General features: G+C 49.5%; 1 protein-coding gene and 1 non-coding gene across 16 annotated transcripts; one reads left to right on the top strand and one right to left on the bottom strand.

The window, feature by feature from the left end:
* Positions 1-10,548: 10,548 nt before the first annotated feature.
* RRM2 (ribonucleotide reductase regulatory subunit M2) lies at positions 10,549-66,799 on the top strand. Of its 15 annotated transcripts, XM_054547757.2 has the most exons (13): positions 11,775-11,996; positions 12,082-12,156; positions 12,484-12,627; positions 12,833-12,949; positions 13,799-13,932; positions 15,964-16,058; positions 16,186-16,319; positions 17,924-18,028; positions 18,116-18,229; positions 30,916-31,016; positions 31,390-31,439; positions 33,791-33,887; positions 44,667-45,270. In XM_054547757.2, the coding sequence occupies exons 1-13, from the start codon at positions 11,775-11,777 to the stop codon at positions 44,689-44,691; spliced, it is 1,413 nt and encodes a 470-aa protein (XP_054403732.1). In that variant the 3' UTR covers positions 44,692-45,270. The 15 variants fall into 15 exon arrangements, 12 of the variants coding, with proteins under 12 accessions (XP_002812343.1, XP_054403731.1, XP_054403730.1 ...); XM_054547756.2 differs by lacking the exon at positions 44,667-45,270 and having other exon boundaries at positions 11,665-11,996; positions 33,791-43,588; XM_054547758.2 differs by lacking the exons at positions 33,791-33,887; positions 44,667-45,270 and adding an exon at positions 35,719-43,588 and having other exon boundaries at positions 11,779-11,996.
* LOC112132185 (small nucleolar RNA SNORA2/SNORA34 family) lies at positions 44,110-44,244 on the bottom strand. The gene has a single exon (XR_002913993.1). It is a non-coding gene; the product is annotated as a small nucleolar RNA SNORA2/SNORA34 family (small nucleolar RNA).
* Positions 66,800-70,195: the final 3,396 nt, after the last annotated feature.

The following is a 70,195-nucleotide window of genomic DNA, read 5'->3' as shown; positions in this document are numbered from 1 at the left end:
GTGGTGCGTGCCTGTAGTTCCAGCTATTTGGGAGGCTGAGGCAGGAGAATTGCTTGAACCCGGGAGGCGGATGTTGCAGTGAGCCGAGATCATGCCACTGCACTCCAGCCTGGCAACAGAACAAGACTCCATCTCAAAAAAAAAAAAAAAAAAAAAATTAAATGAACAAAAAAATCACCATACTACACAGTGTTTTAAACAACAGAATAAAAGTTGCAAAATTCATTTTCTAAGAATAAACTTCATACATAACTAAATAGGAAAAAGAAAAAGAAAATAAAATTATAGGGTAATTTCAATTAATAATACTGATTTAGGTGGGGTGTGGTGGCTCAGGCCTGTAATCCCAGCAGTGTGGGAGGCCGAGGCAGGCGGTCAGTTGAGCTCAGGAATTCAAGACCAGCCTGGCCAACATGGTGAAACCACATTTCTACTAAAAACACAAAAAAATGAGCCAGGCATGGTGGCGGATGCCTGCAATCCTAGCTACTTGGGAGGCTGAGGCCAGAGAATCGCTTGAACCTGGGAGGCGGAGGTTGCAGTGAGATCCGGCCACTATATTCCAGCCTGATTGACAGAGACTCCGCTTCAAAAAAAGAAAAGAAATTGATTTAAAAGTTCTAAATAAAGCATAAACTATGTCAATTCATCATAGAAAATAATATATGCTTTTCTGTGGAGGATGTTTCAAAAAAAACCAAAAATTTTTAAATTAAAAAAAAAGAAAATAGGCTGGGCATGGTGGCTCACGCCTGTAATCCCAATATTTTGGGAGGCTAAGGCTGGAGGATTGCTTGAGGCCAGGAGTTTGAGACCAGCCTGGGCAACACAGCGAGTCCTCGGGAGGCAGAGGTTACAGGTGAGAGGAGATCGTGCCATTGTACTCCAGCCTGGGTGACAGAGTGAGGCTCTGTCTCAAAACAAAACAAAACAAAACAACAACAACAAAATTTTGCATAGGATATTAGCATTGGAAAGGAAGAGATAAAACTGCCATTTTTAAAAGATAGTCTCCAAACTATTAGAATAAATAATTTCTTTTTTTTTTTGAGGCAAAGTCTCGCTCTGTCGCCTAGGCTGGAGTGCAGTGGTACAATCTTGGCTCACTGCAACCTCCGCCTCCTGGGTTCAAGCGATTCTCCTGTCTTAGCCTCCCAAGTAGCTGGGATTACAGGCACATGCCGCCACGTCTGGCTAATTTTTGTATTTTTAGTAGAGACGGGGTTTCACCATATTGGTCAGGCTGGTCTCGAACTCCTGACCTCAGGTAATCTACCCACCTAGGCCTCCCAAAGTGCTGGGATTACAGGCATGAGCTACCGTGCCCGGCCGAGAATAAATAATTTCTAAATTCAAGACCAAATAAATTTTTTTTTTTGAGACAGAGTCTTGCTCTGTCACCCAGGCTGGAGTGCAGTGGTACCATCTCAGCTCACTGCAACCTCCACCTCCCGGGTTCCAGTTCCCCTGCCCCAGCCTCCCAAGTAGCTGGGACTACAGGTGCATGCCACCACCCACAGCTAATTTTTGTTTTTTAGCAGAGACGGGGTTTCACCATGTTGGCCAGGCTGGTCTCGAACTCCTGACCTCAGGTGATCCACCCGCCTTGGCCTCCCAAAGTGCTGGGATTACAGGCGTGAGCCACCATGCCTGGGCCAAATACCAAAATTTAGACACTAGTGATGATGATAAATAATAGCAATAGTAGAAGAAGGTGCAGTATAAAAATGGTTAAGAACAAATACAGCCAATAGAGCTGGGAACCACTGACAATTAAGAACTCACATAGAAATTAGAAGGAAGGGGCTTGGCGTGGTGGCTCACGCTTGTAATCCCAGCACTTTGGGAGGCCGAGGCAGGAGGACTGTTTGACCTCAGGAGTTTAAGATCAGCCTGGGCAACTCTGTCTCTATTTTAAGAAAATTAATTGATAAAAAATTAGTAGGAAGAAATAGGGTGACATTAAGATTTAGAAATCAAGGCCGGGCGCGGTGGCTCACGCCTGTAATCCCAGCACTTTGGGAGGCCGAGGCGGGCAGATCATGAGGTCAGGAGATTGAGACCATCCTGGCTAACACGGTGAAACCCCGTCTCTATTAAAAATACAAAAAATTAGCCTGGTATGGTGGCAGGTGCCTGTAGTCCCAGCTACTCGGGAGGGTTAGGCAGGAGAATGGCATGAACCTGGGAGGCGGAGCTTGCAGTGAGCAGAGATTGCACCACTGTACTCCAGCCTGGGGGACAGAGTGAGACTCCGTCTCAAAAAAAAAAAAAAAAGATTTAGAAATCATATGATAAAAACTATTACAGCCCTATTAGAGACCGCCTAGACCTTAAGATCTTTGTTTAAGGCCGGGCGCTGTGGCTCACGCCTGTAATCCCAGCACTTTGGGAGGCCAAGGCGGGTGGATCACCTGAGGTCAGGAGTTCGAGACCGGCCTGGCTAACACAGTGAAACCCCGTCTCTACTAAAAATATAAAAAATATACATATATATATTAACCAGGTGTGGTGGCGGGTGCCTGTAGTCCCAGTTACTCGGGAGACTGAGGCAGGAGAATGGCGTGAACCCGGGAGGCTGAGCTTGCAGTGAGCCGAGATGGCGCCACTGCACTCCAGCCTGGGCGACACAGTGAGACTTCGTCTTCAAAAAAAAAAAAAAAAAAAAAAAAAGATCTTTGTTTAAATCTTAAAAATGAAAAACAATTTTGTTAGTATTTTTCTTTTTTTGAGATGGACTCTTGCTCTGTCGCCCAGGCTGGAGTGCAGTGGCACCATCTCAGCTCACTGCAACCTCCACCTCCCGGGTTCAAGCAATTATCTTGCCTCAGCGTTCTGAGTAGCTGGGCTTACAGGCGCACACCACCACACTTGGCCAATTTTTGTATTTTTAGTAGAGACGGGGTTTCCCCATGTTGGTCAGGCTAGTCTCGAACTCCTGACCTCGTGATCCACCTGCCTTGGCCTCCCAAAGTACTGGGATTACAGGCATAAGCCATCGTGCCCAGCCTTAGTATTTTTCAAAGCTTTCAAAATGAGACTTCTGTTTTTTAGCTGCTTAAAACAACCACTATTTTATCTCATAATTTTGTGTATCAGGAATTTGGATGGGGCTAAGTCTGGCAATTTTTCTTCTCCACGTGATGTAAGCTGAAGTCACCAGGTAGAATTCATCTGGTGAGGCCTGGTGCAGCCAAATAATAACTTTTTAATTCCAAAGAATATTTGAAAAGAGACAAAAACCGGGCGCAGTGACTCACGTCTGTAAGCCCAGCACTTTGGGAGGCCGAGGCGGACAGATCACTGAAGGTCAGGAGTTCGAGACCAGCCTGGCCAACATGGTGAAACCCTGTCTCTACTAAAAATACAAAAATTAGCTGGGCATGGTGGCAGGCACCTGTAATCCCAGCTACTCAGGAGGCTGAGGCAGGAGAATTGCTTGAATCCGGGAGGCAGAGGTTGCAATGAGCTGAGATCGCGTCACTGCACTCCAGCCTGGGTGACAGAGCGAGACTCCATCTCAAAAAGAAAAGAAAAGAGACAAAAGAACACAAAACAGGTGGGTAAGTAGAAAGCAAGTACTAATATAGTAGATGTAAACCAAATATATAAGTTATTACATTCAATGTAGATGGTGTGATGGCTGGAGGATCGCTTGAGCCCAGGAGTTTGAGGCTGCAGTGAGCTACGATCGTGCCACTGCACTTGAGTCCAGGAGACAGAGTGAGATCCTGTCTCTAAATAATAATAATGATAATAAAGTAAAATAAAAATGAGCATAAAGATTGGATAGGAAGAAGTAAAACTGTCATTCTTTACAGGCACCATGACTGTGAATGAAGAAAACATAAAGGAGTCCACAGATAAACCAAATTAATTACAAATTGATCAAGGTTGTAGGATTTAAGGTTAATAACATGAAAAACAATGTCTATATATATCAGTGCATAAATTTAGAAAATAAAAAAATTAAATGATACTATTTATCATAGAATAAGAAATAATAAATATCCAGGAGAAAAATTTTTTAAATGTGCAAGACCGCTATATAGGAAGCTACAAAAAAATTACCAAAAAAAATTAAGGACAACATAAATAAATGGAGGGATATACCATGGCCATGGATTAGAAGACTTAATATCATAAGATGTCATTTCTCCTAAAATTGATCTAATGATTCTAACAATGTTTCTGAATGAAAAGATATTCAAAATGAAAATCAAAGCACATGGAGATGAAAAGTTTTAACATTCTAAATAAACCAGATCTACGTAATAAAGGAAATCAAAACCCATATCTCAGACTATTTAAAAAATGCAAAAGTGAGATCACTATCCATTAAAACCTGTGGGATTTGCCAAAGCCGTACTCAAAAGAAAATGTAACAGCAGCTGGGTGCGGTGGCTCATGCCTGTAATCCCAGCACTTTGGGAAGCTGAGACAGGTGTATCACTGAAGGTCAGGAGTTTGAGACCCACCTGGCCAACATGGTGGAATTCCTTCTCTATTAAAAATACAAAAATTAGCTGGGTATGGTGGTGGGTGCCTTTAATCCCAGCTACTTGGGAGGCTGAGGCAGGAGAATTGCTTGAACCCGGGAGGTGGAAGTTGCAGTGAGCCAAGATGGCGCCACTACACTCCAGCCTGGGTGACAGAGAGACTCTGTCTCAAAAAAAAAGAAAAAAAAAGAAGTAAACCCAACCAATGTTTGAGAGGGGATAAGCAAAGAAATTAATTAGTTAGAAAGCAAGATGTGAGCAAGGGCCTGGTGATATGCATCTGTGATCACAGCTACTTGGGAGGCTGAGGTGGGAGGATCACTTGAACCCATGAGTTCGAGTCCAGCCTGGGCAACGTAGTGAGATCTCAACTCAAAAAATAAAAATAAATAAAATAAGAAAGCAAAATACACAGATGTCCCACACCAGGTGAACAGCCATTCAGGGAAATGCATACTACTCAGCAATAAACAGGAAGAAACTGTTGATACATTCAACAACTTGGATGAATCTCAAGGGCATTATTTCTAGTTAAAAAAAGCCAGTTAATCTCAAAGGGTTCCACATTATATGATTCCATTTATAGAATATTCTCTAAGACAAATTACAGTGATAGAGACCAGATTAGTGGTTGCCAGGAGTTAAGGCTAGGGTGTTAACAATTAGGAGCAACACAGGGATCCTCTTTGTGGTGATGGAACAGTTCTGTATCCTGATTTGGTGATGGTTATTCAAATCTACACATGTGATAAAATTTCAAAGAACCATGTACACATACACATATACATGACTGCATGTAGAAACTAGTGAAATCCAAACAAGGTTAGTAATTTAATTACTGTCAACTTCCTGATTTTGATAATGTACTATTGTTATGTAAGATATTGAGTAACCTGGATGAGTAACTCTACCATTTTTGCAACTTCTGTGTGTCTTAAACTATCTCAAAATAAAGTTTAATACTTTTTTTAAAAAGAAAAAAAAGACATAAATGGAATATTAGGAAACTAAAACTGCAACATGTATAATAGAAAGAAATACTGTCCAAATCATATGAAGCCCCTATAAATCAATAAGAAAGTGATAAATGACCCAATCAATAAATGGACAAAGCCCAGGCACAGTGGCTCAGGCCTGTAATCTCAGCACTTTGGGAGGCTGAGGCTAGAGGATCACTTAAGGCCGAGTTCAAGACCAGTCTGGGACCCATAGTGAGACCCTGTCTCTATAATAAAAGAAAATGAGCCGGGCGTGGTGGTATGCACCTGTAGTCCTAGCTACTTGGGAGGCTGAGGCGGGAGGATTGCTTAAATCCAGGAGTTCAAGGTTGTAGTGAGCCATTATTGCACCACTGCACTCTAGACCGGGTGACAGAGCAAGACCCTGTTTCTTTTTTTTTTTCAGATGGAGTTTTGCTCTTGTTGCCCAGGCTGGAGTGCAATGGCACGATCTTGGCTCACTGCAACTTCCGCCTCCCGGGTTCAAGCAATTCTCCTGCCTCAGCCTCCTGAGTAGCTAGGATTACAGGCATGTGCCACTACGCGCGGCTAATTTTGTAATTTTTTTAGTAGAGATGGGGTTTCTCCATGTTGGGCAGGCTGTTCTGGAACTCCTGACCTCAGGTGATCCGCCCGCCTCAGCCTCCCAAAGTGTTGGGATTACAAGCGTGAGCCACCGTGCCTGGCCAAGACCCTGTTTCTTTAAAAAAATAAAAAAATAAATAAATAAAATAAAAGATGTGACAGACTAGGACTTTTATTTATTTATTTATTTATTTATTTATTTATTTATTTATTTATTTTGAGACAGAGTCTCACTCTGTTACCCAGGCTGGAGTGCAGTGGTGCAATCTCGGCAAGCTCCGCCTCCTGGGTTCTCGCCATTCTCCTGCCTCAGCCTCCCGAGTAGCTGGGACCACAGGCGCCTGCCACCACGCCCAGCTAATTTTTTTGTATTTTTAGTAGAGATGGGGTTTCACCGTGTTAGCCAGGATGGTCTCGATCTCCTGACCTCGTGATCCGCCCACCTTGGCCTCCCAAAGTGCTGGGATTACAGGCGTGAGCCACCGCGCCTGGCCAGACTAGGAATTTTTAAGTAAGCGTAACAAACATACTGAAATCTGTGGATTCTAAATTCTAAGAGTTAAAAGCACATAGTTGTGGTTTTTATTTTTATTTATTTTGAGATAGCATCTTGCTCTGTTGCCCAGGTTGGAATGCAGTGGCGTGATCACTGCTCACTGCTGCTTCAACCTCCTGGGCTCAAGCAATACTCCTGCCTCAGCCTCCTGAACAGCTGGGACCACAGATACGTGCCACCACAATCAGCTACTTTTTTATTTTTCATAGAGATAAGGTCTATGTTGCCTAGGCTGGTGTTGAACTTCTGGGCTCAAGCCATCCTCCCACCTCAGCCTCCCAAAGTGCTAGGAGTACAGGTGTGAGCCACCATTCCGGCCAGTTGTCGTTTTAAAGTGCTAATATTTGCAACATGATGGAGATTACATCTCCTGTAACTATTTAATTTATGACTAAAAGTTTAAATGTCAGTTTAATTCTTATTTATTTTAGTTTTAGAGACAGGGGTCTTGCTATGTTGCCCAGGCTGGTTTCAAATACCTGGTCTCAAGCAATTCTCCTTCCTCAGCCTCTAGAGTAGCTGGGACTATAAGGGTGTGCCACTGTGCCTGGCTAAATGTCATTTTAAATGTGTGTAAAGTGGCACATAACTTTTCAACATCATTTTAGAGGTTATCTGAGCACAAAGAAAATCATTAATCCCAAAGGCTCTGCACTGTGCTGGCTGCCTCATCCTCACCATCTCCTGAAAATGGCCTCTCAGTGGCTGAAGCCCTCCAATGTGAATGTTCTAGACACATATGATGTGGTGACACTCACATCAACATCAAACAGCTCCATCTGGTTGTCCACCCTGCTTCCTGCTTAACCATTTCCTGCCGACTTCTGAGTGAGTGACACATAAACTAACTACAAAGTTGAACTGGGCTGCTCCTGAGACTTGTGGTTGTGGCGCTGCTGTGCTGTGCTACACTAAGAACGTTGGGCTGGGCGCAAGGGCTCATGCCTGTCATCCCAGCACTTTGGGAGGCCAAGGTAGAAGGATAGCTTGAGCCCAGGAGTTTGAGACCAGCCTGGGCAATATCGTGAGACCTCATCTATCTATCTATATATAAGTAATTGGCAGTTCATATTAAAACAAAGTTTTTGAGAGTCTGGAATTCTGGAGTTAGTCAGACCTGGGTTCAAATCCTAGCTATATTATCACCTATGAAGTCTTCTTGCCAATAACTTTTAGCCTAAGTCTAATAACGACCCCCCCGCCGGCCTTTTTTTTTTTTTTGAGATGGAATTTCATTCTTGTTGCCCAGGTTGGAGTGCAATGGTGTGATCTCGGCTCACTGAAACCTCTACCTCCTGGGTTCAAGTGATTCTCCTGCCTCAGCCTCCCAAGTAGCGGGAATTACAGGTGCCTGCCACCACATCTGGCTAATTTTTGTATTCTTAGTAGAGATGGGGTTTCCCTATATTGGCCAGGCTGCTCTCAAACTCCTGACCTGAGGTGATCTGCCTGCCTCAGCCTCCCAAAGTGCTGGGATTACAGGTGTGAGCCTCCAAGCAGGGCCTAATAAAGCCTTTTGACCTAACTTCCAGTGAGAGTACAGGGGTCAGGAAAACAAGTTGATTGACACTGTGAATAAACAATCAGGCAAATGTAGAATGTGGGACCTCTACAAGAAAACTGGCCTGTACTTCAAAGTCAATGTCGTGGGGAAAAGAAGTGGAGGAGCTTTACTAAGAGTCTAAAGCAACATAATAACCAAACGCAGTGCATGTACTTAATTAGATACTGCACCAAAAAAAAAAAAAAAACCCAAAAAACTATGAGACATTTTTGAAACAATTGGAAAAACAGGAATATGGACTGGATATTAGGTGATATTAGAGAATTATTGTTAGTTTTCCTAGGGATAAATGTGGTATTGTGGTGATGTTAACAGAGTGTCCTAATTTTTAGGAGCTGAAACGTTTAGGGGTGATGGGTTATGATATCTATTACTCACTTTCAAATGATCCATAAAAAAGCATAAGCCTCATACACCCACAGAGGGGGTGTCTGCCACATTTGCCATGAAGCAAATATGGCAAAATGGAAACAGCTGTTGAATCCTAGCTGGTGGGTGAACGCTAGAAATCTTTCCATTATTTTGTATGTTGAAAACATTCATAATAAAAAGCTAGGGTAAAAACGTTCTGCTGTGCAGTTGTGCTGTGCGACCTTGGGCAGTTTCCTTGCCTCCTAGGCCTTCATTTCATCACCTATGAAACAGGGTTAAAAATACCAACCCCAGTGGGGCGGTAGCTCACGCCTGTAATGTGAGCATTTTGGGAGGCCAAGGCGGGTGGATGGCTTGAGCCCAGGGATTCAAGACCAGCCCGGGTAACATGCTGAGAACCCATCTCTACAAAAAATTAAAAAATTAGCCTGGCGTAGTGGTGCCTGCCTGGAGTCCCAGCTACTCGGGAGGCTGAGGGGGGAAGGATCGCTTGAGCTCGGAAAGTTGAGGCTGCAGTGAGCTATGATGGAGCCACCAGCCTGGGCAACAGAGCAAGACCCTGTCTCGAAACAAAAAACTCAAAAAAACAGCCTCACATGATCCAGGCGCCCAGAGGCTGTGGGTGCTGCAGCCTTAATTATTATTATGACCACCTTCGGCACGGCGTCTGGTACACAGTGAGTGCTGAGCTCCCCGGGCCGCGGTTTCTCCACCCTAATGGTGAACAGGTAGGAACAGCCTTTTAGAAGCCGCGCTAACCTCGGCCTGGGACCTGCAAACGCGCCCAGGCTGGGGCGTGTGAGCCGGAAAGCGCGCAGCGCAAACGGGGGCACCTGAGGCTGGGAATGCAGAGTAGCCTTCCGGGGGGCGGGGCGGGGCCTCCCGTGCAGACCAATGGTGGAGTGGATGCAGATGTCAAAACGCGCGCTCAAGTGGCTTCCGTCAGGAATCCAGACGCTTAGGGAGGCGGAAGGAGGATCGCTTGAGGCCAGGAGTTTGAGACCAGCCTGGGCAAACAAGCGAGACCCTCGTCTTTTTACTTAAATAAAACCAAAAAACGAGCACCGAGGGAAAAAGGAGTGAATCCCGGGGCTAGCAGCAGCCTGCGGCGGGCGTTCTCCTGGGAGTGCATGCATCGCCCGACCCCCCCAGAGGCGGAACCGCCCGCATTACCGCGTGGCCCTGGGCGCCGCCACCTCCTCCGCAGCGGGGCAAAGTTGCCGGACCTGGGGGGAGGAGGGCCACGCCGAGATGAATCAGGTTCAGCGCGGGAGGGGAGGATGGCGACTTCACCCGGCCTCTAACAACACGTACGCGTCTTTCGGCGTCTTCTACAATGGCTATGTTAATTACGTGACGAGGAACTAAACTATCAATGAAGCCACCTCTGGCTACTTCAGTTACAGTGAGTTTAACAGGAGCAAAAAAGCACGTGGCCCCCTAGGGCAACCGAAACGAGGGTTTTAGACGTTGATTATGGAAAATTGAAACCTGAGTTGAGTATGAGATGACACCAATAAATTATAATTTTGTTAGATAGTAGCTTTATCAGCCATAAAGTAATCAATAAAAATACCAGTTTCCTGGAGATGGATGCTTTAGTGTGTTTGGGGTGAAAATGGCAATGAATGGTGAGTTGCTTTAAACAAATCATGCTACACCGAAGTTTTAGTTGTGGCTTTGTGTAAGGAACGTGATGGTCACTTATTCCTGCAACACGAGAACACTTCGATTACAAGTCCGTAGTACTTTTAAGAAATGAGAGAAACAGACCTAGGTGGGGAGGGTACCTGTCCCACCCCACCCTCTTTAAAGTATCTTATCTAGAAAAGGCTTTGTGAAAAAAAAAAGTCCCGGGTCTCTCAATAACAGCCTTGAGCGCAGCTGTTGAAGCTTTCTCCGGTCAATGGTTTCTTCCTTGGATCTTAAAGTTTCTTTCTCTTGCTTTATTTTTGGCATTTTGCCCGTTGCAGGGCCTGGCAAATCAGAAAGCCACATAGAAAATTAAATGAAAGCTATTGCTAAGTTCCAGTCTCTACCCCAGTGGAGTTTTCAAACTCCTCTTCAGCATATTTGATGCCCAATGAGTAGTACATTAATCCCTGGTCCTAAAATCATTCTGTGAACTTTCTCCCAGAATTTTTGCTCAGTTTGCAATTAAAACAACTTTTTTTCTTCTCTTTTTAATGGCAGGGGCGGGGTCTCACTATGTTGCCCAGGCTGGTCTCCAGCTCCTGGCCTCAAACAATCCTCCTGCCTCGGCCTCCCAAAGTGCTGGGATTACAAGCGTGAGCCACCGCGCCCAGCCACAGTTTGCAATTCTTAAGGCAAGGGTGACAATAGGGGACAGGGGTCTGACAGGAGACAGGATTTCTGTGGAAAACTGCACCAAGGGCCTTCTCTCCATGTCCTGTAGTTTGAAGGTTTACAAAGGACTGCACATTTTACATGAGTCATCTCAACGAACGCTCTCCTCGCCGCATTAACACCCCACACGGTTACGAGTCCCATTTTACTCACGGGGACACCGAATCTGTAAGAAGCCTGGTCGCTTGTCCCAGTCACAGCAAAACGAGCCGCGGGGCTCAGCGGCCCTAACTTTTAGGCTGTAGGGTCCTCGCCGACCACCCCGCCAAAATGTCAGGCCTCGGGGCCCTTGCACCCCCACCCCAGGGACACGGATCGAAAGGGTCGCAGCAACGCCTCCCCCGCACCCAGGAGCGTTTTCCAGGCCTTTGCACCAACCTCGTTGGCTAAGCCCCCTGCCCAGAGGCGGCCGGGCTGGGAGGAGGTGCTTTCGGGAGGCGGGGCCGCGGCCCGGGGATCGTCTCCCGCCTGCGGGCTCCAATCGCTGCGCCTCACGCAATCTTAAACGGTTCCCGGGCGAACCGGGGCCCGCGCGCGCCAAGGCCGCCGAGACCCTCAGGAGCTGCGACCCTGGTCCCGTGGGACCTGTGGGGGCCTGGGCGGCGGCGCCCCCGACCCAGCCAGCGGACGGGCCGGGGGGGAACCGGGAGGTCCCGGGGGGCGTCCACGGGGGTGTCCCCGGGGGTCTCCGGAAGGCGCCGGCGGAGGCTCCCGCGCTGCGCTTGAAAATCGCGCGCGGCCCCGCGGCCAGCCTGCGTAGGGGCAAGGCGCAGCCAATGGGAAGGGTCGGGGGCATGGTACAGCCAATGGGAAGGGCCGGGGCACCAAAGCCAATGGGAAGGGCCGGGAGCGCGCGGCGCGGGAGATTTAAAGGCTGCTGGAGTGAGGGGTCGCCCGTGCACCCCGTCCCAGTCGTCCTGTCCTGGCCGCTCGCTCTGCTTCGCTGCGCCGCCACTATGCTCTCCGTCCGTGTCCCGCTCGCGCCCATCACGGACCCGAAGCAGCTGCAGCTCTCGCCGCTGAAGGGGCTCAGCTTGGTCGACAAGGAGAACACGGTGAGCACGCGGGGAGGGCGCTGCGGGCAGAGGAGGGAGGCAGGGAAAGCGAAGCCGCTCTTCACTCACACGCGTCTCCCCGCAGCCGCCGGCCCTGAGCGGGACCCGCGTCCTGGCCAGCAAGACCGCGAGGAGGATCTTCCAGGAGCCCGCGGAGCCGGTGCGTGGCGGGAGTGGGGCAGAGGGGCCAGGGGCGGCCTTGGGCGTCTTGGCGCCAAAGCCGCATTGTTTCCTCAGCTGTTCACGCCCGCGCCGGCTCCTTTCCCGCCTAGGCGGCCCCTCCCCAGGGCGGCCTCCCGCGCCCCTCGGCCCATTTCCCGGTTCGGGCGTGCGCTCCTCTGCTGCGACCCACGGAGTGCGACGGGACAGCCACGTTTTCACATCGGGCCCCATGAAATTGCCGCCAATGGAAAGGACTTGGTCCAGAAAAACGTTAGTTTCATATGGTTCGCCCCGTACTTAAGTGTTTTATTTTCTCCCCCAACAGAAAACTAAAGCAGCTGCCCCCGACGTGGAGGATGAGCCGCTGCTGAGAGAAAACCCCCGCCGCTTTGTCATCTTCCCCATCGAGTACCATGATATCTGGCAGATGTATAAGAAGGCAGAGGCTTCCTTCTGGACCGCCGAGGAGGTAATCGGAGGACCCCAGAAGACCCCTGCAGGGGTGACCGTGACACCTCAGACATAAATGCACTTGGAGGTTCCCGTTGGCAAGGGGGGCTAACTGTGGGGCATAGTAAGTGGTGCCAGCACACTTAAAGTTTGAGTGCTCAGTGTGAGTCCTGCAGGCTTTACTCTCTTCCTTTTATGCTAAAATTGTGACTTCCGAACCTCAGGTGGACCTCTCCAAGGACATTCAGCACTGGGAATCCCTGAAGCCCGAGGAGAGATATTTTATATCCCATGTTCTGGCTTTCTTTGCAGCAAGCGATGGCATAGTAAATGAAAACTTGGTGAGTTTCCAAAACATCTTTCATTCATTTGACGTTGATGATCTGAGGTCGAACTAGTTCGCTCTCCTTGTCTTGTACGTTTTTCCATGCTGAGTGCATCTGTGTGTGTAAGCTGGGTTTTATATTAGATGGCATTTCCTGTTTTGTAACACTTTGCAGTTCTTTCTTATGGTATTTTCCTGACTCTAGAGAAGCTGAGACAATATTAAGTGGTGGCAATGTGATGATTCCTTGTGGCCACCACATCCGCTCTCTTTTTTTTTTTTTTTTTTTTTTTTTTTGAGACGGAGCCTCACTCTGGCCCAGGCTGGAGTGCAGTGGCGCAATCTTGGCTCACTGCAACCTCTGCCTCCTGGGTTCAAGCGATTCCCTAGCCTCAGCCTCATGAGTAGCTGGGATTACAGACGTGCACCACCACGCCTGGCTAATTTCTGTATTTTTAGTAGAGACAGGGTTTTACTATGTTGGCCAGGCTGGTCTCGAACTGCTGACCTCAGGTGATCCGCCCACCTCGGCCTCCCAAAGTGTTGGGATTACAGGTGTGAGCCACCACGCCCGGCTCTGCTCCCTCCTTTTTGTGGCTTTGCTGTTTTAATAATAATTTGGTTGTATCTCATTGCGAATGGATCTTTCTTGACATAAATTAATTAGGAAATCATGGAGCGCTCACAGAAATCCTATTTTATATGTATCTATTTCCTGATCTGTAAGTTGAGCATATGACATAAATATCAAAGAAATGTGACAAATTGGATGAAACATATATAGAAATAAACCTTATAATGGTACAGAGTGCGATGCTGCCAGTAGTTTTTTCTCAAGCTTAACTTTGATGTGTTTTGCCACTAGGTGGAGCGATTTAGCCAAGAAGTTCAGATTACAGAAGCCCGCTGTTTCTATGGCTTCCAAATTGCCATGGAAAACATACATTCTGAAATGTATAGTCTTCTTATTGACACTTACATAAAAGATCCCAAAGAAAGGTGAGTATTCAAGTGGTATGCAAGATTTTTAGGACTCACTAATTGTTGATTTATTACAAATTTTTAGTTCATCTAGGGATAAAAATGATTCCAGAATGACTAAGCAGACAGTCATAGGCATTCCCAGCACCCGTGGTCATGCCTGCTCTTAGCAAGGGGCCTAAATTCACTTTATTCACTTAGAGTTGTGAAGGTACTCCACTTTTAGAGTTGGATGTTTACCAATCTAAAACCTTCCTTTGAAAAAATTCCTAGATGTTGGGTAAGACAAACTGAAACCTATGTCTGACCATCTTTGTTCATTTGGTAAATTTGTTGAGAAGCTAGAATGTGGGGCTGCAGTGGGATGAAGGACGGGGAGGACTTGCCTCCTAAGGAGCCTGCAGTACGGTACAGGCAAATAAGACTTAGTAGGAGTTACATAAGGCAGAGGCAGCGGTGAACCCTGAGATTGATTTAGGCATGCAGCAGTTTGGCTGAATAAAGGTAGCTTAAGGTCAGTTTTGTTTTGGAGATTGGAGGTGGCGGGATTAGAAATGAGCTGTTGGAGTAGTCTAGATACAAAGGTCAGTTTTAGGCTGGGCGCGGTGGTTCACGCCTGTAATCCCAGCACTTTGGGAGGCTGAGGCGGGCGGATCACGAGGTCAGGAGATCAAGACCATCCTGGCTAACACGGTGAAACTCCGTCTCTACTAAAAATAAAAAAATTAGCTGGGTGTGGTGGCAGGCGCCTGTAGTCCCAGCTACTCGGGAGGCTGAGGCAGGAGAATGGCGTGAACCCCGGAGGCGGAGCTTGCGCTCCAGCCTGGGTGACAGAGCAAGACTCCGTCTCAAAAAACAAAACAAAACAAAACAAAAGGTCAGCTTTAGGGACCGGAACCTTGTATGGAGTGGAAGTGGTGAAGCTGCAACCTAAAGTAGCTATTGTAGACTTTGAAGTACATGAAGAGGAAAAGTGGTAACTTGAAAGGACTGAGGAAATTCATTGGGGGTAAAGAGATTTTAACATGTTTATAGGTGGAAATTGAGAAAAGAAGGCAAAGATTAGGGGTACGATCGGGGGCAAATGCCCAGAAGGGGAACAGGAAGGTCTGCTGGGGAAGCCTCAAAAACAAGGGAGAGGCAGACCCAGGTCTCAAAGAGAGGGACAGAGTGAGATGGAAAGAATGAAAGACAGCTGGGCGTGGTAGTCTGAGCTAGTAGTCCCAGCTACTTGGCAGGCTGAGGCAGAAGGATGGCTTGAGCCCTGGAGTTTGGTTTTACCGTGAGCTGTGATCATCTCGCTGCACTCTAGCCTGGGCAACAGAGTGAGACCCTCATCTCTTTAAAAAAAAAAAAAAAAAAGAAAGCTGCCCAATGTCTGGTGACCTTGGCTTCAGAACACAAGGTCATCTGGGTAGGAACAGTCTGGGAAATCAGTAGCCTTTCAAGGTGGGCACCAGAATAAAGGGAGGCAGAGAAGTGTGGTAAGGGAGACCCAGTTAACTGTAGTACCCATGGATTTGCTTTCCTGACCTGGGATCGACAGTGTAACACAGAGTTCTAGTAGGAAGCAATCTTAGTTTATTGATTGGTTTAATTTTATGATATAGATGTGGCAACTGGGGCCAAATAATGCACCCAATCATAGTCTGATAATAGCACAGCAGTTAGGATTTTATGGTTCTTCAAATTTAAATTCTATGATTCTTCAAATTGAACAATGATCTGGACTTGAAATAATTTTAAAGGCAACAAATGTCCCTGCTGTACTGGACTATGTTTTACAGTTTGTAGACCCTGAAGCTCAATAAGAACTACAGAATACCCAAACTTGTATTAATGTAAATCAAATGTTGAGATTTTTAAAAGAACACTGGAAGGAAAAACTGACGAGTCAAAATCAAACATTCCGGTGTGAGTTCTTCCTTTAGGAAAAGGATTGGCAAATACTTGAATTTGGCCTTTGTCCCAGAGCTCTTATCTAGCAGTTGGTAATCGGGGGTCTTTTACTGTAATGCTTCTTTTGCTGATATCGTATGTGCCTACTAGGGAATTTCTCTTCAATGCCATTGAAACGTTGCCTTGTGTCAAGAAGAAGGCAGACTGGGCCTTGCGCTGGATTGGGGACAAAGAGGCTACCTATGGTAAGGAGACCCTTGGAGACCCTTGCCCCTACTTAAACCTGAGCTTCATTTTCCAAGTAATGTTACTGGATTTTTGGCCCTTGAATACCAACTCACTAGAATCATTTTGGTGTTAACTCCTAAATAGGTGAACGTGTTGTAGCCTTTGCTGCAGTGGAAGGCATCTTCTTTTCCGGTTCTTTTGCATCGATATTCTGGCTCAAGAAACGAGGACTGATGCCTGGCCTCACATTTTCTAATGAACTTATTAGCAGAGATGAGGTGAGTCTAAATCAAATAATAGGGTGACCTAAACCCCAAACACAACTCGGGCATACTCTTGTGTTCACTGACGGGGACCTGAGATACTAGATGGCATATATCCACATTTAATGTGTGAGTTCAACCATACACATACTTGACAAAAGAAGGAAATATTTTCATTTACTGAAACTGTTTTACTTGCATTCTCAATATATTGTAATACATTAGTACGTACGTATTGCCCATAAAACTACAAGTTCTTCGTTTTTTGAGGGGACGGAATCTTGCTCTGTCGCTCCAGGCTGGAGTGCAATGGCGTGATCTTGGCTCACTGCAACCTCTGCCTCCCAGGTTCAAGTGATTCTCCTGCCTCAGCCTCCCAAGTAGCTGGGATTGTAGGCGCCTGCCACCATGCCCAACTAATTTTCGTCTTTTTGTAGAGACAGGGTTTCACCATGTTTGCCAGGCTGGGGTTGAACTCCTGACCTCAGGTGATCCGCCCGCCTCGGCCTCCCACAGTGCTGGGATTATAGGCATGAGCCACCGTGCCCAGCCAAAACTACAAGTTATTGATGGGATTGGGATTTTAAGGGATGTTTCATTATTTTTGCCTGGTATTAATATGTGATCCCCTTTTCCGTAAAAATGTTCATAGTAGAGCCAGGAGCGGTGGCTCACGCCTGTAATCCCAGCACTTTGGTAGGCCGAGGCGGCTGGATCACGAGGTCAGGATATCGAGACCATCCTGGCTAACATGGTGAAACCCTGTCTCTACTAAAAATACAAAAAATTAGCCAGGTGTGGTGGCACATGCCTATTGTCCCAGCTACTTGAGAGGCTGAGGTGGGAGAATCGCCTGAACCTGGGAGGCGGAGGTTGCAGTGAGCCAAGATCGCACCACTGCACTCCAGCCTGGGTGACAGTCCCCCCCCCCAAAAAAAATGTTCATAGTAGCCATTATGTTTCTCCTGTTTGATCTAGAAATTGCCCCTCTACTTCAATATTAATAAGCATTTCAATGAAATGAGTATACATTTTGGTCTAGTGTATGTCTTTGATTAAGTCACATTTGAAAAGCCAGGAGCATGAACTCCATCTTACTTGGAGCCCAGTGGGCAAATCAAACATGGTTACCTTGTAGGAGGGCCTTCCTTACTGGATTGGGAGATAAGCTGTGAAGCTTGGTGTTTAATGCACTAACTTGCAAACTTGATTTACTTGAAATTGCGTACAAATTTCCCAAGCATCTAAAAACTAGCTTTATTACTGAGCTTTGCCTTTCCTGCTGGGAGTAGTGGCAAAATTAGCGCTCATGGCTGTAGAAAGAACACTGAGTGAAGCTCTGACTCCTCCTTTGCCAACACACAGCAGAGCAAGAAATAGACCTTGCCTGTCTTCATCTAGGTGGCAACTTTGAGGGCCTTGAATGGGACTGAGCTTGCCTTGGTGACATCAGCAGAGAAGTCAGTAGTTGAAGTCATCTTCCCTTTGAGAGTTCAAGTGCTCTCAGTATGGCTGAGCATGTTGGATAAGGAGAATGCAGAAAAGGACAAAGTAATTTCATATTCCATGTTAATGACAGAAGTCTTCTGGCTTTAGTGATCTTGAATTTTTTTTTCTAGGGTTTACACTGTGATTTTGCTTGCCTGATGTTCAAACACCTGGTACACAAACCATCGGAGGAGAGAGTAAGAGAAATAATTATCAATGCTGTTCGGATAGAACAGGTAAGTGGGTGATGAAATGGGTCACTCAAGCTTGCTAGAAAATGCCTGTGCTTTAGTTGTATTCAGAAGCTGTATTTTGGTTCCTAGGAGTTCCTCACCGAGGCCTTGCCTGTGAAGCTCATTGGGATGAATTGCACTCTAATGAAGCAATACATTGAGTTTGTGGCAGACAGACTTATGCTGGAACTGGGTTTTAGCAAGGTAAAGTATTGTTTACATAGCCTTCTGCTTGTTTTGAAACTGGTGCTCTGTATTTATATCTTGATGTGAACCTTTTCAGGTTTTCAGAGTAGAGAACCCATTTGACTTTATGGAGAATATTTCACTGGAAGGAAAGACTAACTTCTTTGAGAAGAGAGTAGGCGAGTATCAGAGGATGGGAGTGATGTCAAGTCCAACAGAGAATTCTTTTACCTTGGATGCTGACTTCTAAATGAACTGAAGATGTGCCCTTATTTGGCTGATTTTTTTTTTCCATCTCATAAGAAAAATCAGCTGAAGTGTTACCAGCTAGCCACACCATGAATTGTCCGTAATGTTCATTAACAGCATCTTTAAAACTGTGTAGCTACCTCACAACCAGTCCTGTTTATTTATAGTGCTGGTAGTATCACCTTTTGCCAGAAGGCCTGGCTGGCTGTGACTTACCATAGCAGTGACAATGGCAGTATTGGCTTTAAAGGGAGGGGTGACCCTTTAGTGAGCTTGGCACAGCAGGATTAAACAGTCCTTTAACCAGCACAGCCAGTTAAAAGATGCAGCATCACTGCTTCAGCGCAGATTTTAATGTTTACTTAAATATAAACCTGGCACTTTACAAACAAATAAACATTGTTTGTACTCACAAGGCGATAATAGCTTGATTTATTTGGTTTCTACACCAAATACAAAGCATTCTCCTGACCACTAATGGGAGCCAATTCACAATTCACTAAGTGACTAAAGTAAGTTAAACTTGTGTAGACTAAGCATGTAATTTTTAAGTTTTATTTTAATGAATTAAAATATTCGTTAACCAACTTTAAAGTCAGTCCTGTGTATACCTAGATATTAGTCAGTTGGTGCCAGATAGAAGACAGGTTGTGTTTTTATCCTGTGGCTTGTGTAGTGTCCTGGGATTCTTTGCCCCCTCTGAGTAGAGTGTTGTGGGATAAAGGAATCTCTCAGGGCGAGGAGCTTCTTAAGTTAAATCACTAGAAATTTAGGGGTGATCTGGGCCTTCATATGTATGAGAAGCTGTCTCATTTTATTTCTCATTATTTTCCTCAACGTCTGGTTGATAAAAAATTCTTGAAGAGTTCATATGTGGGAGCTAAGGTAGTATTGTAAAATTTCAAGTCATCCTTAAACAAAATGACCCACCTAAGATCTTGCCCCTGTTAAGTGGAGAAATCAACCAGAGGTGGTTCCTACAAGTTGTTGTTTATTCTAGTTTTGTTTGGTGTAAGTAGGTTGTGTGAGTTGATTCATTAATATTTACTATGTCTTTTAAATCAGAAATTTTTAATTATCTATGTTCTTCTAGATTTTACCTGTAGTTCATACTTTAATCACCCAGTGTCTTATTCTGGCATTGTCTAAATCTGAGCATTATCTAGGGGAATCTTAAACTTTAGTAGGCAACCATGAGCTGTTAATACAGTTTCCATTCAAATATTAATTTCAGAATGCAACATAATTTGTTGTTTTTTTTTTTTTTTTTTTTTGAGATGGAGTCTCGCTCTGTCACCCAGGCTGGAGTGCAGTGGCGTGATTTCGGCTCACTGCAACCTCCGTCTCCTGGGTTCAAGCAATTCTCCTGTCTCAGCCTCCCTAGTAGCTTGGGACTGCAGGTATGTGCTACCACACCTGGCTAATTTTTGTATTTTTAGTAGAGATGGAGTTTCACCATATTGGTCAGGCTGGTCTTGAACTCCTGACCTCAGGTGATCCACCCACCTCGTCCTCCCAAAGTACTGGGATTGCAGGCATGATAAACAAATATTCTTAATAGGGGCTACTTTGAATTAATCTGCCTTTATGTGTGGGAGAATAAAGCTGAGACATTGCATGAAAGATGATGAGAGATAAATGTTGATCTTTTGGCCCCATTTGTTAATTGTATTCACTATTTGAATGTCGTCCTGTTTATTGTTAGTTTTCTTCATCATTTATTGTACAGACAATTTTTAAATCTCTGTAATATGATACATTTTCCTATCTTTTAAGTTATTGTTACCTAAAGTTAATCCAGATTATATGGTCCTTATACTTGTACAACATTAAAATGAAAGGCTTTGTCTTGCATTGTGAGGTACAGGCGGAAGTTGGAATCAGGTTTTAGGATTCTGTCTCATTAGCTGAATAATGTGAGGATTAATTTCTGCCAGCTCAGACCATTTCCTGATCAGTTGAAAGGGAAACTAGTATTTCAGTCTCAAAATTGAATAATGCACAAGTGTTAAGTGATTAAAATAAAACTGTTCTTATGTCAGTTTCTTGATTGGTAAAATTTGCATTTTAATTCAGGAAGACAAATATTTTTTGGCCAGGCATGGCTGTAATCCCAGCACTTTGGGAGACCAAGGTAGGCAGATCACCTGAGGTCAGGAGTTCGAGATCACCCTGGCCAACATGGTGAAACCCCATCTCTACTAAAAATACAAAAATTAGCCGGGCGTGGTGGCACACGCCTGTAATCCCAGCTACTCGGGAGGCTGAGGCAGGAGAATCACTTGAACCCGGGAGGCAGAGGTTGCAGTGAGCTGAGATTGCACCACTGCACTCCAGCCTGGGCAACAGAGTGAGACTCTGTCTAAAAAAAAAAATATTTTTTGTAAAGGCTAACGAATTCATTTGCTTGCCACTGGTTCTGGGCAAGAGACTTGCCTTGTGCCTATTCTGGCACAAGGTGTATAGGAGACAGGTACACCCCAAAGGTGGTGCCCGAAAATATTAACTGCCATACTGCATGTGGGGTTTGTGAAGCCGGGGCTGAGTTAACTTCTCAACTGTGGGGAGCCACTCCTGGGGCTCTTTTCCCGTTTGCAAAATAGGTGGGGCTAGAGGTCTTCCCAGCTGGAGTTTTGCTTTGCTGTCCTTCGTCTGACCTGTGTGGACTCCAGCTCAGGTTTGGATTGGTCCCTGTGTCTATAAAGGCCCTTTCCTGACTCGGAATCCCACCCACTTTGATAAAGCCTTTTAGAATTCATGACACCCATCCCCAAACGAACCAATCATTCCTTGTACTTCACGCCACTGCCATTCAGTTCATTGAACAAACAGCAGCTCTCTTGTCAGGTGACATTTTCTACCTGCATTTTAATTCAGGAAGATGGGGCGCTGAGCCAGAGGGAAGGCCCCTTCCTCTGGAGCTTGGGTTTACTCCTAGAGAGGAAAACTGATAGATGAGTAGATCTGAAGTGTTGGGCAGTGGTGAGGGCAGCAGAGAATTCTAAGGTGGATAGGAGTGATTGGGAGAGGTCTCATGAGGGAGATGATGTTTCCTTGGTGGAGGGGACTGGGACTAGTGTCTGAGGTTGTGCTGCTTCCAACTCCTGTGTTCTCATGAAGATTCCTTCCCATGCTGCTCTGTAAGAGAAAGTTGTCTTTGAGGGCACAGCTTTTTATCTGTCTCTATATTTATAAGCATAAGGCCTCCAAGGATCAGGTATTGAAGTGACTGTTACATGGGGAAATAAACTAATTGGAACTGAAGTATTTTGGGGTGGATGGTATCTTGGGTAAAAGTGTGATCTGTGTCCCAGAGGAACCTAGTAGAGAGCTTTGCCTTTACACCTAAAAGCGTTCAGTTAAGGTCATTTGATTTGTAATGTCAGGTTGGCACCGGGCCTATTGCAGAAGTTCAGGGCAGCCAGGCTTCAAGAAGATGACCAACTACTAGGACAGCCTCCCTGTGGGTGGCCTGCAGTCTGTTCTGCTCCCCCTGGTCCCATGCCAGCTGCCATGCTCTATAGAACGTGTCTCCCATGCTGCCCGAGGAGGGCCTGCAGAGAGTTGAGTGGTCAGGCTGCTGAGTCAATTGCCCTGGGTACTCATTAGATACATCCTCCCCAGCCTCACCCCCAGACCTACTGAATCAGTCTGGGGGTAAACCAGGGACCCTGTAATCTTAATGGGAGATCTCAGACATTTGAGATCGGGTGAGATAGACTCCTGACATAAATTTCAAACCAGTGGACTTCAGTCCTGGGTGTGAATTATAATCACCTGGGGGCTTTTAAAAGCTACTAAAGTCTGGATCTCACTTGGGGAAAAGGCAGGCCTGCTGAGCTTCAGCATGTTCCAGATGTGTTTTCTGGTGTGTTCTAGACATGTTGCGTAAGAGTTACACTTCATTGCGTGTGCACATTCGGGGTCCTGCTCAGCTGCAGTGGCCAGGCCTGGCTGCTAGAAGCAGACCTACAAAAACCTCCCTTCACCAGTTAACTGCTGTGGCCTCTGACCTGAGGACTTTGTCATACAAAGGAGGAACCAGATGGGTGTTCTGTCACCTGGCCAGGGAGCTAACTGGCTGTATTTTGAGGATCAGTGGCCCTGCCAGTGTTGATCTGGAGATCCTGATAATGGTTTAACTCCTCTTAGCAAGACAGGCACAGGCCCAGCCCCTCATCCGTGAGTGGCTGCAGCTGGACTGCGTGGCCTGGCCTCTTCCAGCAGTCCCTGAGTGTAGAGGGGCTACCCTCCTGGTGTCTGTCTGGACACAGAAGGGAACACATCAGTGGTGTCTCCCTGCTGTTCCCTGGAGGGAATATGACGTCAGGATTTTTTTTTTTTTTAACGATGAGAATAGCTGAACCCATTGCTGCTTGAGGTTCAATAGTCATGTTCACCTTAGCCTTGGCTCTAGAGACTGGAGTGGCTCCAGCAAGGTGGTGGACGAAGGAACCGAACTCCTCTTGCTTCAAACACCTGCCCATAATAAATAGCACAGCAAAAGGTTAAATAGGTGGGCCGGGCATTGGTGGCTCACGCCTGTAATCCCAGCACTTTGGGAGGCTGAGGTGGGTGGATCACCTGAGGTCAGGAGTTTGAGACCAGCCTGGCCAACATGGTGAGACCCCATCTCTACTAAAAATACAAAAATTAGCCGGGTGTGGTGGCCCGTGCCTGTAATCCCATTACTCCGGAGGCTGAGGCAGGAGAATCACTTGAACCTGGGAGGCAGAGGTTGCAGAGGTTGCAGTGAGCTGAGATTGCACTCCAGCCTGGGCGACAAGAGTGAAACTCTATCTCAAAAAAAAAAAAAAAAAAAAGTTAAATAGATGATCACCTCCTGGGAAAGGAGAATGACCTCTTTTGGGAACAAAGAAAGTGACCATGGAGGCCCCGGAGCTCCCTTAGAGAAATTAAACGGGCAGGGGCTGACGTGCAATTGGATTTGGAGGGAGAGGTTAATCTAACCAGGGGAGTAGTTGGGACCAAAACCCTGGCATAAAGCTAGGGGCCCCAGTGACACGGGAACTGGACAAAAATCTCATTGGCACAGTGGGGAAGATAAGGGTTTTAATCCTTCTGGATTCTTAAAAACCTTCACCTAAATTTGTGGTCTAGGAACTACTCGAAGATAAATTAATCCCCAGTATTGATCCCTAGCCTGGTCGCACAGGATTCCCACAGGTGGGGTTCACAATCCTAAATTAGAAACTCAGACAACACAACAGATAAAAGGAAAAAACACTGTATGGTGAAGAAATAGATTTTCGGAATCAGGTAGAATGGGATACAGCATAACTACTAGAGTTCAGGCTCTTAGAGCTATTTCAACACAGCTTAGTAAGATTAGACATAGCTGAAGAGTGGACTTGTGAGTTGGAAGGGATGTATCTAAGGGAATTATTCTAAAGAAGATGAAAGAAAGCATGGAGAGAGTAGACAGGGCAGTGTTTGAGGAGGTAAAGACTGGTGACTTTCCAGAATGGACTCATCTTTGAGATCAGGAAGTCCCCAAGGAATCACATGAGAAGCAAACATTCATTCCTAGTCTCATTTGAATGAAGCTGCAGAACATGAACAAAAAGAACAATCATTAAACGAATGTTTCAATGTAAGCCAAAAGATTATGAAATATCTTCAATGCTGAGGGAATCATTGGACGAAATTATTATTCAGAAAGAAGATACATTTTCATGCCAAGCTTTTACCATTCACATCCCCAAGCCAAAATAATCCTAGCGAATTGAGCCAAAAGAGGATGGTGATGAGCAGAGAAATGGGTTGGTCCACAGTGAATCAATAGATTCAAAAGGAAGCTGGGCATCATGGTGCATGCCTGTGATCCCAGTTACTCACGAGGCTGAGGTGGGAGGATCACTTGAGTCCAGCCTGATCAACAGTGAGACCGAACTCAAACAACAAATGGAACTAGAATAATGGATGCTGCAGAGGGATAAAGAATACTAAGGTCTTTGTACTATTAGGCCTTGGAGATATATGGTTTCAAGTTTAAGGGTGACCACTGGAGGCATAGCACCAGAAGATTTAACTTCAACTTCCAAAGTGGGGGCCCTGGTGGGGGAGGGGAGGGGCACGTGTGCGGGTGTGGGATATGTTGCGGGGGAGTTAAAGCTTGACGGGTTTAGTAGAAGGTGGAAAGGGTCTGGGGTGCAGCAGAGAACAAGTTATTGGAAAGCACAAAATAAGATGGTAGAAATAAAAGCACAGTAGATGTAAATAAACAGAGTTAAAACTGTTAAGGCTCAAATTCTAGCTATAAACGATTGCCAAACTAAACACTTAAGAGTGTAAACAATTACTATAGGAAAAAGACTTGAAAGCAAAAAGCCCATTAGAGATAGAAGTTATTGGCATAAAGAATGATTGTTCCTCTGGGAAAACACGATGGTGATAACTGCACCAAGCAACATGGTCTCTGCAGTGTTTGGATGTGACCTCTTCCCTGCCTCCCTAGGGACTGATGAGTCCTGGGCTCAGGCTCAGAGTGATGAAGCAGGTTATTGTCTTGGTGCTGCCATATTCTCTTAGTCATGTGTGTTTTTTTTTTATTCATTGTCCTCTGGCCCTACACACGGTCCCTGGGTTTGCTTTTATGCCAATTGCAGAGAATCTCCATGGCTCTACTGGCAATTGCTTGAGAGCTCACATTCCTACCGGATGTGAGAAGATGTTCCATCTTCCTGTGTCCGGGCAGCACCACCAAAGTGCAGGGCTGGGGCAAGCCTGGATGGGGTAGGGTGTGGTCAAATGACTGCTCACAAGTGAATGGTTTGGACAATGCAACGTGGCCACACTGGAATCTCAATAAAAGGCAGAGGGGTTGAGGCCCAGATGATACCAGGTGAAAAGACAGGTTTGCAGCACGTGCTGCGATAGAGATGCTGGGGCCTCCTAGTCTGGGGCAGGCTGAGCCTTCCTGGGTGTGGGTGGGCCTCCACTGTGCAGGGTGCTGTCCTTCCAAGCTTTGGCAAGATGGAATCTGTGTTGGGTGTGGGTGTGGCCTTGAAAAGGCACGCTCTCACCTAGAGGCCACTGCTTGACCCCCTGTTGCCCTTTATCAGAGGTGCCGGTGGCTAGGTGTGGTGGCTAGTGCCTGTAATGTCAACACTGCGAGGCCAAGGGGGAAATCCCTGGCTTGAGGCCAGGATTTCAAGACCAGCCTAGGCAACATAAGGAGACCCTATCTCTATAGAAAAATTTTTAAAAATTAGCCATGTGTGGTGGCATGCATCTACAGTCCCGGCTACTCAAGAGGCTGAGGCAGGAGGATCACTGGAACCCAGGAGGTTGAGGCTGCAGTGAGCCATGCTTGCACCACTGCACTCTAGCCTGGGCAACAGAGCAAGACCCACTCTTAAAAACAAATACCCTGGCCATAGCCCCTGGGAGTCTAGTCTCCATACAACCAGGACCCCATGAGCCACACTTTAAGGCTTTTACTTTGGGGGTGGGGGGGCGCAGAAGGGAGGCCAAAGGTTGGAGCTGTTGAATCCATGAGGGTAGACCTGTCCAACTGAGGAAAGGAGAGCTGATCTACAGAGAGGCTGAAGCCTCATGACATTCATTTTCTGAGTCCAGCGAATTCTGAAGTCCACGTCCCAAATGTTTCATAGAAGTAAGTCAATACATTCCTGATAGGATAAGGTTGATTTTCCTGCCACGTGCAGTCAGTTCCACCCCAACAGAATTCACTTGATCTGCACAGCCACCATGGGGCAGAGATGATTGCCCCCATTTTACAGATATGGCCGGGAGGCTCAGGGAGGCCATGTTCCTCACAGAGGACTGGCCTGCACAAAAACCAGTGGGTGACCAGAACTTGCACCTGTCTACATTCGTCCCCTCACTGCATGTGCCCCTCTTGATGGGAGAGCAGGCACCTGCCAGCCCCATGCTGGTCCGCCCAGGAATGGCTCCCGAAACCACCAGCTGGCCAGTGAGTCATGTGGAAGGGTTTGGTCAAGCCTACCCTCGTCCTGCCTTTCCTCCCTGGTCACTGCACTGTGGTAGCAGGGGAGGGTGACCTCTGCTTTGCCCCTTGTCACCTGGGGCAAAGGGTGGGATCCCGTCCAGATAGGACCAGGGGCTCTCTTACTGTCTGCACTTCACGAGTGGGGGCCACTTTCAGTTTGCTTCTACCTGGGACGCTCTGGGTACCATGCTAGAAAAGTAGCTTATGGCCACAAAATCTAGGGACGGGTACTCACATGCCCAAATGGAGCCTCATGCTTAGGAATGGGGTGAGTGGGAAGCAGTAGCTTCCCTTGGAGGTGGAAAACGGGGAGGTTTCAGTTTCCAGAAAGCCCTGGGGCAGCAGCTGCCGTGGTGAGGAGTCTTCCCTCTCCTCTACTTCAGGGGGGTCTAGCCTCTCCTCCAGAAGGGGTGCCAGGACGAGATGAGAAGGAATTTGCTTTGGAAGGCTGGGAACAGGTCCTGCCGCTGCTCTGGCCTTCCTCTGGACTGATGCGGGTCCCAGTGTTACTGAAGGGCACTTCCAGGTCCTGTTAGTGCAGGGGCCGCTGCAGCAAAGGGCTGACTTTAGGCTCCCTCTTAGTTTTGTTTTGTTTTTGAGATGGAGTCTTGCTGCGACGCCCAGGCTGGAGTGCAGTGATGTGATCTTGGCTCACTGCAACCTGTGCCTCCCAGGTTCAAGTGATTTTCATGCCTCAGCCTCCTGAGCACCTGGGATTACAGGCTCCTGCCATCATGCCCGACTAATTTTTTTTTTTTTTTTTTTTTTTTTTTTGAGATGGAGTTTCTCCCTTGTTGCCCAGGCTGGAGTGCAATGGCGCAATCTCAGCTCACAGTAATCTCTGCCTCCCGGGTTCAAGCGATTCTCCTGCCTCAGCCTCCTGAGTAGCTGGGATTATGGGCACGTGCCACCATGCCTGGTTAATTTTGTATTTTTAGTGGAGACGGGGTTTCTGCATGTTGGTCAGGCTGGTCTCAAACTCCTGACCTCAGGTGATCCGCCTGCCTCGGCCTCCCAAAGTGCTGGGATTACAAGCATTAGCCACTGTGCCGGGCCAATTTTTGTATTTTTTATTAGAGGCCGGATTTCACCATGTTGGTTGGGCTGGTCTCGAACTCCTGACCTCAAGTGATCTGCCTGTATCGGCCTCGCAAAGTGTTGGGATTACAGGTGTGAGCCACTGCACCCTGCCTGTCACCTCCCTTTTGAAAAACTGACTACGCTTGGAGCCAGTTCTCACTGCTTATGAAACGGTTGGGGACATCACATCACTGCTCTCAGCCTCAGTTTCCACATCGTGAACTAGGATTTGTAATCCAGGCCCAACAGGCTTGTGAGAATTTAGATGAGTGAAGCGCCTGGCATGCTTTCATAAGCAACTTTTTCACTTGCCATTCAGTTTGCCCATCTAAAGGGTGTGGCTCTTGGCCGGGCGTGGTGGCTCACGCCCGTAATCCCAACACTTTGGGACGCCAAGGCGGGCGGATCATTTGAGGTCAGGAGTTTGAGACCAGCCTGGCCAACATGGTGAAACCCCGTCTCTACTAAGAATACAAAAATTAGCCGGACGTGGTGGTGGGCGCCTGTAATCCCAGCTACTTGGGAGACTGAGGCAGGAGAATTGCTTGAGCCTGGGAGGTGGCGGTTGTAGCGAGTAGAGATTTCACCATTGCACTCCAGCCTGGGTGACAGAGCGAGACTCTGACTCAAAAAAAATAAAGGGTACAGTTCAGTGGTCTAGTATATTCACAGGTACGGGCAGTCATCCCCACAGTTGAACATCTTGCCCACCCCAAAAAGAAAGCTCATGTCCCTTAGTCACTCCCTGTCTCCCGTCTGCCGCCTCAGCCCTGGGCAGCCACTGAGCTACTTTCTCTGGTTTGATCTGGCACTTCTAAAGTAGAAGTTATTATTGGCAAAGGCACTGGCTCTTATTTCTAAGAGATCATTAGAATGCCAGGGGCAGCAGAGGATGGGTCTGCCTTGCAGAGAGAAGTTTGATTTACATTTCAGAAGGATCTTTCCTGGCATTTTAGGTCACTTGGCATTAAAAAGAGACTTGTGGGGCATTGTCTGGAAGGGGACTTTTACCACTGTGAGCTGGTGACAAGCTGACTAGAAGTGGGGGTGTCAAAGGCTGGAATCACCACCTTGCTGGGGGCAGATGAAGGGACAGTTAGTGGATTTGGGGTCTGCTCTTTCCCATCTCTGGTGACCCTTCCCCTCCATCAGGAAAATGGGGTACTGGGCCATCTCTGTGGTCCCAGCCTTCGGTTTTGCTCTGTTCGGGGAGTTTCAGAGAGCTGGACTGTTCCAGGCCCCTTGGGAATTGGAAGCAAGTCCTAGAACTTTCTGGAACACAGAGAGTGGTCTGTTGGGCCTTCCTTTGCTTCCTCAGTTCCCACCCTCCTCCTTCACTCCTTTCTAGGACTTTCCTTCCTCCACCCCTGGATCCTCCAATGTTAATGGAGCAGGGGGCAGGAAATAGCCTGTGGGCAGGATCTGGTTCACTGCCTGGTTTTATACATACCAGGAGCTAGGAATGTGTTTTAAAAATCAAAAGAATGGCTGGGCGCGGTGGCTCATGCCTGTAATCCCAGCACTTTGGGAGGCTGAGGCGGGCGGATCAAGAGGTCAGGAGATTGAGACCATCCTGGCTAACACGGAGAAAGCCCGTCTCTACTAAAAATACAAAAATTAGCTGGGCGTGGTGGTGGGCACCTGTAGTCCCAGCTACTTGGGAGGCTGAGGCAGGAGAGTGGCGTGAACCTGGGAGGCGGAGCTTGCAGTGAGCTGAGATCGCGCCACTGCACTCCAGCCTGGGCGACAGAGCGAGACTCTGTCTCTAAAAAAGAAAAGAAAAAAAAATCAAAAGAACATTTCGTGTTGCATGAAGATTCTATGAAATTCAAATTTCAGGGCCCATAAATAGCTTCACTGGGGCGCAGCCACACTTGTTTGTTTACGTATGGTCTGTGGCTGCCTTCACCATGGATAAGAGACTAGAATAGCTGCTGTGGTCTGTATTTTCTCTCTTTACAGAAAATGCTTGATGAGCTCTGAGTAAGGCCTGACCTTGTTCCTGAGGGCTCCGTGGTGGACCTGATGGGAAAGTAGTGGATGGCATTGGTGGTGGCTGAGCCAGCGGGGTGCCTGCTCAGAGAGCCGGTTATTAATGGAGTGCTAACCAGTCACTCTAGATGAGAAATACGCAGATCACATTTAAACACAAGGAAAGCTGTTTACAGGAAAATGATAAAATAGCAGAATGTAAAATTATGGGTATACTGTGCTTACGCTGTCATAAAAATGTGTACGTGTGGATAGAGAGGAAGGTGTCCCACGTGGAGAAATGAAAAGGTGCCTTAGGGGGCGGGTTGGAGTAAGAACAGTTTTTCTTTCTATTCTATTTTTCTGTTTAAATTTTCCTATAATGTTATTATAATAAGTGTTGATGAGCATTCGCAGCCACTAGGGGAAGCAGCTACCCAGGCAGAAGGCTGTTCCGGGTCTCAGGTGGGCTTTAGGGAAAGGGACCCTGAGCTCTGAACCAGGGTTAGGAGGAGGTGCCCCGGGCATGTGGAGGCTGGCGGCCCTCGCTTCTGTGAGCCGGCGGCTGGGGCTGCATCTCGCCCACGTCGCTGTCATGTGCGGGGCCCGTGTTATGAGTTGTGTGTCTGCTCACTATTGTGCTGTAGCCTCTGGAAGTTGCTTAGGAGCTTGGGATTTCATGGAGAGGTGGGAGTTAGTTGCTTCTGTCCAAAGGGGTCGGCCAGTGGGGGCCATTCTGAGTTCAGAAACATCTGGCTTGGAGCCCAGTGGACCCAGCCAGGCCCAGCTCTGCTGTTGACCAGTTGTGTGCTCTGGTCAACACAACTTAACTTGGGTTAAGTCTGTGGGTGGCAAAACTGGCACCTTCCATCCCATCTTCCCTCCATCCCCTCCCCCCACCCCTGTGTCTCACTCCGAGCCTTAGGGAGTTGGTGCCACCTAGCTACGCTCACTGACACGCATCTCGTGCTGTGCTAGGATGTTTTCCCCATGTTAGTGTGCCCTCTCCAGGGAGACTGCCAGCCCTCGTGGGTGTGCATCTTCTGCTTCTGCATCCTCGGTCACTGCCAGCAGAGGCCTGGGCACATGGTGGTGGACAGTGGCTATTATCTGTGGTTGTGCTGGAATGGAGGAGGCCTGGTGTCTGGTCTTGGAGTCAAGAGTGCATGTGCTTAAGGGTTCCAAGATCACACGGAGGAGGGCGTGATTAGCTCTTGGAAGCGGGGAGGCAGGAAGGAGGGCAAGAGACCTTGATCTGTTCTTGGGAAGGAAAGAGCAGGTGAGGGTGGGCTACTGTTCCAAGCACGGGAAACAGAACACCAGGAGGTGGCCATGGCCCTGGGGCTGGGGCTGGGAGGCGGTTGCTCCAGCATGCAGTCACCGAGCCCTCCTGTATGCACTGCTGCAGGTGCTGGGAGACTGTGAAGTGCAAAGCAGATGGAGTCCAGGCCCTCAGGGAGACAGCACGCCAGTGGGGGAGACGGAGACCAATCACCCACCCAGTGTGCGGTAAGTCAGACGGTGACAAGCTCTGAAGACAAGGAAAGCAGGGAGGAAGGGGCAGGCTATGCCCCTTGCTCTTTCATGTGGGGAGACAGAGGGAGCCAGAGGATGTGGGGATCGACCACGTGGTTAGGGGAGGAAAGCATGTTTCAGGCAGAGGGTGGGCAAGCGCAAAGGCCCTGTGGCAGGCGCGTCTGTGAGTGGTCAGAGCAGAGTGAGGGGTGGGAGATGGGGCCGGGTCAATGGGGTGGGGTGTGCACATGGCAGGTCTGCAGACCCAGGTAAAGAGTCTGGATTTCATTTCTAAGGGGATGAGAAGCTCGGGAAGGTCTGACCAGCCTTACGTCTTGAGAGGGAACCCCCTGCTTCTGTGTGTCAGGTGTTACTCGGGGTGCGCCAGTGGAAGCGGGAGGCAGTTGCAGCTTTCAGGTGAGAAATGATGGCAACTCGCACGCTCGCACGGTGGGGGAAGAGGGGCCACCGTGGAGGTGGCTTGCGGGGCCTGTCACCTGCTGTTCCCTAGCTCAGTGAACAGGGCCCCCACGCACACCTGCCAGGTCGGAAATCAGGTACTGCCAGCCTCTGCCGTTCTACGTGTGGCCAGGCGGGGGCGCCTTCACCCTCCCATGTCCCTTGCCCCATGCCCCAGACAGCGTGGTCCTGCGAGCCCCCTCCCATTCCAGTGCTCAGCATAGCCATATCCCTCTGGGGCTCAGGCCCCCACCATGGCCAGACCCACCACCCCACCTTTACCCTCCCCCAGTCCATTGCACACATAGCATCTGGAATGGTCTCGGGCAGCACCTCGGATGATGTGGCTGTGTTGCATGAGCCCCTCCCCTCACCGCAGCTCTCGGCCCTGCCTGAGCCCAGGTGCCTGCGGGCTCCCCACTCACCCCTGCCTTGAACCTTCCTGAGTCTGAGCTGCTTTTTTTTTTCTTTTTTTTCTTTCTGTTTTGAGACAGAGTCTCGCTCTGTCGTCCAGGCTGGAATGCAGTGGCGCGATCTCGACTCACTGCAAGCTCTGCCTCCTGGGTTCATGCCATTCTCCTGCCTCAGCCTCCCGAGTAGCTGGGACTACAGGCGCCCACCACCTTGCCCGGCTAATTTTTTGTATTTTTAGTAGAGACAGGGTTTCACCGTGTTAGCCAGGATGGTCTCGATCTCCTGACCTCGTGATCCGCCTGCCTTGGCCTCCCAAAGGGCCGGGATTACAGGTGTGAGCCACCGTGCCTGGTCGGAGCCTGAGCTTCTTAAACACCCATCCTCTAGCCTCCTGCCTTCACACAGGCTGTTCCCTTAGCCTGGACTTTGTCCCCACCCACCCGCTCCTGATCCTTCAGGTCTCAACTTAGAGGTCACTTTCCCTTGGAACCTCCTCAGACCCAGTGAGGCCAGATTAGGGGCCTCCTCAGAGCCCTCATGGCCCCAAGTGTTTACCACTTCGCTTTTTCATACTATCCAAAGTGTACAGAATCGTACACTTTTCTGATGCCTTGTTCCAGCTGAGTGCCCTGAGGGCAGGGATGGGGTCCGTGTTCCCCGGTGTGCTCAGCCAGCACCTGGCCGGGCACTCTCAGTGTTGTTGAATGAATGAGCGAGTGAGTGACCTGCAGGGGAAGCTGCTGTGTCTGACACAGTAACGTGCAGGTTGCACTGGGAGGGCCTGGTTGAGATCATGACTGGAGCCCCTGGCCCCAGAGTGAGAGTCATCAGTGGGGCTCGCTACCTCTGCACATTTTTTTTTTTTTTTTGAGACGGGAGTCTTGGTCTGTCGCCAGGTGGTACAGTGGCACGATCTTGGCTCACTGTAACCTCCACCTCCTGGGTTCAAGCAATTCTCCTGCCTCAGCCTCTCGAGTAGCTGGGACTACAGGCGTGCACCACCGTGTCCAGCTAATTTTTGTGTTTTTAGTAGAGACGGGATTTCACCATGTTGGCCAGGATGGTCTCGATCTCTTGACCTTGTGATCCACTCACCTCGGCCTCCCAAAGTGCTGGGATTACAGGCGTGAGCCACCGTAACCGGCCCCTCTGCCCACTTTCTTCCCCTTCTTCCTCCTCTCCTGTCTCCACCAAGGCTGTCTCTGGAGTGGCTGTGGATGCTGACAGAATGCATGTCTGCTCTGCCGTCACTATTCACGCACAGCGCCTGTTGGGGACTCTCCTGTAACCCAAAGGGGTGGCGGAAGGATGGAGCTTCAGGCCTTGAGGGCCAGGAAATGAACGTGGAAGACTGAATCCTCAGGGGACCCCAGCTCTGGGCCGGGTCCGGGGCTCTGTTCTGAGGACTGGGAGTGGGAGGAGGTGGCAGCAGGAGCCGGAGTCTGAGGCATCTCCTCACACTCTTCCAAGGTCAGAGACGAGGTCTCAGATATGCTTGCTAATGCACGATTTATTTCTTTTTCAATTTCCTTTGGAACCTGTGCTGTGCAGATGTTCACATGATGTGGTGGGGAAGTGAATTTTATAAAACTCTTGGCAGAGTACCATTCGGCATCCCTGTGGTGCTAGAGATTTCTGGGGCCTCGGGGCTGTAGCACCAGCTGCAGACAGCTGCCTGCCTTCTTACAGTGCTCAGCTTTTGGGTCCAGCAGCTTTCTCAGTCCCGAACACATGTGTGACCTCACGATTCTGGCCCTTCCATGATCCGCAACAAAATGTTCTGGTGTGTAGGTGGAACTCCTATTTTTAATAGCCAAGTTGTTGAGAAATTGTAGGGCTTCTATTTCCTTTTGAACGGAAGGGCTCCAGAGATATTTATATCTTTGCTTCTACAGAATCTAGGAGGTCGTCTTCACCCAGGGAGGGTCAGCATGTGGAGAGGGTCACCTGGGAGAGGCCCCGGTGTCAGCCTGCACTTGCTGTCAGTAAATGGTATGACATTGAGCACCAAGGAGCTCAGCCAGCCCCTCGAGGGAAGTCCCAGCTGCCCCCTGGGGGAAGGGCGGGGAGGCATGAAAACAATGACCCCACCGGCTGGCGGGGGTGACCGTGTTATGCAAAGTGTACACCATGTAGCATGAGCACCGGGCCGGGAGCCCCCAAGGCTGCTGGGGAATCAGGGAGACACCAAAGAGGAGGTGGCCTTTCCCTTGAAGGGTGAAGGATCGGTAGGAGTCTGTGGGAGAGTGGAAGCTGCGGGAGGGGAAGGAGGGAGGGAAGGAGGCCCAGAGGAAGGAGGGAGGCTCTTGCATTCCAGGCAGGTATGGGAGCTCCTGGCAGAGTTTGCAGTACCCAGTGGCTCAGTGTGGTTGGAGTTGGCTGTGGGCCAGCTGGGTGGGTAGACAGGGGCCAGGTCTGGAGGGGTTTTTAGTGCTGTGCTGAGGGGTCTGAAGTCCATCCCGCAAGTTGTAACTGGGAAGTGTCACGGTGGTGGGTTAGAGCCACGTCATTCAAACTTTCTCAAATTCCCGTACATAGAGACCTAGTGTGCACACTCGCAGCCCAGGCTTGTGAGCTGCAGTCGCCCTTGCCATGTGCAGCTCGTTCTGGCGTGTTCTGTTCTGCTTCTATTCTGGCTCATTTGTTCTTTGAACAATGCTGTTTGCAATCCTCTACATTGGCTTCCTGTCTCCCTGAATATTTTTGATCTGCAGTTAGAACAACACTGGATTGGCAAGAGGGAGTCTGAGGTGGGAACCCAGGCAGAGGCTGCTGTCAGTCCAGCTAGGATGAGACGCGGGTGCCAGGCAGTGGGCCTGGGGCAGACCCCAGGGACTCCGCAGTGAAGACCCCACCTCAGTGGTCCTGGGCCCCAGGCCTCAAGAGACTTGGGGCAGCTCCCGAAGCAACAAGAGGGGTCCTGTCATCGTGAGGCGTGTTGAGGATCCAGAAGCTGTGGTTTCATAACTCAGTAACTGTGTGGTGTCTGAAAGCCATTTCATTAAATGTCACATGGAATCAAAATAGAAATTACATCTCTGGGACAAAGCCCATTGAGCCAGGAGCCAGGGATTCTGAATTGGAACCAGAATAGCCTCTGAAGCTGGGACTGTGGATCCAAGGCTGCCCCCACCCCCTGGGTCTCGCTCACATCTGAACTCCCCAGAGGGGGCAGGTGGTCCTGGAGCCTAGCCTACCTGCCGAGAGTCAGAGGTGGCTGCAGGGGAACCATGACAGCCCTCCTTCTCACACTCATCCTGGGCACCCTGCACCAGCAGAAGGGTTAACATGTACAGTCACCCATCCCTAGCCCCTTCTGGGAGGGAAGCATATCTTACGGATGGCGACCTTGAGGCTCAGGGAGGTTAAGGTGCCAGCCTGAGATCACACAGCCAGTGAGAGGCAGAGACAGGGCTTAAACTCCAAACGATGGCTCCAGAGCCCCCTCTCTTTTCCATGCCCTGGGCTGCCTCTTTCCCCAGTGCACCTTGCTTTTTGGAACCAGATGACCAACGTGGAGAGACATGAACTGATTCAATCAGAGTGTATGGGGAAGGGACTTAGAGACCCTGGCATTTTTAAAGCTCCCTGGTAATTCTCACATGCGGCTAGGGTGGGGCGCCTCTGCTCTGGGGAATAGGGAAGGGGTGTAAGTGGCCCTGTGTCTGCCCTCTGTCCCCACCTGCCACCTGCTGGTCCATCCATTCAGCCGTTGCACGGACAGGTTGCCTTCTGGGGGCTGCTAGCCCCCTTGCACTGGGCAGCGCTGTGTCCCCTCTGCCCCTCCCCCCAGCATATGCTCCTTGCTCTGCCCCTGCTGCAGGTGGGCCATGCTTGGAGGGGCGCAGGAGAGCTGAGATGGGTTGGAGATGGATCAGGCCTCGAGGGGGTGCCTGGTAAGCCCCGGGAAGGGTAGGGAGGAAGAGGAGGGAGAGGAGAGGGCAGTGCAAGGGCAGCGACCCCCAGCCTTGCCCCCGTTTTGAGCATGGGGAAAGTGTACACAGGTAGTGAGGAAATGCCTGCATTTGGGTGCGTGTTCATTTCTAATCCATTTTCACTTTTTGTGTTTTCTTTCTATCTACTTTTTAAAGGTTTGTTTCTTTTCTAACTTCCTGTTTTAGATGTATACTTTAATTTCTTTATTTATTTTTATTTTTTTTTGAGATGGAGTCTCGCTCTGTCGACAGGCTGGAGTGCAGTGGCATGATCTTGGCTCACTGCAACCTCTGCCTCCCAGGTTCAAGCGATTCTCCTGCCTCAGCCTCCTGAGTAACTGGGACTACAGGCGCGCACTACCACACCCAGCTAATTTTTGCATTTTTAGTAGACATGGGGTTTCACCTTGTTGGCCAGGATGGTCTTGATCTCTTGACCTCGTGATCCGCCCACCTCGGCCTCCCAAAGTGCTGGGATTACAGGCGTGAGCCACTGGGCTCGACTTAGTTTCTTTATTTGAAGATAAGGGTTTTTTTTATTCTGTTTTGTTTTTGAGACAGAATCTCACTCTGTTGCCCAGGCAGGAGTGCAGTGGCACAGTTGTAGCTCACTACAACCTCAACCTCTTAGGCTCAAGTGATCCTCCCACCTCATCTGAGTGGCAGGGACTACAGGCGTGCACTACCACACCCAGCTAATTTTTGTATTTTTTTTTGTAGAGATGGGGTTTCGCCCTGTTGCCCAGGCAACAAGCAAATCTGCCCACCTCAGCCTTCCAAAGTGCTGGGATTACAGGCATGAGCCACCACACCCGGCTAGAGATAAGTTTCTCAAACTCCTGGGCTTAAGCTATCCACCCACCTCGGCCTTCCAAAATGTTGAGACTACAGGTGTGAGCCTTTGCACTCGTCTTGAATTCCTTTTTCAACAGTATGTTTCCTACTAAAAACACTTATGAAAAGTGTGTATTTTCTCTTACCCCTTCTCCTTTTTTGCCATCTAATTTTAGATTATATTTCTTAGTGTTTGTCTTTAAAATGTATTTATACCTCTATGCTATCTTTTTCTTATTTTTGCCCCCTCCCCCATAAGAAAGATAAAGAAATCAGAGACTTAGACCGGGTGTGGTTGTTCCCGCCTGTAATCCCAGCACTTTGGGAGGCTGAGGCTGATGGATCACTTGAGGTCAGGAGTTTGAGACCAGCCTGGCCAACATGGTGAAACCCTGTCTCTACTAAAAATACAAAGTTAGCCAGGCGTGGTGGCAGGTGCCTGTAATCCCAGCTACTCCAGAGGCTGAGGCAGGAGAATCGCTTGAACCTGGGAAATGGAGGTTGCTGTGAGCCAAGATCATGCCACTGCACTCCAGCCTGGGCAACAGAGTGAGACTCTGACTCAAAAAAAAAAAAAAAAAAAAAGAAAAGAAATCAGATACTAACAACTCTCTCCTTCTTTCTTTCTTTTCTTCCCAATTTTTGTTTAATGTATCATTTCTAAATTCAGTGTTTATATTTATATATGTCCTTAATCCTCACTCACATTGGCCCTACAGGTAGATTCATTGCTCACTGTCAGTTCTCTTGCTGAAGTTTTCCTGTTTTTCTCTTGATTTGCTGAAATTCCTTCTCCAGTAGTTTAATCAAAAGGGACTAAATGAAAAAAAATCATTGAGTTATTCCAAGTTCAAAAAGGTTTCTAGTCTTTGTGTTTGATTGACAGCTTTCCAGGATATAAAATTCTTAGGCCACACTTTCTTTCCTTGAGAACTTCGCAGATGTCACTTCTGTCTTTAGAGCAAATGCCACTGTGGGAAAGTCTATTTTGTTACCCTTTATGAATTGATATTTTCACCTGACTGTCCAAAGTCTTTTCTATTTAGCTGTTTCCCCCTTTCTTCTATATTTTGTCTAGTTACTTTCATATAAATTACCTTGTTATTGACAGATTTTTGTCATTTTCCCCAAGACATGGTGTGCCCTTTCAGTTTGTAGATTTATCTTCTTTTATTTCAGAAAAATTTTCTTGAATTATATCTTTAAATATTTATGTTCCCTTATTTGAGTTCTCTATTCTGGGATATATGATGGGTCCTTTGTAGATCTTCCAAATCTGTAATTTTCTCTGTAATCTCTTTACACCGTTCATTTTCATTTCCTTTTGCTCACTTTCCTCAGTCTTGTTCTCAGTGTCTTGATTGCGTTTTGAGCAATATTTGATGCTCCTCTGCACAGCTTTCCATTTCGTCATGACTTTGAAGATGCGATGTTTTTCCTTCTTTCTCCAGTTCTGTCAGCTCCAGTTTCATGTTCCGCCTGAGCTCTCATATCTGTTTTGTGTGCTTGCTTTCTGGAGATGATTGCTGTGTTAATTTTTTTTTTTTTTTTTGAGATGGAGTCTTACTCTGTTGCTCAGGCTGGAGTGCAGTGGTGGGATCTCAGCTCGCTGCAACCTCTGCCTCCTGGGATCAAGCGATTCTCCTGCCTCAGCCTCCCAGGTAGCTGGGATTACAGGCTTGCGCCACCATGCCTGGCTAATTTTGGTATTTTTAGTAGAGATGGTGTTTTGCCCTGTTGGCTAGGCTGGTCTTGAACTCCTGGTCTCAGGTGATCTGCCCGCCTCAGCCTCCCAAAGTGCTGGGATTACAGGTGTGAGTCACTGCGCCCGGCCCTGCTTTATTAATTTTTGTTGTTGTTTAATTTGCAGCGAAAAGTTTGCTGGCAATTTTCATCTGTTCTATGACAACATTTTTACTAGCGAGTTTTCACTTGCCACTTGTTTTTCCTGTTCCTTTTCTCGTTTTTATTTTTTAATTCTTGCAGTGTCTTCCTGTAGATGCTGCGCTGTTTGCTTTTTTATTTCTCATCTTTGGGTAAGGTAAGTTTTTCTTCAACCATCTATTTTCCAGAGGTTTGTGTGGGAGAAGAAGCGAGGACTACACCCAGTGCCGTGTGCAGTTGTAGGGCTGCTCATGTGCAGTCTGGTGATTCCTCTTTTTGCCTGCAAGTATGGCTTGTCTGTGTGATTGTCTGTGTCTGATCTGCTGCTTCTGCTTCTTGGTTCCAAGCTTACCTATATCTCAAATGCCACTGTCATGAGATCACAGGCCCCACTCCTGCTCATGCAGATAAGGGATGTTGGTTGCTGGGCAGTGTGATCCCTTCTCACAGCTTCTTCCCAAACACCTGTGTGGTATTTCCTGCTCTGGGCAACCCTCTGACTCGTTTCTAGTTTGGGTTTCATCTCTCTTCTGTTTTCATTGGAAATGGAGCGTAGCTGGGCGCGGTGGCTCATGCCTGTAATCCCAGCACTTTTGGAGGATGAGGCGGGTGGATTGCTTGAGCCCAGAAGTTCGAGAGCAGTCTGGCCAACAAGGTGAAACCCCATCTCTACTAAAAACACAAAAATTAGCCGGGCGTGGTGGGGCAAGCCTGTAATCCCAGCACTTTGGGAGGTCGAGGCGGGTGGATCACGAGGTCAGGAGATGGAGACCATCCTGGCTAACACAGTGAAACCCCATCTCTACTAAAAATACAAAAAATTAGTCAGGCATGGTGGCAGGCGCCTGTAATCCCAGCTACTGGGGAGGCTGAGGCAGGAGAATCGCTTGAATCTGGGAGGTGGAAGTTGCAGTGAGCCGAGATCGTGCCACCGTACTCCAGCCTGGCGACGGAGCGAGACTCTGCCTCAAAAAAAAAAAAAAAAAAAAAAAAGATGGCGTTTGCATCCTGTTTCTCTTTCTCCTTGTTACTGTGGGACGATTTTTTTTTCGACTTTATTGGTGTATAATTGACATACAATAAACTGCGCCTATTGAATGTGTTATTAGTAAGTTCTGACATATGTATACACCTGTGCAACTGTCACAACCATCAGCCACTAGACATCCTGTCACCCTCCACAGCTTCCTCGTGCTGTTTCTTACCTCCACTCCCATTTTCAGACAAACTCTGACCTGCTTTCCGTCGCCAGAGTTTATATTTTCTAGAATTTTATGTAAATAGAATCCTACAGTGTGGTTTTTTTTTTTTTTGATGTGGTTTCTCTCACTTAGCATAATTTTTTTTTTCTTTTGAGAAAGAGTTTTGCTCTTGTTGCCTAGGCTGCAGTGCAATGGCGTGATCTCGACTCACTGCAACCTCCGCCTCCTGGGTTCAAGCGATTCTCCTGCCTCAGCCTCCCAAGTAGCTGGGATTACAGGTGCCCACTACCACGCCCGACTAATTTTTTGTATTTTTAGTAGAGATGGGTTTTACCATGTTGGCCAGGCTGGTCTCAAACTCCTGACCTCAGGTGATCCACCGGCCTCGGCCTCCCAAAGTGCTGGGATTACAGGCATGAGCCACCACGCCCGGCCTAGCATAATTATTTTGAAGTCCATCAGTTGTATATAACAGTGGTTCATTCCTTCTTATTGCTGTGTTGCATTTCATTGTATGGCTATGCCATATTTATTCATCCGTTCACCTGGTGATGGACATTGGGGCTGTTTCTAGCTTTTGGCTGTGATGAATCAAGTTGCTGCCAGTCTCCATGTAGTTTTTTTTTTTTAGACTGAGTCTTGCTCTGTCGCCCAGGCTGGAGTGCAGTGGGGCGATCTCAGCTCACTACAACCTCTGCCTCCCAGGTTCAAGCGATTCTCCTGCTTCAGCCTCCCGAGTAGCTGGGACTACAGGTGCCCGCCACCATGCCCAGCTAATTTTTTTTTGTATTTGTAGTAGAGATGGGGTTTCACTATGTTGGCCAGGCTGGTCTTGAACTCCTGACCTCGTGATCTGCTTGCCTCGGCCTCCGAAAGTGCTGGGATCACAGGCGTGAGCCACCACACCTGGCCACATTCCTGTTGAGGAGGTGCATAGGAGCAGAATGACTGGGACATAGTAGGTTTCACTTTTTAAGAAGTGACCCAACTGCTCTTCAAAGTGACCATACCGCGTTACATGCCTCTGAGCACATGAGAGCAACACAAGAGTCCCAGTTGCTTCATACCCTTGCCAACACTTGGCATGGCCAATCTTTTACATTTTAGCCCTCCGAGTGGGTGTCTAGTGTATCTCCTTGTGGTTTTCAGGTACATTTCACCAATAACAAATGGCATGAGCCTTTTTAAATGTACTTATTTTTTATATGTACACCATCTTTGGTGAATTGTTCAAATCCTTTGCCCATTTATTTTTATTTTTTATTTTTTTGAGGCAGTGTCTCGCTCTGTCACCCAGGTTGGAGTGCAGTGGCCTGATCTCAGCTCACTGCAAGCTCCGCCTCCCAGGTTCACGCCATTCTCCTGCCTCAGCCTCCCAAGTAGCTGGGACTACAGGCGCCCACCACCACGCCCAGCTAATTTTTTGTATTTTTAGTAGAGACGAGGTTTCACTGTGTTAGCCAGGATGGTCTCGATCTCCTGACCTCGTGATCCGCCCGCCTCCGCCTCCCAAAGTGCTGGGATTACAGGCGTGAGCCACCGCGCCCAGCCCCTTTGCCCATTTAAAAATATCGAGTTGTGTTATATATTAGATTTAACAGCTCTTTATTCTAGTTACACGTCTTTTATCAGATATATGACTTGTAAATATTTTCTCTAGTCTGTGCCCTTCTTTTTCATTTTATTCAATGTCTTTTGAAAAGTAAAAGACTTTTAATTTTGGTGAAGTCCAATTTACTGTTGCTTTTTTTTTCTTTTATAGTTTATGTTTTCTGTGTACTATTTTTTTTTAAATTTTTTATTTTTTGAGATGGAGTCTCGCTCTATCACCCAGGCCGGAGTGCAGTGGTGTGATCTTGGCTCATTGCAGCTTCGGCCTCCTGGGCTCAAGCAGTTCTCCTGCCGCCTCAGCCTCCCAAGTAGCTGGGATTACAGGCGCCCGCAAGCACGTGTGGTTAATTTTTGCATTTTTAGTAGAGACGCGGTTTCACCATGTTGGCCAGGCTGGTCTCGAACTCTTCACCTCAGGTGATTCGCCTGCCTCGGCCTCCCAAAGTGCTAGGATTATAGGCAAGAGCCACCACACCTGGCCCCTGTGTACTATTCTTAAGAAATCTCCCTGTGGTGAAAAGGGAACTCTTGGACATGGTTGGTGGAGGTGTCAATTGGTACAGCCATTATAGAAAGCAGTGTGGAAGTTTCTAAATAAATAAAAAATAGAACTACCATATGACTGACCAAAGGAAGTTATATCACCACCTTGTAAAGATAGCTGCACTCCTGTGTTAATTGCAGCATTATTCACATTAGCCACGATATGGAAACAACCTAGGTGTTGATGAATGAAGGGATCAAAGGGCTGGGTGCGGTGGCTCATGCCTGTAATCCCAGCACTTTGGGAGGCCAAAGTAGGTGAATCATTTGAGGTCAGGAGTTTGAGACCAGCCTAGCCAGCATTGTGAAATCCTCTCTCTACTAAAAAAACAAAAATTAGCTGAGTGTGCTGGCACGCACCTGTAGTCCCAGCTACTTGGGAGGCTGAGGAAGGAGAATCACTTGAATCTAGGAGGCGGAGGTTACAGTGAGCCAAGATTGTGCCACTGCACTCCAGCCTGGGTGACAGAGTGAGGCCCTGTCTCCAAAAAAAGATCTTTTTCGACTCTACGATACAAAGATGTTTTCTTCTAGGTACTTCATAGTTTTTACATTTAGGTCTATGCTGCCTTGTTAGTTAATTTTTGTGTATGGTATGAGGTTGGAGATTGGGGTTTATTTTTCTGTTCTCTTTTAGCCGGTTTCTGGGAGGAGAGAGAGGACCCACCAGCTCCTCTGCTGTGTCAGGCTATTATACAAGGCCCCATAGGCTGAGGTTTCTGTTGTTTTCTTCTCTAGGAAAAAAAGAGGAAAAGCCATCAGCAATACCAAGGGAAACAGTAAGCTAAGATTGGCATAGTTCTCAGCAAGACTCACAGCGATTCTATGCTCCCTCCCTCACCCCTTGCCTACCTTTAATCCAAAAATGATTTTACCAGAAAGTCCAACAAATAAGACAAGATCCAAAAGCACTGAGAACTTTTTCTTGCTGCCAAGTATAAAACACAGACCGGTATAGTGGCTTAAAAAAGCAAATTCCCAGGAAAATTTATAGAGATGGAAAATAGGACAGTAGAATAGCAGGGACTGGGGAGGGGAGAAGGGAGAGGTGCTGTTGAACAGGTAGAGTTTCTGTTTGGGCTGATGGAAAAGTTCTGGAAAAAAGAAAGTGTTGATGGTTGCACAACATTGTGAATATTCATAATACCATTGAATGGCACACTTAAAAATGGTTAAAACAGTACATTGGGTTACCTATGTTTTACCACAATTAAAGAGTATTTTTTAAAAAGCATATTCCCTCTGGGGTTAGTTAGCTGTAGTCAACACCTAAGTTCCCCAGTGATGAACTGAAGTATGGACCATCAGCATAAATGTGAATTAAAATTAAATATTGCCAGGCAGGGTGGGCGTGGTGGCTCACGCCTGTAATTCCAGCACTTTGGGAGGCCTAGGCGGGCAGATCGCTTGAGGTCAGGAGTTCTAGACCAGCCTGGCCAACATAGCAAGACCTCACCTCTACTAAAAAAAATACAAAAATTAGCTGGGTGTGGTGGCGCACACCTGTAGTCCCACTACTTGGGAGGCTGAGGCAGGAGAATTGCTTGAACCTGGTGGGTGGTTGGGTGGAGGGTGGGCGCACATAGGTTGCAGTGAGCCAAGATGGCATCATTGCACTCCAGCCTGGGTGACAGAGCGAGACTCCATCTCAAAAAAAAAAAAAAAAATTACCAGGCAATATGAGGTTGCATGGTTAATATCCTAACAGTCACAAAGCAAGCAAGTGATCTTGATGGGGAAAGGGAGGAGGTGGGAAGAAAGGAGGAGGACCAAGTTCCGCCGAGTGGCTAATAAATATTATTTTGGTTAAGTCCCTATCTCCACAGAGTAAGTCTCTGATTCTTTTTTTGAGACTGAGTTTCACTCTTGTTGCCTGGGCTGGAGTGCAGTGGTATGATCTCGGCTCACTGCAACCTCCGCCTCCCGGGTTCAAGCGATTCTCCTGCCTCAGCCTTCCCAAGTAGCTGGGATTACAGGCATGCGCCACCATGCCTGGCTAATTTTGTATTTTTAGTGGAGACGGGGTTTCTCCATGTTGGCCAGGCTGGTCTTGAACTCCCGACCTCAGGTGATCAGCCTGCCTCAGCCTCCCAAAGTGCTGGGATAACAGGCGTGAGCCACTGCACCCGGCCTGTAAGTTCCTGATTCTTAAGCCTAACATAGTTAAATTGCTCTGTAAAAAAAACAATGGCTTTATATTCAAGACCATGTTGCTTCCAACTGAATTGGCCACTGACACTGGGATACTGAGCAGTGAACAGACCACAAGGAAGACATCACTCTTGGATCCTGTTTGAAACCAACAGCTACAGCAAAACACTAGTCTTGATTCAGGACCTAATGGGATTTCTTTAATTAGCAAGTTTACATTCATGGAGTCTTGTGAAAATGGTTAGATAAATTGCAAAGAAATAAATAAGTATTTTGTACATCCGAGTATTATTGTTAATTTCCACCTGGCTACATGAGGCTCCCTCCTCTGGGTTTTCTCTCTGTGCCCTTTTGCTGTGGACAGAAGGTACCCTGCTCATTCATCCTTCCAGCCGGTGAGCCACGGGGCAGCCCGGAGGGAGGAGTGGAGGGGATGTGGGCCTGGAATTAGACTGAGCTGGGTGTGTCCCCAGCTCAGGCCGCACTGCCAGGCCCTGGTTTCGTTACTATGAAATGAGGGGTGGGGTGGATATCTGGTCTCCCACTCCCCATTACTGAGGGGTTCCGGGGCTCTCCTCCACCCTCTGATTCCTTCCCCTCTTCTGTTCCAGTCCAGAATGCCTCCTTTCTGCCTAAACGCCTCTGATCTTCATTTGCTCATCAGCAGCTGCAGACCCATGAGTCACTGGGCCTGACCTGGGAGACACTGGCCCTCCACTCCAGCACTCTCCAGCTGGGATTTCCTCCAGAACAGTGGCAAAGAGTTCGCCCAGAGCTGTGTCCCCACACTGGGAAGCAACGCTGAGTCAGGGTTACCTGGCTCCACTGTGCCCCTAGCGAGGTGAAATTGTACCATCAAATTCGCACAATGACATTGGTTCTCGGGATAAGGAGGCTACCGCCCAAGGAGCTTGTGCACCGCAGGCAGAGCCACTCAGGTCATCTTCCAGAGCGGGATGTCTGACTCCAGAGCCCGGCAGCCCACACTGCTCTCCTGAGGACTGGGTTTCTCTGGCCTGAGTCTGCCTGAGTCTACAGGAAGAACCCTGCTGGCACCCCAGTAAGCCCCTCTAGACCTTGGAGCTCTAACTGCTCTCAGAGCTCACTTTGCAGTTAGCCTGTAAAGCAGGAGAAGAATTGGCTTGTGTCACACATAAAATACACTAACACTAACGATAGCTGATGAGCTAAAAACAATTAAAAATCACAAACTCATAATGTTTTAAGAAAGTTTATAAATTTGTGTTGGGCCACATTCAAAGCCGTTCTGGGCTACGGGTTGGACAAGCTTGCTGTAATGGATCAGAGATATGTACAGTCTTAAAGAAGAAACAGCTCCCAGGCCTGTAAGACCTATCAGGGCACTCACTGAATGCTGTGAGCAGGGGAAGGGGCAGTCCTGGGCAGTGGGGTCCTCTGTGGGGGTCCAGCTGTGTCTCCAGTCATCTGGGGAGCCGGGAACAGCACACCAGGGTCCTTGCCTCCTGGGAAAGTTCTCACAGAAAGAGAGAACAGAGGTGTAAAAGCTAGGCCATGTTCATTATTCCTTCATTCCCTACTTATTGAGCTTTGACAACGTGTGAGGGACTGCTTGATTGATTGACTGATTGATTGGGACAGGGTCTCACTCTGTCACCTAGGCTGGAGTGCAGTGGTACAACCTCAGCTCACTGTAACTTCCGCCTCCTGGGCTCAAGCCATCCTCCTACCTCAGCCTCCTGAGTAGCTGGGATTACAGGCCCACGCCACCACACCCAGCTACTTTTTGTATTTTTTGGTAGAGACAGGGTTTCACTGTGCTGCCAGGCTGGTCTTGAACAACCAGGCTCAAGTGATCCTTCTGCCTCCCCTTGAGCTCCCAAAGTGATGGGATTATAGGCTTCAGCCACAGTGCCCAGCCAGAGGAACGTTTCAGATGCTGGAATCAATGGTAGCGTGTTGGAGGAAGGGAGTTTCTGAGCTCAGCCCATTTCTTATACTTGGATCTTCCCAAAGTTTCAGTGTGAGGGGCTTCAATGGAAGAGAAGTGAAAAGGGAATGGGCCATGTCCCTTGGCAGCAGGGACAAGGGATGTAGCCTGAGCTTTAGCAGCATGATGGGTCAGGACAGGCCACACCATTGCAGGGAGCGGAAGAAGAGACCCATGTGGGGGCCAGGTGACAGCACTGTGCCTGGCACCTTGGGCCATCCAGGGGCTTTATGACTGCCCAGAAACAGTCCTGGGGTGGCAGATGAAGGGAGGACTGCATCTCTGGGAGAAAGTAGTCCAGTGCTTGCCACAGCTCACTTGCTCATTATTAATGCAAAAAATGGCTCCTGGTTTATACATCAGCCATGTAAACTTGGCTAATGTGAGTCTTCCTTGCAAGCTACTATGTGTGCTGGTTCTGGCATGGCAGTGAGGTTTCTGAGTTGGGTCAGCTGACAGGTAAGTGCTACCTGGGAGGCCTCTTGGAGGACAGTCAGCTGGCTTCAGCCATCAGTAGCTCAGTAAGGAAAATGTCATGTTCAGTTCAAGTGCAAAGATTGTGAAGCCCAATGGTGAAAAGCCAGATGAATTCAAGTCACCTGAGCTTTTCTCCAGCCTTTGGAGCCTGGACCAAGGCTAGGGTCATGATGTGTGCCGGTGAGAGAAGAAAGACCTACATTACATATCCAGGCTCTCTGCCCTATGTGCCAAAACCAAGTGCTGCTAGGGCTGGTCATTCCTTCATTCCAAACTGTGCCGCTTTTCCACCGCTCTTTGCGGCCTATGCTATGTGCAGGATGTTGACCTGAGCTCTGTGTGGGGCAGAGAGGTGAGCTGACCCAGTTCTTGTCCTTGAGGCCCTTGGGGTCTAGAGGGGGCTGAAATGGGGCCAGAGAACCGAGCTGCCTGTGTGGGAGGGGGGTGAGTGTTGGTCCTCCCTGGCTCTTACGTGTCTGCACCTGCTGTCCTTGGCGTTTTTTCTGTTCTAGGGGGCGGCTGCTGCAGGGCCAGCCTATGGCGAGGCAAGCTCTCTGCCAGCAGTCAGGTCCATGAAGCAATCTGGCCAGTGGAAGGAAAAGGGTTTTGGGGTCAGACACAAAATTTCCACTCTCCCACTTCTGCGCTTTCCTGTTCTGGGCAAGTTGCTGAACCTCTCTGAGCCTTAGTTTTCTCATCTGTAAAATGGGTTCTGAGAAACGTATCTAGTTGAGCACCTGGTGCCTGATTGCTTAATTCAGGATAACTCCTCCCACAAAGGGCACCCCCTCCACCCCATCTGCTTTGCTTCCCTGATGGACAACCTGATTCAGAAACCTTTTTCTACCCAGGAAAAGGTCCAGGGTAGTGAAGTCTTGGTGGCTGAGTGAAGCCAGGGAGGTGAGTACTGAAACCTTCTGTTGTTTGCCTGATCCATAACCCAGGTCAGATTACCATGAATGCAACATTACATTACACAGTTCTGGGTTACATTGTTGCTGGAAGTTTTGAGAGAATGCACAAGGAGCTTAATCAAATTAAAACAAATTTGCAGTCACCGAGTTAATGACTGTGACAATACAAATAATTCACAACCAAATTAATGTAATATTAAATCTCATCATTATACTAATAATCTTTGCACAGCAATACAAAAACAACTGTTTGGGGAGGAATGATTTATTACATGAGAGAACAGAGTTTTGGGAAAGTCTCTGGCTGGGCACAGTAGCTCACGCCTGTAATCCCAGCACTTTGGGAGGCCAAGGCAGAAGAACTGCTTGTATGCAGGAGTTCGAGACCCATCTGGGCAACATAATGAGACCTAGTCTCTACAAAAAAATTAAAAATTAGCCAGCCATGGTGACTCATGTCTGTAGTCCCAGCTACTGGGGAGGCTGAGATGGGAGGATCACTTGAGCTTGGGAGGTTGAGGCTACAGTAGCCATGATTGTGTCATGGCGCTCAGCTTGGGTGACAGAGTGAGACCCTGTCTCAAAAAAGAGGCCAGGCATGATGTCCCACACCTGTGATCCCTTTGGAAGGCCAAGTACTTTGGAATCTAAGCAGTTTGGAAGGCCAAGGTGGGAGGATCACTTGAGCCCAAGAATTGAGACCAGCCTGGGTAACCTAGTGAGACTCCATCTCCAAAAGAAAATAAGTAAGTCTCGGGGCTGGGTGCGGTGCTTCATGCCTGTAATCCGAGCACTTTGGGGCAGATCACAAGGTCAGGAGTTTGAGACCAGCCTGGCCAACAACATGGTGAAACCCCATCTCTACTAAAAAAATACAAAAATTAGCCGGGTGTGGTGGTGTGCACCTGTAAACCCAGCTACTTGGGAGGCTGAGATGGGAGAATTGCTTGAACCCGGGAGGCGGAGGTCTTGTTCTTCCTTGTCCCCCTCCCCTCTGCAGCTGGCTACAGTCTGGCCCTTGCTCATTCTTTGTCCCCAAAATGCTTTTATCAAGTAACCTTCGTGTTGCCAGACCCAAAAGTGGGTCCTCAGGGCCTCATCTTGCCTGACTCTCAGCAGCACATGCTCCTGGAAACTTCCACTGGCCTCTGGGACCCACCCTTCCTTGGTTTCCGCCAGCATCACCAGCTCCCCTTCTTTGTTCCCTTTGCTGGGTCCTCTCCCCTCCCAACCTCCCGCACCCTAGAGCTCAGCACCCCCGCCTTCCTGTGCTGCTGGCTCCCACCAGGCCCACCGACAACGCTGACATTCATGGCTCTGTCCTGGCCCTCCTGGCTGCCACACTCAAGTATCTCATTGTCTATGAAGCGCTCCCCCTGGGATGTCTGAAAGACACTTTTTTTTTTTTGAGATGGAATCTCGCTATGTCACTCAGGCTGGAGTGCAGTGGCCTGATCTCAGCTTACTGCAACCTCTACCTCCTGGGTTCAAGCGATTCTACCTCAGCCTCCTGAGTAGCTGGGATCACAGGTGCATGCCGCCACGCCTGGCAAATTTTTGTATTTTTAGTAGGGTAGAGACAGGGTTTCACCATGTTGGCCAGGCTGGTCTCAAACTCCTGACCTCTGGTGATCCTCCTGCCTTGGCCTCCCAAAGTACTGGAATTACAGGTGTGAGCCACTGTGCCTGGCTAATTTTTGTATTTTTTGGTAGAGATGGGGTTTCACCACGTTGGCCAGACTGGTCTTGAACTCCTGACCTCAGGTGATCTGCCTGCCTCTGCCTCCCAAGTGCTGGGATTACAGGAGTGAGCCACTGCAACTGGCCCTAATAGACATTTTTTTAAACTAAATTATTACACTACAGAAAAATGCACACATCATAAGAGCACAGCTCGATGCCTTTTCTCAAAGTGTATGCACTTGTGAAGTCAGCCCCCAGATGGAGAAAGAGAACATCATTAGCACCCAGGAAACCCCTCCCGGCTCCTCCCAGTCCTGAGCACACTAAGGCGCCTCCATCTCCACTTCCATCCCCAGAGATGGCCGCTGCTCGGTGTGGTACTTTATGCAGACAGGATCAAGGATGGTACACTTTTTGGTGCCCTTTTTTGGCTTGACTCAACATTATGCTTGTGAGACTCTGTGTTGCAGGTAGCTGTAACCTTTTTTGTTGCCGTAGAGAGTATTCCATTGTTTGACTATACTACAGTTTGTTCATTCTACCCGTGATTGGCATTTGTGCATTTCATTTTTAAAATTATGAATAACTCTATTAGAGGCAACTAATGGCTCAGTTTTGCTCCTTACTCTGCAAACCAACCCTGCCCATAAGAACTGAACTTGTGAAGGGGCAGGTGACATATTTTAGTGACAACCTTCCATGGCGTATCCTAGTAGAATGCCTAATGTTGGAACCTCGGGCATCACAGCTGGCCTATTTATTTTAAATAAATGAGTTCATGGATAAATGAAGGAATAAAGGAATGAATGAGAGGAGGGGTAAGTGACTAAATGAATGCATTTCTGGGAAGAGCATTATTGGGTACTCACCTGTGTCAAACACCTCTGGTCATCTTCATAAATGGTGCCATATGTAATCCTTGCCACAAACCTTTGAGATGGGATGGCTACCTTGATTTTATGGATGAAAAAAATAAAAAGGCTCAGAGAATCCAGGTCATTTAACTCTTCTGAGCTCTCCGTTTTCCCATGTACGAAATGGGTGTCAGTAGAGCTCAGCAGATTGTTGAGCGGATGAGGGGGTGATACACACAAAGCCGTCAGCAGTCCTGGCACAGGAAAGTGCTCACAGACTTCCTGCGCATCATTGTTCTGGTTTGTGCTCATGTAGCCTGTAAGTGGCCTGGCCAGGATTTGAACCTACAGCCTTCCATCACCCCCCTGCACAACTCCTGCCACCCCATGCTGCCTGCCTCTGGGAGATTACGTGAACAAAGGGGTCTTGGCCATGTCTTTCCATCTGAGGCACTCAGTACAGAGGGTGAGGGGTCCCTGAGCCACCTGTGCTCCCTGCCCTAACTCCGGGCTGTGATGAAGCAGCTCTGTTGGATGCAGCAGCCCTGGCTCCGATGCTCTTCCTTCCCTCACCTTCTTTACCCAGAGGATGAGGTTGGAATACAATTGCAGTGTCTGTGCTCACTAATTTCATTTTCTGTGTCTGGAGTAATAGGGGACCTCAAACTCATTATGCTTATTTGAATTTCAATAATAAGCAGCCAAGCGGGAGACTGGCATGGGGGCCGGGGCCGTGCTCTGAGGAAGGCCTGGCTGCCCCAGCTGGGGAATGGATGGGTGCTTCCGAGGAGTGGCCTTCTATGCCGGGAGCTCATGGTCGGTCAGCTGGTCAGCTATGACCAGGCAGAAGCTGACACTGACCTGACCCAACCTGGGCAGGCCTAGGAGAGCTCGTCCCCAGACCTTCACCTTGGAGAACCAAGTAGTAGTGAGAACAGTGCCGCGGGGCTGGCCCAGATCATTGGTCCTTTGGACGTCTTCTTCCATAAATGAGTCATTTATATCACACTCTCTTGTCAAGAAGTGGAAGTCAGTTTCCAATGGGGACCAAATTGGCCCTAATTTTTGTTCACCTCTGGTACTGAGAGGTTAAGGTGGTGGTGGGTGACATTTTCAAAGGAGCTGTATCCCTAAATGAGATAAGACCACTCCCTCGTGGGTGGAGACACCCTCAGCCCAAAGGCTTGAGTGGTTGAAGAGCTGTGAACAGTGGCCACCAGGTGCCCCAGGTACCCAGACGATGAGCAAAGCCCCAGAGGGTTCCGAGGAGGTGACGCCAGCATTTTCCCCTGACTGGTTCTCACCCTCAGCCTGGGAATGTCGCTGAGTCTTTGGTTCTTCCAGAGACCCTTTTGGCTGCCGGCCTTTGCACAGTGTCCACTCCTGTATCTAATTCTCAGGAGAATGAGGTCTGGCCTAGTCAGGTCTCTCCTCCGACTCAGTTCCATGCACTGGATTTGACCCCTGGGCCCAGATCAGACACAGGGTCTTTCCACGAGGCTCTCACAGAAGGTGGAGCTCTGAGCAGTGTTTTTCAAACAGGATTTTAATAGTGCAGCAAGAAAAGAAAGACTCCAGGATGACTGAGGTTTAGGCATCACTGGGTTGAAATTGTTAAAGAGGCTTCTTTCCTGCAGGGCTGCTCAGAGCCTTTACTGGCCGCTGTATTGTGTGTTCACACACACAGAGATGGAGACTGGGGCTTTTCCCCAACACTCAGATCTTTGTTTCCCAGAAGCCTCTCCAGGGAGAAGAGCCCAGCATTTCAGAAACGCTGGCTCGAAGGAGCTCTGGGAGCCTGCCCCCCAGTTTCTCTGTAGCCTCTCGGTTGTTCTTTCTGCTGGTGAGGGAGGTGGCTGGAGGTGGGAAGCGCCCAGGAGGCCTGGCTCTCCTTGAAGACACAGCTCCGCTCTTACCCTTTGTGCTTAGTGCATCCCCAGGGCCCTCAGGGGACAGTCGAGCCCCCTCTCCCTGCCCCTCCAGGCCCTCTGTGATGAGTTTCTTCCCTGCTCTTGTGTGATTTCCTGTGTGCTCCTACATCCCAGGCAAGCCAGGGGGTTCCTGCTCTTATGGGCTGCCGTCTTCTGCTCATGCTGGGCTCAGCCTAGATGCCCTTCCCTACACCTTGCACATAGTTTGGGTTTCACCTGAGCTGCACCCCTTTCCAGGAAGCCTTCCTGATTGCCCTGTGCTAGCTTTTCATTTCACTGCTCCCCAGCATTTTGTACCAAATCCAAATGCCTTCTGAGCTGACAGCATCTCACTCCCTGACAAGATGTGGGCCCCTGGGGAGCGGTGCCAAAGTCTGGTTAATCCCAGGGTCCCTGCCACCTGCACGGAGTGGTGCTGAGTGGAGACTCCAGGAAACCCAAGAGCTTCACCTCGGGCTTGCCCATCGGGCCTTGCAGCTTTGAGCAAATCGACCGAAGGTGCCTACTGTGTGGAACCCAGCAAGGGGAGCCATGCAGACCAGGGAGAGGAGGCTGGCAAGGGCAGGGTCTCCTCCCTAGAGGCTGCTTGGATTTGAGGCGGTTCCCTTATGCCCAGCTCCTCTCCTTCCTCCCCACATTCACCATAGAGGTTTGGGTCCCCTCTCCCCTCTGCCTCTGCCCCAGGACCACCTGTGCAGACCACACCCTCCTGCCAGACACCAGTCTCAGGGCATCTGATGGCTTCCCTGCCTGCTCTGCCCACATCTCAGCCCAAACCCCCGGATGTCAGGACACTGCATCATGTAGCCCACTGACCCCGCCAGGTGAGCTGGCTGCTCTCTTGGGAAGCCAGAACCTTCCTGGCCACCTCTGTCTGCCCCATTGCCTGCGCCCCTGCAGTGCTCCCACCAGGCTTTCTGAAGCTGGCCTGGCCCTGAGACCCCCAGCCCTGCTTCTCCATGGAATCGTTTCCTAGCTGGTTGCTCCATCCTTCCAAGCCTCCCTCTTTGGGGCTGCAGGAAGCATGGTCTGGGCTACACAGCACCGAGCTCCACCCTGTCCCAGGCTGGTAGTTCTTATTTGTTGTTGTTTTTTGACACAGGGTCTCGCTCTGTGGCCCAGGCTGGAGTGTGCGTGATCTCAGCTCACTGCAACCTCCCAGACTCAAGCAATCCTCCCACCTCAGCCTCCCAAGTAGCTGGACCACAGACATGCACCACCATGCCTGACTAAATGTTTGTATTTTTGGTAGAGACGGGTTTCCTTGTGTTGCCCAGGCTGGTCTTGAACTACTGAGCTCAAGTGATCCACTTGTCTCTGCCTCTCAAAGTGCTGCAATTACAGGCATGAGCCACTGAGCCCGGCCTGGTGGTTCCTTATTAGCACAGGTCCAAGACTTTAACTTCTTTATCGCAGGGCAGATATGGATGTGTGTCATGACCTCCACCACCCGCGTGCACGAGGGGCACAGCCTCCTGCAGGTGTGTCACGTGGCAACCTGGACCAGGAATCTCCCCAGCCCAGTGAGGGGCCAGCCTCATCTCCATTCTACAGATGAGAAAAATACATACACTATTTAGAAACACTTCTATCCAACACAGCCACACACACACACTCATGCACACTCACAGATGCTCACTCATGCACTCACACATACACTCACACACATTCACACACACACAGTCACATGCGCACTTTAGCTCTAGGGAAATGAACTCACAGGACTCTAATTTCCTGATGCCATGGGAAGAACAGCGGGCATTCCTGTCATGTTTTTCATGGGAAGCTGATTCAGAGAGGCTAAGGGGCATCCCTAACGTCACACAGCTAAGAGGCAAGGCTGAGGTTGCACTTCCACTGCTCTGATTTGGAAGCCCAGTGAGGTGCTCAAATTAACATGAGAAACCCTTTCCTGTTGTCCAGGCAGAAAACCAGGAGAGGGGAGAGGACAGCCACTAGGGCGAGGACAGAGCGCGGCCACTGGGCAGCCGGAGAACCGAGGCTCGCGCCTGGCTGCAGACTTCCCTCTTCAGGCCCTTCTGGCACCATCTGCTCCAGAACCCACAGCTCCCACCCGCCGCTTCCAGGGATGAATGGTGCCCTGTCAACAGCGATGCACCTGCTGTTTAGTGGGAAGAGAGGTGCCAAGAGTGCACGGGATGCCCAGGCGCACGGAGGGGAGGAGACAGGGCACAGCCGAGCTGCCAGGCCAGGCACAACTTCCTGATGAATAGAGTGGTGTGGAGCCGCCTGTCGCTCATGTCGATTCTCTCAGTCAATCAAAACACTGCTACAGCAGGCTTTGGGATGCGGCGTCTCGATGTGTGTGGGCGTGTGCAGGGCGGTTGCTGATATTAGTCATGAGTGCCGGCCCAGGAATCAGAGACGGGGATGAGTCTCAGCTCTGCCATTTCTTGGCTGTGTGACGTCTGGGCCTTGATTTCTCCACATGGAGATAGAGAACGCCTTCCTTCTCTGTCCCCAGAAAAAGTGCTGGCCACACTCTTCTTGGCCTGTCAACAGCGATGCACCCGCTGTTTAGTGGGAAACCTTCTTTCATGAGGTCAAAGCCCTCGCTTTTTTCTGGGCAGGATGACTGTGCACCGTGAGTTAGCCTTACAGTCAGGGCCAGGAAGACACCAGCGCCCGCCGCCCCCCTGCCGCCCCCCACCCGCCTGCCGAGGCCTGGGGAGTCACAGCTCTTCCTGATCTTGCTGTGTGGCCTTGGGCAGGGCGTTTGCCCTCTCTGGGCCTCAGGCACTCCATCTTGACAATAAGGCCATTGCACTTGCTGTTCAGATTGGTCCATCCGCGCCAGCCATCCACGACAGGGGTTCTTTAGGCAGAGACAAATGGCCTGCAGGGGCGGGGCCCCCGGGGCATGGCCGTCCACTGCAGGTCCCAGGAGGAGCCCCAGCCTGGCTGGCTGCTTGCAAGAATAGAGTAGACAGAGTCTGTGCGGGGCCGCCAGCGGGCTGCTCCTGCACGCAGGGCCCCGGGTCCTGAGCTCATCAGCAAAGCAGGTAATTATGTGTGTGCTTTGTTCCTGCACAAAGGCGCTCTCAGAGAACTTCCAAGAGGCTCTGCTTCCTTGCTGATTTGATTTTTTCAGAACTGGAGTGTGAAAGTCAAGCTGAACCTGCCTAATTGTGCCTGCGAAGGCTATTCAGAGAGGCTGCTCTTGGAAAGAAATCAGGACAATTAGCTCTCGGCTGCTGGGAGACGGGGAGCCAGCGCTTGATGGTGAATGTCAGCCTGTTCCTGGGAGAACCAAAGGGCAGAGCTGGGCAGAGTGGGGAAAAGAGAGGGGGAAATCTGCAGCTGTCTCTGGGGGCTGGGGCCAAGCCCACCACCTGCAAGGGGCACCAAGCTCCATGTGTGGGTGTGGGGCAGCCAGGCTGCGAGCAGAGGCCAGGTCCGACAGCAAGCTCAGGGCCACTCCCCTCAGTCCGGTGAGGGTTGTTTGTGTGACCTTGGGCAAGTCACACAGCCCTCTCGGCCTCAGTTTCCCCAGGTCTGCAAAATGAGTGCTGTGCAGAATGAGCAGATGGAGCCCACTCATCCCAGGCAGCGGCGGGTGGGAGCTGTGGGGTCCACAGCAGATGGTGCCGGAAGGGCCTGAAGAGGGAAGTCTGCAGCCAGGCACGAGCCTCGGTTCCCCGGCTGCCCAATGGCTGCGCTCTGTCCCCTCCCTAGTGGCTGTTCTCTCCCCTCTCCTGGTTTTCTGCCTGGACAACAGGAAAAGGTTTCTCATTTTAATTTGAGCGCCTCACTGGGCTTCCAAGTCAGAGCAGTGGAAGTGCAAACCTCAGCCTTGCCTCTTAGCTGTGTGACGTTAGGGATGCCCCTTAGCCTCTCTGAATCAGCTTCCCATGAAAAACATGACAGGAATGCCCACTGTTCTTCCCATGGCATCAGGAAATTAGAGTCCTGTGAGTTCATTTCCCTCGAAATAAAGCGTGCATGTGGATGTGCGTGTGTGTGAATGTGTGTGTGTGCATGAGTGTGGGTGTGAATATGTGTGTGTGCATGAGTGAATGTGTGTGTGAGTGTGCATATGAGTGTGTGTGTGGCTGTGTTGGATAGAAGTGTTTCTAAATAGTGTATGTGTTTTTCAACCTTTTTTGAATGAAGCCCAGGGTGTATTTCCCAAATTCTTTTTATATTATTTTAAAGAGAGGCAACAGAGTGTTATGACAGAGAACCAGCTATGGAGCTGGCCCGAGTCTGCGTCTGGGCTCTACCTCACCAGCTGTGTGTGAAACCACTTTGTTCCTGTTTTCTTATTTGTAAGTAGAGATCATATCATCTGTCCACATCTCTGCCTAGGTGTGTGGACAGCTTAATACACTCGGAAGCCTCAGAACAAGGACTGGCAGTAAGTGCTCAATACATTTTATCATCATTGTTATTTTTGACGCTGAGGGTCACTGTAACGACCACATGAACCAGCCGGTGAAGTGGGATGAATCCATTCAGGAGCACACAGGGCTCGGGTTCACTCAGTGCTCACGGGCAAGGTGAGCAGGCTGGCATCTGTTTGGATTGGTCTCTGCTTGAACCCTGTTAGTTACTAAACAGTTTGTATGCCATCCCAGGGTAGAAGAGACAGAAACTTAAGGGCTACTTACAGATGCAGGGACTAGGGGAGGGATGTGGGTGTGGCCAGAGAATCCAGCCCTGGGGACCACCCAGTTCCCATCTGGGCGGCCAGGGCCCTGCAGGAGGTGCCCCCGTCACTTACAAGCCAGGGCCCCCACTGCCCCTCCCTGGTCCTGCAGTCCATCTGGGATGTGAGGCTACTCAACCAGGCTGTTTTCGCAGCCAGGCACACAGGGGAAGACTGCCACTGGCTGCCATCACCGACGGCGAGGGGTTCCTCATTCTCAGCTGGCTTTACCCTTTGCTGCTCCTGGAATAAAGTGTTTTGAATTCTGCCGCACAGAGGGGACCCCGCTTTACTCTTTTGGTTTCCTTTTGCCCAAACACAGCTCACTACAGCCTCAACCTCTTGGGCTCAAGCCATCCTCCCACCTTAGCCTCCTGAGTAGCTGGGACCACAGGTGCACATCACCACACCTAGATGATTTTTTATATTTTGTAGAGATGGGGTTTCACTATGTTGCCCAGGCTGTTCTCAAACTCCTGAGCTCAAGCAATCTGGCTGCCTCGACCTCCCAAAGTGTTGGGATTACAGGCGTGAGCCACTATGCCCGGCCTCTTTTGGTTATCTTCATCGGAACACTTGCAGGGCCTTTGAGAGACCCCATCAAACACATTTCCCTTTGGGCACCTACACTGAATCCTCTGGGATGAAATTTCGGCCAGGAGAGGGACTGAAGTAGAGTCACATGTGGGGACCTCCCAATTAGTGGGCTCCGTAGCTGACGGTCCCAGGACAGGGGCCCTGTGTAGGAAGAAGGGCAGACCTAAGCGAAGCCAACAGGGGTGAGGACACGGCTCAGGGGCCACATTTCACCGGCCGGGGACCAGCTGTTTCTAAGGCTCCCGCCGCTCATCTGGACAAAAGGGAGATAAATATTGTAAAGCTTACGGGAAATAACAGTTTTAAACAAGCTCTGGAAGTGTAACGTGCCCACAGGCGTTCATCATCATCGCCGCTCTCATCCTTTCCTGGGTGACCAGGGTGATGAATGACCCAAAACACCACACGTGAGGAAAGGCAAAGAGATCAGAGACTGGTTCACCCAGAGAGACCGGGATGCTGCCTTCCAAAATGGAAGAGCTGTGCTGGAAAAGCTGCATTTGATTCACTGGAATCAGTGCAGGGGTCCAGGGCCTGCTGATTGCTTCCTGGTCCCTGTGCACACGCCCCGTGGTGACTGCGTACAGTGCTTCACAGCCCTTTTGCTGAGGAGCTGGGAATGGGCAGGGAAGGAAGCTTGGACTGGGTGCCTAGAAGCTCTGGGCAGCAGCCACATCAGAGGCGTTTGAAGGCAGTAAGGGCAGCCAGCGGCCCAGGGGGAGCACAGCAGCTGCTGGTGACAGCTTGCTGGGTCGTCACAGGGGCTCTGGAAGGTCCTTCTGCCCCGAGGTTCAGCTTAGCTCGGCGAGGGCAGTGTGGAGGACACCACTCTATCTTAATGCCTTTCCAATAAAGCCTTAAAGATGACAGGCCCCATTTCCTGAGCAGAGCTGAACAGTTACTTTACACTTCATCTAATTGATTAAAATGACTCCTCTAAATTAACCAGGTCTTCCAGAGCTGAGTGCGGGAGAGTGAAGTCCAGAGACTAGAGCCGGCTGCCGGGGCAGGCCGGGGGCCCACAGTTCTTCTCCTGGGCCCTACTGTCCACCAGCCCCGCTCGCACCCCAGGTTCCTGGTGGCCGGCGCGCTTAGGTCAGCCGACTGGCTTCTGTGCCCTGCCCCTGAACACCAAGCTGCCCTGAACAAAGCCCGGTCTCTCAGGGTGAGGGTGGGTCAGGGACACCGCGTGTGCTCCCTGCTCTCTCTGTCTGTGTCTGGCAAATTGGTGAGGGGTCAGGCGTCCCGGGTCTCCTTTTATCTTCCACACTACCCCTGGGGGTAGAGAATTATGGTCCCATTTTACAGCTGAAGAAACTGAGGCCCGTCTGCGATGCGTAGCTAGCAGGTGCAGAGGCAGGGACCAAGGCTCAGCCTGTTGCCTGCAAAGCCCTCGCCCTGTTCCCTATGGCGCGCCAGCTGCTTGGATCCTCTCACGGAGCAGTGCCTTGTCATCACATTCTATTTGCTGAGCGGCGATGGAACAGGCCCTGTGTCCCCGCCCGTGTCCTAAGCACTCCACAAGCATGAGCGTGTCTAGATGGTGATGGTTTGCTCATGGTCTCTCTCTCAGAGCTTTTACCCTGGTGGGGTTGGGAGCGTGGCAATGGGTCACCACTGACCCTGTTAGGAAACAAGTGTGTCTGTACATGCCACTTAGGATGGGGACAGGGCATGGTCGCTTTGCTGGGGCCAGTGTCAGCAGGATGGCAGCTGCCTTGAGAACACGGCTAAGAACTCTGCCTTCTGGAGCAGGATGTCAAATGCTGTTTGATTCATGCATGTGATACCTGTCAAGAGCCCTGGCGCAGCTGCTCTTGAGACACGCCTCGACTGCCACTCTCCCACCCCTGCGTGGCACCCTCCCAACTGTTTTATCTGCCTTGGTTTTTGTGGCTCTGGTGTAGCACCTGCCCCATAAGAAGCGCTCAGTAAATGATTGTTGATAAAAGATTGAACCAATCAAGGAACGATGAGCCAGTGAAGGGCAAATGACTGGAAGCAAAAGGCCCTCTTGATGGAATTGGGAAGAAGCTGATCCGAGGGCCCAGGACAGCCTTCTCTCAAATGCCCTGCTGCTGAGATCTCACTGCTCAGCTTGGACTCGCCTCTCGCCCTGCCTGGCTGCAGGGGACAAACAGTGGGGTGGTAGGTGTGTGTCCGTGCTTGTGTGTAGGATGTGGTAGCTGGTGATTGTCAGGGCTCTGAACACCGCGCCCTGCCTTGCTTCTTTCTGTTCTCTCAGGCTGTGTGTAGTCCTGGGCCAGGTGTTTTCAGCGGGCGCGGCGGTGGGAAGGTCCTCTGTCCCTTGCTCATCCTGTGTCCTGGCTCTTCCTCCTCGTGTCTTCTCTCTGGGCCAGGAGGAAGTGGAGAGGTGGGATCAGGGCCGATGTCCCCAGCCTGGGTGGCAGTGTACTGGACCGTGGGTTCCCACCCAGAACTCTTCACGGCAGAGACTTACGGCCTGCCTGTCCTCATCTGAAAATAACTTGGCCGTTCTGATTTCTCTTCCCACACAAGGCCACGGTGGCTGCCTCTGAGATTTAATAAGCCCTTAGGTCAACTGTCTGCTTGGCCAGAGGAATTGTCTCCCGGGCTTTCTTGGAGACAACTCTAAAGCATGCAAACTACAGTGTTAGGAGGAAAAGCTCTTCCTCTACCCACTTTGTTCTGTGTTTGGGAGTCTGAGAAATTTAACAGTCAACAGATCAACAGTAGAAAAGACAAAGGCTTTTCTGTTTTTTTTTTTTTTTTGCCTTAAGCAAGAATCCTGCTAGGTTGGTTTAGCCAGAGCCCCCTCATTCCTGGTGTTTCCCCTTAGTAGTTTTCCCTCCACTGACTCCCACCCTGCTCCTTGGCTATAAATTCCTACTTTTCCTTGCTGTATATGTGGCTGAGCCAACCTCTCTCCCCAACTGCAGAATCGCATCACAGTGGGTCCTATACCTAAGGCGATAGTTCCTTCCCCCAACCCCTGACGCCCCCAATAAAATGTGCCTTCTTACCATCATTAACAAGCATCATTGAATAATTTTGATTTAACAGCAGGTTCGAGAGATCTCCTCCACCTTCATCCTGGCAGGGCTTCCCCTCCACCCCAGAAAGGAATTTATGGCAGTTTCGCTCTGGGCCTCCTTCCTAGGAGTGAAGCTGCCCCTTCTTGAAGAGGGGGTTTATGGCAACCTCACTCCCAGAAGTTTCTGCTTTTAGTCAGATAAGGGAAACTCCAAAAATGCTTCTTTCTGGATCTGTTGAATCTCAAATGTCTTCAGTTTAAAATAATCTTGATACCAACTCTGGGGGTTGCGGTGTGTCCCACACCACTCTCCTATGCATCTCTACCTGCTAAAAAGATGTGCCGGCTCTGGCCTGGCCGGCTGCTCCACCTTCCAGCCCCCGTCCTGTTTATTCATTTCTTCCCTCTCTTTTCTCCTTTTCTTTTCCCATTTATCCAGTCATTCCTTCCTTCTACCCACCCACCAACCTGATCACCCACTCATTCTTCCTTCCTTCTACCCACCTACCAACCTGATTACCCACTCATTCTTCTATCCTTCAATCCAACCTTTCCTCAGTACCCAACCTGTGCAACTGTACCATGGACTCCTTCAGGCAGTGGCTCCCAACTCCCATCACAGAGCAAATGCTCAACACACACCCGTTTCATCTGTTATTCAACAAACACTGGTCACTTGCTTCTCTTAATTATTATTATAATGTTTATTTATTTATTTAGAGACAGGATCTTGCTCTGTCACCCAGGCTGGAGTGCAGTGGTACAATCACAGCTCGCTGCAACCTCCACTTCCCGGGCACAAGCCATCCTTCCACCTCAGCCTTCCAAGTAGCTGGGACTACAGGCACATGCCACCATGCCCAGCTACTTTTTGTATTTTTTTTTTTTTTTGTAGAGATGGGGTCTCACTGTGTTGCCCAGGCTAGTTTTGAATTCCTGGGCTCAATCCTCCTGCCTCAGCCTCCCACAGTGCTGGGATTACAGGTGTGCGCCACTGTGCCCAGCTGCTTCTCTTTGTAAGTTCCCAAGTTGAAGCACCCCCTTCAGGTGTAGTTTTAGACGTGCAACCTGAGGGGAAATCTTAAGTTAATTGCTGGGTCCAGAATTGCTCTGAAAGACAAAGACTGTCTTTGTTCTAGAAAAGTGCTCATAGGCGCTGTGAAGGCCTCGATGTCCCCTGGTGCCAACGCAACAGAGGAGCCAGCAAAATGCTCTGCGTGGGACAAGTTCTGGTTTTTGCTACAGAGACTGTAAGAGATGCAAAGCCAAGACGGTAAGCGTGAGCTGGGGTGGGGGAGGCGCAGGGGGGCTCCCCAGCAGACAGAGGGCATTTGAAGACGGGGCGGCTGCTCCTCGGAAGCTGGCAGGCATGGCCACGAATATGTGCCCCTTTCCTGGCCCCCTCGAGGTCTGCACAGCCCTGAGTGCTCATGCCATGAAAATGAGTGTCTCTGAGTTTGGAGAGCTGGCCTCCGCACCGGGCTTCCTAAGGACGGGAGCAAGAGCAGGAGCCTGAGGCCAGGGAGATGGCAGCCCCTGGGGATCTGAGGAAGTCTGGGAGCTGGCTTTGAACTTCTGCCCACGCTGGAACTTGGGGAGAAGAGGGAGATGTGAGTCAGGTTTTCCTAGTTCCTGAGGGCCTGGGAGGCCTTGGCTGGCATCCAGTTTACATAGATAGTGGCCCCATCTGATGGTTCTGATCCAGATTCTGGTACCCGAGTGAGCTAGGCCACGGGAGCAGCTGGTGCCCCTGCTGTCCCTGAAGGCATCATGGGAGGCCCCCGGGACTAGGGCTCAGGCTTTCCAGAGAGAAGGAGGTGCCATTCCCTGCCAACTTCCTAGCTTTAAGGCAGCTCCGGACATCCAGAGTGAGCACCTGCACCTGCCGGAACCCCTTGAGCTGCCTCTACCTTCCAGGGTGACCCATTCCCAGTTTTCCCATTTCACATTTCCTCTTTGGAAATGGAATTTGATTTTGAGGCTGAGCAGGTGGCTGGAGACATAGAACATAAATATATCATGACTTGGGAGTTGACTTGCTTATCATGGAAATAAATGTCCTCCCTCCTCAAGAAGGGGTCGCTTGGCCAGGTCACTTTGATCTTGCCCCGTGGTGAAATCAGACGGCCCCTGGCTCGTGGGCGCTGGAACCAGGGGGGAGTTTCAGGGTGAGTCATGAATGCTGGGGGTGCAGGGGTGAATGGGCTGTACTGTCAGCTTTGTTTTCCTGTCAGGCGAGAGACAGAGAAAGGAGGGGGACAAGAGAGAACGATGCCAAGGAGGCGCCTGGGGAGCTGATGAGCTCAGCCCCAGAGTGACTGAGGTCATTTGGGTTGGCGGTGGGGACAGACACCAGCCCCAGCTGGGACATGGGTCATTTATGGCCTGGGTCTCCCCCTCTCCTCCCTCCTCCTTCTCTCCAACCTGCTGTCTTGCTGCTGGAAGGGGGTGTGCAGGCTCCTGTGTGCCTGGCACAGCAGAGGCAGCACAGGAGACTCCATAGGGCCTGTGTCCCGCACCCCCACGCCCCCGCCCCCAGCCACAGCCCTTTGAGAGCACAGCGGAATGAATGCCTGATTAGGAATCAGATGCCAGAAAGAAGCTGTGTCTGTTCCAAAGTCAAGAGACCAGGAGAGGTGGCGTCCTTTAAAAGGAGAGAGCTAAGTGACAGAGAGGGGGCTTGTCCCCAGCCCAGGCACCTCAGGGCTGCAAGCTCCTTTGAGATGTGGGGCTCAGGCCTCATCAGGGGAAACGTGGGCATCTAGGTGACCCTCCACACTGAGCAGACCCAGCACAGGCTGTGCCACTCATTATAGGCTGCGGGGCCTGCACAGACCCCAGGCAGCGAGCATGTGATGGGGCAGGGTGTGGTGTGGAGGCCAAGCCCCTCCTCTGCTGGCTGGCAGCTTAGCCCAGCCTCCTCACTGGTGAACAGTCAGCTCTGCCCACTGGGCTGTCAGGAGGATTAAATGAGATAAGACATAAACACAGAGCAACTCCTTGCTAAGAGCCATGCAGTACCAGGCAAGGCACAGGAAAGGGAAAGAGAAATCCAGCGGCACCAGTGGGCTGAGAAGCCGTTGGGTTTGGCTGCTGCTGTTGTCTGCGTCTCCCGCCTTCCTCCTGAGCCGTGCTTCCAGGGCAGCCCCGGCCCTTCATGTCAGCTGGTGACATTTCTGCAATTGTTCCTAAAGAGGGGCCTGTGGGTCGAGTGAGCTAAGCAGGGCTGGGCAAGGTGGTGTCCACTGGTCAGTGCCAGAGTCTCCCCAATGTTGCCTGTAAGACAGAGCTGGTGTTGAACAAAGGAACAGGGTGATCTGGGAGCAGCAGCCGCCGCTGTCCTGAGCATCTGGGTCAGTACGACATGGATGCCACCCCAGGACCCCTGGCATAGGGAGCCGAGCAGGGCAGCCAGGCAGAGGCAGGAACGAATCCTGCTCGGCTGCAGAATAGTCACAGACACCTCCCCACCAGCAACGTCCCTGGAACAGTCTTTCTTATTAAAAAATATTGAGTGTCAGTTATGTGTCAGGCACTGTTCTGGACACGAGGTCTCAGGAACAAACAAAATATACAGAAACTTGGCCCTTGTGTTGCTCGGGATGAAGAGGAGAAGACAGGAGCTGTGAGGTGTCCCCACCTGTCCAGAGGCTGGGAAAACTTAGGAGGCGGTGCTGCTTGTTTAGAAAACCCGGCAGAGGAGCCCTGCTAGTCCAGGCCGGGCCAACGCCCAAGGATGAGGGGAAGCACAGCTCCTTTGGGGTCTGCGTGCATTTGAGCATGAGTGCATTAACAGGGGGAACATCTGTGTTTACAGGGCATGCGTTTGGGAGCCAGACAGACCTGGGCTGAGTCCTGCCCTATCTGCTAACTAGCCTGCTGTGTCGCCTTGCATGGGGTGAAATTTCTCTGTTCTAAGTCATGGGTGCTGAGGCCCGCCTGTCTGGTGAGGGTCTGGGGAAGGTCGGATGAGATGAAGGAGGCCGGGGCTGGCACCATGGTGGTCCCTGGGCTGTGCCTGTTTCCCTCCCACTTCCGCTGCCTCCACCTGACCCTGCTCGGGAGGGACGGGGGAAGGGGCGGACAGAGGACACTGCTTCTGCAGCGCTTCTTGTCTCCGTCAGTGATTTATAGGAAGCCGGCTCAACCGAGAGCTGAGGGAAGACGCTGAAGGCCCTTTTGTTTTTAGTTCAATTTTGTGAGCAGAATGCTCCTGGGGCCAATAGATTTTTCCAGTAATGAAATTGTAAAAATAATTGAATTATGCCTTTCCAGCTTCAAAGACAACCTGTGCCCTTTCCCCAGCCCTCCGCATGGCATTAGAGGACATTCGCCTCTTGCTGGGTCGGCCCTTTCCCCTCTTCCTTCTGTCGGTCGGTGCAGCCTCTGAATAGAATCCTGGCGAAGGGAGGGGCTGGGTGTGTTGTTGCTGCACCCAGGACTGCTCACATCAGTTGCAAAATGCAATGTGGGGCCCTTTGTTAAAAACAATGAAGAATTTCAAGATGGTGGCAGCAGAGCCTGAAACCGAGCTCAGGGCACATCTGAGCAGGGGCCCGGTGTGACCACACAGATCCCACACCTGTGATGCCAACCCCCTGAGTCCCGGGGAACAGTGGCAAATCAGCACTCAGGAAATATCTGTTGAATGGAAAATCCGGTTTCCTTCGCCTTCTTCCTTGTCTGTCCTCTCCTGCCGCCTCCATTCAACTTTCTCCCTTCTTCTCACAGCACTCGACAGTGTGGACTCTGGCTGCCTGGGTTCAAATGAGCTCACCACCTCCTAGTTGTAAGCCCTTTGACAAGTGACTTAAACGCTCTGTGCTCAGTTTTCCGCATCTGCAAAATGGGGAGATAAATAGCCCCTACCTCCTAGGATCGTCATGAGAATGAGGTGTGCGAAGCTTGGCCGGCATGGGTTCCATAGCAGGCGCTCAGTGGTGTTGGTGATGAAGATTATTCTTTCTCTTCTCTCTTTGCCATCTTATTTCATCTCTCTCTGTTATTTGGTTCCCCTGTCCTTAGTCCCCTTTCTCCCCCAACGGCATCCCAAGTGCACTTGCACAATAGTGGCAAGTGCCTAGCCTGTTTCCGCAGCCAGATCCCCACCACTGGGTTGGCCAGTCACCCAAGAAGCAGCTGGACCCATCATCTGGCTCTAGGGATGACCCAGTTCCAGCACCCCCGCAAATCCCCATCTATCCCCCTACCTCCCTCTGCAGAGGCCCAGACCAATGCAGGCCCGTGGCTGGATGGGAGTAGCTCTTCCCACCGCCTCGGGAAGAGCTCTGTGGAGCTTGAGAGCCTCACCTGGAATCGGCCCTCATGCCTCAGTAGAGAAGGAGAGCGAGGAGAGAGGTGATGGGGCTCCGCGGGCACCCCCGATGCACAGTCTCCTTCTGGGCTTCTGATGGCCACACGGCCGGAAGACCTGCCCAGAAGAATTCAGTATAACCCAGTTCAGTGAACTTGGAGAGAACGAGGGCCTGAACCGGCTGGGCAGAAGGCAGGGTTCCTGCCCTCTGGAGCCCCTGGCCTGGCGCGGGCTGATTAGGACCTAGATCTGCCTGGGTGGCTGGGTGGCCGAGTGGCGATTGGGCTGGTTCTGTGCAGGGTGTGCTCCGTGGGGGGGCGTGATCTGGCAAAGCCTTGGAGGTGGGACTATGGAGGCACCATTGATTGAACTGTGTCCCCTGCAATTCACATGTTGAGGCCCAAACCCCCAGTGTGGCTGCATTTGGAGTAGGGCAGTAATTATGGTCAAATGAGGTCGTACGGGCGGGTGCTGATTCACTAGGATTAGGATCCTTATAAGAGCCTGCCACCTTCTCTCTGCCACGTGAGGACTCGGGGAGGGGGCAGCCGCCCCCCACCCAGGAGGAGCCCTTACTGGACACTGGGCCCTGGCTGCACCTTCACCTTGGACTTCTGGTCCCAGAACTGTGAGAAGTAGATTTCTGCTGATTACGCTGCCCCGTCTGCGGCCTGAGCTAAGACAGCGGTGCTTGGGGAGAAGCAGAATTTGAGGAGCTCCTTAGTGGCAGGCTGCCCTGGCCGTGATGTCAGCAGAGGGGAACGGCCATCCATGCTGGCCCCTCACCAGCCGGGCCTTCAGTGAGCTCCCTGGGCAGGTGAAGCTCTCCCAGCTCTGTGTCCCCCGTGAAAGCAGGCCCACGAGCGAGCACCTGTGGGGTGGAGTGAGGAAGAAACATTCCCTGAGGGGTCAGTGTCTTCAGAAGACCTCAATGACTGTAGACTACTGAATTTTTTCCTTAAAAAAAAAAAAAAAAAAAAAGGTTAGGTATGGTGGCTTATGCCTATAATCCCAGCACTTTGGGAGGACAAAGGACCACCTGAAGCCAGGAGTTCCAGACTAGCCTGGGCAACACAGCAAGACCCCATCTCTACAAAAAATTTAAAACTTAGCCAGGCGTGGTGGCACATGCCTGTAGTTTCAGGTATTTGGGAGGCTGAGGCAGGAGGATCACTTGAGCCCAGGAGCTAGAGGCTGCACTGAGCTATGATTGTACCACTGCTTTCCAGCCTGGGTGACAGAGTGAGACTCAAAAATGATTAAAAAAAAAAAAAAAGAAAAAATGTTGATAGCTACTATAAAGTTTCTCTTATGCAGTACCTCCTCATTTTACAGGAAATTTGGAGATAGGGAAAATACAAAGAAGAGAAAAAGATGCCCAGAAAGGCCCTGCTAACACTCTGCTGTAGTCCTTCTATTCCTTAATCTAGGCATGTGGGCTTTTTTCTTATTTAAAAATGTTGATTTAGATATAATTACATGCAGAAAAGTGCACAAATCTGAAGTCTGTAGTTTGATAAGTTTTAGACGTGCATATTCTGCACCCACCACCTCTGTTAGGATATAGAGCATGGCCAGTGCCCAGAGGGCACCGCAGGGCCTGCCCAGCCTCACTCACACTCTCTTCAGTAACCCCTCATTCTGACTCTGTTGCCATAGAATAGTTTGGTCTTTCTTAAACCTCATATAAATGAACCGTGTTGTATGTGGTCTTTGTGTCTGGCTGTTTTTTCCCCTATTTTAAAAATTGTGTTAAAATACACATAAACTTTATCATCTTGACCATTTGTAAGTGTACGGTTCAACATTATTAAATACATTCATAATGTTGTATAGCCATCACCGCCATCCATCTCTAGAACTCTTTTCATCTTGGAAAACTAAACTCTATACTCGTTAAACACTAACTCTCTATTCCTTCCTCCCCAAAGCCCCTGGCAACCACTATCCTACCTTCTGTTCATATGAATTAAAAAAAAAATTTTATTTTAGTTTTTGAGATGGAGTCTCACTATGTTCCCCAGGTGGGAGTGCAGTGGCGCAATCTCGGCTTACTTACAACCTCCATCTCCCAGGTTCAAGTGATTCTCCTCCTTCAGCCCTCTGAGTAGCTGGGATTACAGGCACACACCACCACGTTCAGCTAATTTTTTTTTTTTTTTTGATATTTTTTAGTAGAGACAGGGTTTCACCATGTTGACCAGGCTGGTCTCAAACACCTGACCTCAAGTGATCTACCTGCCTCAGCCTCCCAAAGTGCTGGGATTACAGGCATGAGCCATTGCACCTGACTGTGTTCCTATGAATTTGACCATTCTAGGTACCTCCTATGGGTGGATTCATACAGTACTTGCCTTTTTGTGTCTAGCTTATTTCACTTAGTGTAATGTCTTCAGAGTTCATGCGTATCTGTAGCATGTCTGAATTTCTTTCCTTTTCTCAGGCTGAATAATATTTCATTATGGATATCACAGCATGTTACTCATCCATTCATCAGTCAGTGGACACTGGGTAGCAGCCGCCCAAGTTTTAGACATTGGGAATAATGCTGCTGTGAACATGTGTGCACAAAATAACTCTTCAAGACCCTGTTTTCAGTTCTTTTGGGCATATACCCAGAAGTGGAATTCCTGATCATATGGTAATTCTACTTCTAATTTTCTTTTTTTTTTAGATGGGGTTTCGCTCTTGTTGTCCAGGCTGGAGTGCAATGGCACTATCTTGGCTCACCGCAACCTCTGCCTCCCAGGTTCAAGCGATTCTCCTGCCTCAGCCTCCCAAGTCGCTGGGATTACAGACATACGCCACCATGCCTGGCTAATTTTGTATTTTTAATAGAGATGGGGTTTCTCCATGTTGGTCAGGCTGGTCTTGAACTCCCAGCCTCAGGTGATCCGCCCGCCTCGGCCTCCCAAAGTGCTGGGATTACAGGCATGAGCCACTGTGCCTGGCCATCCCTCCTGTTTGTTTCTAACACAATCATCTACCCCCAGCCTCTGGCAACCACCAATCTGTTCTCCATCTTTATACCTTTGTCACCATAAGAATGGTCTGTACATGGAATCAAGCAACTAGTAACCTTTTGGGATTGACTTTTTGCAGTCGGCATAGTTCTCTGGAGAGTCATCCAGGTTGCTGTGTGCTGTGATTTGAATGTTGGTGCCTTCCTAAATTCATATGTTGGAATCTCATACCCAATATAATAGTTTTAAGAGGTGGGAATCACTTTGGGAAGTGATTAAGTCATGAGGGCTGTGACCTCATGAGTGGGATTAATGCCCTTATAAGAGAGGTGAAGGGAGTGCCACTGCCCCTTTCAGCACGTGAGGACACAGCAACAAACTGCTGTCTATGAATCCGAGAGCACTCAACAGACACCGATTCTGCTGGCACCTTGATCTTGGACTTCCCAGCCTCCAGAGCTGTGAACAATAAGTTTCTGCTCTTTATAAATTATGCAATCTAAGGTATTTTGTTATAGCAGCTGGAACAGACTAAGACACTGTGTACTGATGATTTATTCTTTTCATTACTGAGTGGTGTTTCTGGATTTGGACATGCTGCAGTGTGTCTGGCATTCACCCTTTTTTTGTTTGTTTGTTTTGAGACAGAGTCTTACTCTGTCGCCAAGGCTGCAGTGTAGTGGCGCGATCTCGGCTCACCGCAACCTCCACCTCCTGGGTTCAGCTATTCTCATGCCTCAGCCTCCCAAGTAGCTGGGATTACAGCCATATGCCACCACGCCCGGCTAATTTTTGTATTTTTGGTATAGACAGGGTTTCACCACGTTGGCCAGGCTGGTCTCAAACTCCCGACTTAGGGCATCCACCCGCCTCGGCCTCCCAAAGTGCTGGGATTACAGATGTGAGCCGCCATGCCTGGCCTGACGTTCACCCTTAAAAGGACATTTGAGTGCTACCAGTTTTTGCCTACTGTAGTAAAGCTGCTATGGAGACTAGTGCATAGATTCTTTTGTGAACTTACATTCACACAAAAATGCAGTTGCTGGGTTGTGTGGTATTTGCCTCATAACTACAGATGCTTCTTGACTTACAACAGGGTTACTTCCCAATGAACCCATTGTAAATTGGCAGCGTGGCTGAGTGGGAGCTGCATCTCTCTGCCTCTGTCCAGCACTCTGAGGGAAGTACAGTTTCTATTGAATGTGTATCACTTTCACACCATCATAAAGTCAAAAAATCCTGAGTCGAACCATGATAAGCCAGGGATTGTCAGTATTTTTAGAGGAGCCCAGGGTCATAGGTTACTCTGCCAGTTACATATTCTGATGCAAATATTTTCTGAAGCCTTTATTATTATGACATTCTGGGGACCTCCATACCCCTCATTTTTGGGGATTAGAGCTTCCCTTTGTCTAATCCAGCTCTAGAGCCACCTCCTCTGGAAGCCCTCCACCCAGAGCCACCTCTCTGTGAGAGCAGCCCCACCAATGACTTTCCTGTGGGATGATGGAGCCCTCGTGCTGAGCAGAGGATAATGCCATCCCATGGCTCCGTTCCCCCAGAGGAGGTCTGGGTCTCAGCTGAGGCTTACAGCCTAACACATCTGGCTCCGGACACACCAGGAGCTCTTTACCTGAATGTGCCCTGTCATGTAGACAGAGGCCTTTGAGAAAATAAACAGTCCCGAGAGAACCTCTTCGTCCTGGGGGAAGCTGACTTGGTCTGGTGAAGACTTGTTCACTTGCTTCCAGCA

Source organism: Pongo abelii, chromosome 12 (genome assembly GCF_028885655.2).
Source record: "Pongo abelii isolate AG06213 chromosome 12, NHGRI_mPonAbe1-v2.0_pri, whole genome shotgun sequence".
NCBI classification, from domain to species: Eukaryota; Metazoa; Chordata; class Mammalia; order Primates; family Hominidae; genus Pongo; species Pongo abelii.
Note: the sequence above shows the minus strand (reverse complement) of the source record. Positions and strands in the feature narration are given on the sequence as shown.

Bases quoted from the DNA above. Each gene is read 5' to 3' on its own strand.
- RRM2 (XM_054547756.2), top strand. From the start codon at position 11,718: ATGGGAAGGGTCGGGGGCATGGTACAGCCAATGGGAAGGGCCGGGGCA. The intron at 11,997-12,081 runs GTGAGCACGCGG...GTCTCCCCGCAG, and splicing joins TGGTCGACAAGGAGAACACG to CCGCCGGCCCTGAGCGGGAC. The intron at 18,029-18,115 runs GTAAGTGGGTGA...TTTGGTTCCTAG, and splicing joins ATGCTGTTCGGATAGAACAG to GAGTTCCTCACCGAGGCCTT.